Source organism: Myripristis murdjan, chromosome 18 (genome assembly GCF_902150065.1).
Source record: "Myripristis murdjan chromosome 18, fMyrMur1.1, whole genome shotgun sequence".
In the NCBI taxonomy this organism is placed as follows: Eukaryota; Metazoa; Chordata; class Actinopteri; order Holocentriformes; family Holocentridae; genus Myripristis; species Myripristis murdjan.
This window is the reverse complement of record NC_043997.1, coordinates 25,916,316-25,988,205: the sequence shown is the minus strand read 5'-3', so window position 1 is coordinate 25,988,205 and position 71,890 is coordinate 25,916,316. Positions and strand designations below refer to the sequence as shown.

The window sequence follows — 71,890 nt, the reverse complement described above, 5'->3', positions numbered from 1 at the left end:
AATCAGACTAGAGGAAAACACACAAGGGGAAGGGCAAGTGACCTGACACAAGAGGAGAGTGGGATATCAAAATAAAACAGGAAGTCACGAGACAAGACACAAGAACAAAACCTAACAACATAATTCCTAAGACATGAAACAAAATCCAACAAAACATAATAATTTCAAGGACATGACAGTACCCCCCCCTCTAGGAACGGCTCCTGACGTCCCAAACAGTCTTAAAGGCATGGATGGATGGCCGTCAAAAGACAGGGGGAGGAGGAGGCCAAAACAAACAAGGATCTCCAGGGCAGAAGTCTATGGACGAGGCGGTGCTCTGGCGGACGGCCAGGGCGCAGGGAACCATGGACGAGGCGGTGCTCTGGCGGACGGCCAGGGCGCAGGGAACCATGGACGAGGCGGTGCTCTGGCGGACGGCCAGGGCGCAGGGAACCATGGACGAGGCGGTGCTCTGGCGGGCGGCCAGGGCGCAGGGAACCATGGACGAGGCGGTGCTCTGGCGGACGGCCAGGGCGATGGGAACCATGGACGAGGCGGCGCTCTGGCGGACGGCCAGGGCGATGGGAACCATGGACGAGGCGGCGCTCTGGCGGACGGCCAGGGCGCAGGGAACCATGGACGAGGCGGCGCTCTGGCGGACGGCCAGGGCGCAGGGAACCATGGAGGGGATGACACTCCGGCGGACGGCCAGAGTGCTGGCGGTCAAGGCGGACCCACCCTGGATGGCTGCAGCGTGGGTGGGACCACACTGCAGAGCGACCATAACTTCCTGCAGAGCAGGCTTGGGGCCGCCAGGCAGCGGAAGCAGCAGGGTGAACTCTGGACCGCCAGACAGCGGCGACGTGGACTCTGGACCGCAGGACAGCGGCGACGTGGACTCGGGACCGCCGGGCAGCGGCGGCCGAAACGTGGACTCGGGGCCGCCGGGCAGCGGCGGCAGAAACGTGGACTCGGGGCCGCCGGGCAGCGGCGGCAGAAATGTGGACTCGGGGCCGCCGGGCAGCGGTGCCAGAAACGTGGACTCGGGGCCGCCGGGCAGCGGCGACGTGGACTCGGGACCGCCGGGCAGCGGCGACGGCAATGTGGACTCGGGACCGCCGGGCAGCGGCAACGGCAACGTCCACTCCAGGCCGCCGGGCAGCGGCAACGGCAACGTCCACTCCAGGCCGCCGGGCAGCGGCAACGTCCACTCCAGGAACTTGGACAGGGACTGGGGCCAGGACAGCCAGTCGGGCTCGAGGTACTGTGACTGTGACATGGACTGGGGCAGTGGGTCTGGCTTGGGGAACTGTGACAGGAACCTGGGCAGCCAGTCTGGTACGGGGAACTGGGACAGGGGCAGTGGCTGGAACACCCAGTCTGGCTCGGGGCTCTGGGACAGGGGCAGCCAGTCCGGTTCGGGGTACTGGGGCAGGAACCAAGGCCAGGTCCGGAACAGCCGGTCGGGCTCGGCAAACTGTGACATGGACTGGGGCAATGGGTCCAGTTCGGGAAACTGGAACTGGTGCGGCTTGAGGTTCTGTGACTGTGACATGGACTGGGACAGCCGGTCCGGTTCGGGGAACTGGGACTGGTGCCGGGGAAGCTGATCCAGCACGGGAGACTGTGACCGGGACTGGGGCAGTCAGTCTGGACCTGGGAACTGGAACCGGGGCAGCCACTCGGGTTCGAGGTACTGTGACATGAACCGGGACAGCCTGTCTGGCCATGGGAACTGGGACTGGGGCAGCCAGTCTGGTTCTGGGAACTGGGACAGGTACTGCTCGGCTGCTAAGGCTAGTAGCTGGGCCTGCTAGGTCGCAGAGGCTAATAGCTGGACCTGCTAGACTGCAGGGGCCGGTAGCTGGAATAGCTAGGCTGCTTGGGCTGCTAGGACTGGTAGCTGGTCTAGCTAGACTGCTAGAACTGGTAGGGCTGGTAGCCTGGCTGCTTGGACTGGTAGCTAAGCTAGCTAGGCTGCTAGGGCTGCTATGGCTGGTAGCTGGGCTAGCTAGGCTGCTAGGGCTGCTGTGGCTGGTAGCTGGGCTAGCTAGGCTGCTAGGGCTGCTGTGGCTGGTAGCTGGGCTAGCTAGGCTGCTTGGACTGGTAGGGCTGGTAGCCTGGCTGCTTGGGCTGGTAGCTAGGCTAGCTAGGCTGCTATGGCTGGTAGCTTGGCTGCTTGGACTGGTAGCTAGGCTGCTAGGACTGGTGGCTTGACTCACTTGGTTGCTGGGGCTCGTGGCTTGACTCACTTGGTTGCTGGGGCTCGTGGCTTGACTCACTTGGTTGCTGGGGCTCGTGGCTTGACACACTGGGCTGCTTGGGCTCCGGGCTAAGCTTGCCAGGGTGCCGAGGCTGATGGCTGGGCTGCGACTAGCACGCTGTAGACCCGCAAGCCGGCGCCTGGCCAGCTGGTGGCTACGAGGGCCCCCAAAGGCCAGTCGGGTTCCCTGAAATGGGCTCTGGAACGGAGCAGCAGGACAGGCAACAGGGAGCTGCTGTGGCACATGAGACTGGGGTGCAGGTCGGGAGGACATATCAGTCCACAGCCGCTGACAAAATATAATGACCTCTGCTGGGGTCATTTCCCGCTCGTTCATTTTGTCAGCTGTTCTGAGTCGGCTGGGTTCTGGCTGGCGAGTTCGTTCTGTCAATACTATGACTAACAGGGATAGAACCCAAACGCACGACTCCAACAAGGGTTAAACTTAAGTCTTTTAATAAGGAAAAGTAACAACTTAAATATCAATACAAAGTAACAACTGAAATTTCACGATAACAAAGTAGCAACCAAAATCACTCTTAACGAGGAATACAACCAAAGGCAGGACAAAGTATCAAAAAAACCAGAAAGCAAAACTATGACAAAACAAAGTAACAAAATAAATACAAAACCTGACTTGACTTGAGACTTGACGTGGAACATGAACGTGGCAAGACAATGCAGGACAAAACAAGACGAAGCAGGACCAGACAAGACGAAGCAGGACGAACTCGCACAGGACAAGGGAAACACGGACTATATATACACACACAAGGTAATGGGGAACAGGTGGAAACAATCAAGGCGTGGCAGACAATCAGACTAGAGGAAAACACACAAGGGGAAGGGCAAGTGACCTGACACAAGAGGAGAGTGGGATATCAAAATAAAACAGGAAGTCACGAGACAAGACACAAGAACAAAACCTAACAAAACATAATTCCTAAGACATGAAACAAAATCCAACAAAACATAATAATTTCAAGGACATGACATTTTGAAGGTTAAAGGATCACAGTTTTATTTGGTTACAAAATTTGTGTGATGCGTCTGTAAAAGAGAGATGGAATATGCAGCTTGCTAACATAAAATAATAATAAATAGTTAATTTAGTTCATGATTATGTTATATGTTAAAGAAATCTTTTTTTTTTTTAATGTCCAGTCAACTCTGTTACTTTTGTCAACTATGATACCATGCTGTCAACTAAGTTACCATGATGTTTTTATTGAAAAATAATATTTAATTGTTCCCTAAACACTAAGCAAATGATTAGAAACCTAGTACCTGTGAAGTTTTTATAGATTATTATTATATATTGACCCATACCTACTTTGAACTTGTGCTTGTTCTCCCACAAATTTGAGCCCATATTCATAAAATCTGGCACACAAAGTATCTGGACTGCCCCTCCAAAATGTTACGAAATGGATGTCTGATTGTATCACTTGGCCACAACTGGTTGTAAATATTTTCATGAATCATTTACTCATGGCCTATCACTGTGACATAAGCAAGCATAACATCCACCAAGGAGCTCACTTGATATTTTCTAGATCTGTGTGACTACACTTCCTCCAAACAAAAGCCACAAAAACAGCAAAGTGCATTTTCTCAACAAGACCTGCTTTTCATGAGTGATAGCAACAGCAATATTTAATGCCATAGCAGGAACCACAATGACACAAAAGCAATGAGTGGGGTTCTTGTACACTGTTTTGGACAAATCTGACAATGGCTATTACTTTACCAGCACCTTTAGTGTTGTGTTTTCATTCATACAAATTAAAGTTTTTCAGAACGTCTAAGTGATGGAGATTGACTATTTTTGAAAGTATTTCTCTACTTATGAGCCCCATGCTCAAAAAAAAAAAAAAAAAAAAAAAAAAACACTAGGAGACCAATTCATCTGTAACAACGTCCTTATTGACTGCTGGAAAGCACTGATGAGGTGTACTTAATGCTCTAGCCTTTCAGATTACTGTAGTGCAGAATAAGATGCTAATAACTACAAAAGTAATGAATGGTTTATGGTGTCATGCTGACCCTGAACCTCCGTCAGAGCGAGTTGCTCTTCAGTGTATTGGCAGCTCAAATGGATGTGGGTCAGTGCCTTCACGTTCCCATCCACCCATTCTATTTCCTTTCTTACTTCTATTTATTACTAATGCACACTTATGTTCATAATTGCAATTGTATACTGTATATAGGATTGTATATAGGAGTGTATATATATTCTCTCTATTTTTATTTCTTTTTATCCATTTTACTTGCACAGTGCTGGAGTTGTCACAATTGCATTTCACTGCTACTGTACTTGTACATCAGGCATGTGACAAATAAAACTTGAACTTGAACTTGAACTTGAACTTGGTTAAAATGTGTTCCTTAATATAAAGTGTACTGTGTGATAAGTAAAACCTTGGCTGGAAATAAACCAAGAAAACTGATGTGTCAGGACTTTGTTGTGGTATCTTGTGTTGTGAAAGGTGAACTGATTTCCTCAATCAATATGTCACTAAAGTTGATTTGCATGAACCTGGCCCTTACCAATTTTACCAGTAACATTTGAACATGACATATCCAGTTTGTGGTATTGTCGCACAATCCTGCAACCTTCATGTTTTGTTTCCCACAGCACATAACCTGTGTTTTGGAATCTGTGATCATTTCATGAAATGATTGTGAGAATGTCGAGCTCATCAGCAGTCAGAGCTCTGTGACATGCAGGATTAGATTTTCCTTATTTGAAGACACAGGCCAAGATACAATGAACAGCACACAACATCCACCAATCAGCACAAGATAGACAGACTCAGTATTTCTACTCATATTTTAAATACCTAGTCTTTTTCACTACTAGTTGCTACATTGTACACAAAACCAGGTAAAAGGCTTTGTGAGTCTTAATGCTGTTTTTGGTGTGATCACAGAAATGAAAAGAAGGAGTCACTGCATTGAGGCCCTCTGACCTTTGCCCATGTGCTCAGTGTCTTTCAGTGCAGCACCCTCTGTGGTTTGCTGCAGGATGCAGAGGTGTTTGCACTTTCACATACATGGTCCTCATGAATGACCCGACCTATCGCTGCTGCACAGCGATGGGTCGGGTCCGGGCATTTTTAGGCAATTCTAAGCAACAAGCAGAAGAATATGAACTTAAATACAAATTGAACTGGTTGACACACTTGGTAAGAAAGGGGCAGGACACAGGCCTGGAGGGGACAGATGATTGGCCGAAACACAACAAAGACATGCAGGGCAGGTGTGAGGACAAACAAGCTGACAAGACTATGGAGGAACAATAGCGACAAAATGAACACAGCAGACTAAATTACAATAAACATTATAGCTGCTGCGCAGCAATGGTCGGGGCCAGGCAATTTTAGGCAATTCTGAGCAACAAGTAGAGAATAGGAAGATGAAAAGAAAGGTGGCATTCTAATGTGCGTTTTGCATCAGTTGAGACTTGAACTCAAAGTTTCTGGCATGAAGGACAAGGCTGTATCGCACTGAGCTAATTGGCAAGTGTCACTTAATGTGAGGCTTCACAAATTGACTAAGCCAGTCACATGATGAGCAGCCGCCTATGCGTGGAAAGGCAGATTTCAAACCACTGTAAAAAAAAAAAAAAAAAAAAAAAAAAAAATCAGTCATCAAGACAAAAATCTGGGAATGTTACACAAGCTGAGGCTTGAACTCACAATCTTCAACACCAAGGACTGGCCTCTATCTCACTGAGCTAAAATTTTAAATGAAGCTTCACAAACTGACTGAGCCAATCACTGACGTGCAGGACACCAGCCATCCATGCATGGAAAGGCAGATTTTAAACAGCTGTCAAAAATTCAGTTATTAAGACAAAACTCTGAAAATAGACATATTGCATCTACACAGCATGGGGATGTTGAGCATTTGTTTTAACAATGATTGATTTGCTCCATAAGTCAAAAACTGATGTTTGCATTGACGCCAATTGTTCATATGAGAGCAAAATTCAAAATGCTGTCAAAAATTCAGTTTTTGAGATACAATTCTGAAATTTGCCACAAATCATCTACCATTACTCCAAAATTTGGTCAATTTTTTCATGAACATTGACGTTTTATTTAGCAAGAATTTGCAGGTATGTTTACAGTAGCGTTTACAGTCAAACATTTTGATGCACTGTAGGCTTAATTTTTGATAAATCAAAATTCTGTGAACATCGTTTGTGTAGGACAGTCTGAAGATGCTCTGTATCACATTTGGTGACATTTGAGCAAAAATTGCGGGAGGAAATAGGTTTAAGAAGTTTTACAGTTTTTGAAAAAAAACAGAGTGATGGACTTAGTGCACAAAAGTTTCTTCAGTATTGGGGCTACAGTTTGATGAAAGTTGTGAAGTTGCAGCACATATGGTTGATTAGCTATGAATTTTCAAAGTTTTGAACTTTAGAGGCTTGCTATAGCGCCACCATCAGGACTATTGGCTTGAGTTTGTAGCTGAGGTAATCTGGCATGGGATTGGACCTTTGTGCAAAGTTTGGTGAGTTTTCACCAATGGGAAGTATGATTTCCTCGAAAGAAAGAAAGAAAGAAAGAAAGAAAGAAAGAAAGAAAGAAAGAAAGAAAGAAAAAGAATATCTAGGTGTCATGGTTTTGTGTTTCTTGTGTTTTGTTTGATTCTGTTTCATATGTTTCTTTTGCCTGGTTCTTTTAGTGATTTCACCTGTGTCTTGTTTGCTCCTCCCAGTGCCACACCTGTCCTGTGTCTGTCAATTATCCCTGATTGTCCTGATCCCTCCCAGTGTTTCCCTCAGCCTATCCTCTGTGTTCTCCTGTTGTGTGCTCCAGCCCCTTCCCCAGGTGTGTCTTGTTTGATCTTTAGTTCTTGTGTATTTAAGTCCTGTCTTGAATCCTGTTCCTGGTTGGTTCATTGTGCTTCATTGTGTTCTGTATTGTGCCATGTGTTCCCTGCATTCCCTGTGTTTCCAGTGAGTAGATTAAATATACACTACTCACAAAAAGTTAGGGATATTCGGCTTTCGGGTGAAATTTCAGGATGAACCTAAAATGCATTATAACCTTTACAGGTGAACTTAATGTGACCTTCTGTAAACTTTTGAATGCATATGTCCAACTGTTCAATGTTTCAGTACTTTTTGCACAAGTTGCTGTTCTCTAACAAGGAGTTTAACGGCAAAATTCACATCAGGTGTTTGATGCTCCAGCTCATCGAGGTCGTATCATTAGGGAACGGCTGCTGGAGACTGGGGTACCTCAAATGGAGTGGCCTGCACTTTCTCCAGACCTGAATCCCATAGAAAACCTATGGGATCAGCTGAGTCGCCGTGTAGAGGCTCGGAGCTCTGTACCCCAGAACCTCAATGTCCTGAGGGCCGCCCTTCAAGAAGAGTGGGATGCCATGCCTCAGCAGACAATAAGTTAACAGCAGAAGACGTTGTTGTCAAGCTGTAATTGATGCTCAAGGGCACATGACAAGTTATTGACACTGACATTTTTTGTTGTGGTATATCCGCCACTGTTGTTGGCTTTTGTTTCAAGAAATTGTTTGAGATGCGGAAATCACTAGTGTATGCTTCTACTTAAATGCCCTACTTTCATGATATAATATCACTGTAGCGTGAACTTTTTATATTTTCCATAAATTTCACCCAAAAGCCAAATATTCCTAACTTTTTGTGAGTAGTGTATGTTTGTTGCTGAGCTCCATGCCTCCTGGCTCCTGCTTTTGGGTCCTCCACCTTCCATCCCCCGTGATACTAGGAATACAATAGTGTCCTGGCAGCTTAGCAGCCCGGATCCTAAACAAGTCTACAACAAAAAAAAAAAAAAAAAAACGGTTACAAAGTATGAGATATAATAGCTGATCTATTTCGACCTCACTCAGACCGTCACCACGGTCTTCACCTTGAATGATGCCATCCTACTACCTACCCTCGAGACCTTATGTCAACAAAGTCATGTGACTGACCTCAGGAGGCGCGGCCCCAAGTCTATAAGAGCTTCCGGGTGACGTCGCCTCCGCCTCTTTGCCTTACTCGCCTCATCCGAGACCGTGAGTATTACTGTTTCCAGACCCCACCATCAATCCGTCACTACGGTGCAGGTGCCTAGTGTCCCTGTGGGTTGAGTGGCGTCGGTGAGTTTCTGGTGTCTAATAGTGCAAACGGCCGATGACGAGTCCGTGTTTATTCCTGCTCGTTACAGGTGTCTTCCAGTGTTACGTCTGGTTGGAGCACGGTGAGCGGTGAGCGCTGGTGAGTGAACTATTACCGTTTTGCATAGCACGGCGTGCAGTTTTCAAAGTGTTTATTGACATTCTTTTCTGTTATTTTGCCCCGGTGGTTGGCTGTGGGGACAGTCCCTCGTGCGTTCGCGCACGCGGCAGGGACGCCAAATAATCAGTTTTCCTCAGGTGACGTCTCTTTGTGTTTATTAGCTGCCTGAGTAGCGTGATGAGTCACTCAGGGCTTTGAAGTAAGTGATTAATTGATTAATTTTATTACTCTTAACACACAGGATTGTGTTGTTTTGCTTTGTTTTTGTTCCCCTGTTCGCAGTGGGTTCTCAGTTTAAAGTGAAATCCAGGTGATTTTTGGCCTTGGAAAATCCCCCGCTGTCCGCAGTGTAGTGCGTTTTGTGTTGTATTTACATTATCTGTTAACAGGGAGATGGCCTCCCAGTGTTGCAGATATTACCAGGTGGACATGGATCCCCGTGATGGCCACAGGGAGTGCCCCCACTGTTTGGGTGTGGCACACCTGGTGGAGGATATTGAAAAGCCATGCCTGCAATCAGTGGTTCTCCCTAGAGTTTCTATTCCCCTGGGAATAGATGCACTGTCTCACGAGTGGCCAACAGGCTTGTTGTATGCTTTTCCCCCGTTGCCTCTGATCCTCCATGTCCTCCACAGGGTGGCGGGGGGACATTACAGGATTCTGCTGGTAGCTCCCAGGTGGCCAGGGAGGTCCTGGTTTCCAGCTGTCCTCCGGCTGGTCCACGGCCAACCATGGCCCCTGCCAGTCAGGGCGGATCTGCTGTACCAGGCAGACGGTCGAATCTGGCACCCCAAACCAGCGGCGCTGCAGTTGTGGGCATGGCCCCAGGATGAGGAGCTAGATGAGGCAGTGTTGCAGACTATACGTAGCGCTAGAGCCTCTTCCACACAGTCTAGCTACAGTCAGAAATGGAGAGTGTTCTCTGGCTGGTGTCATCAGGCAGCGAGCAGTACCCTCTACTTGTTCCGTGCACCTCGTTCTGTGCTTCCTTCAATCCCTTCTGGATTCTGGGAAAGCGTCTAGCACTGTCAGGTTGTATTCAGTGGCAATTTCAGCTTTTCACGAGCTTGTCGGGGGTGTCTCGGTGGGGAGACACCCTTTGGTCTCGCAGTTTATTAAGGGGGCATACCGATTGCACCCAGGCAGAGTACTTAGAGCTCCAGCATGGGACCTTTCCTTGGTCCTGAGGTCTCTGACCCAAGCCCCTTATGAGCCTATCGACCAGGCGGATTTGAAGTCACTGTCTCATAAGACGTTGTTCCTTTTTGCGATCTGTTCTGCCGAGAGGGTTGGCGAGCTCCACGCCCTGTCCATTAGTGAGCAGTGCTTGAGGTGGAAGGCCGATGGTTCAAGGGTGTCATTGTGGCCGAACCCTGCATTCCTGCCCAAGATCGTGAACCCCCAGACGGTGAATCAGGTGTTGAAGATCAGTTCCTTTCAGCCGGACCCGTCCTCTGTTGAGGGGGACGTGACACTGCACACACTGTTACCCCTTTTCCACCAGGGCTGGTTCGGAGCCGGTGCCTGACTTAGCACCAGTTTTTTGGTTTTCCACCGCCCAAGCAGGGGCCAAACTGGTGCCAAACTGGTTCCAAACTGGTGCTAGGCAAGCACCGACTCCGAGCAGGGGCTAAACAGGAGCCAGAGAAAGAACCAATGACGCGGCATGACCGCGTCATTGGTGGGCGGACTTACAGACTCAAACGGGAGCAGCGATCGCTATAAACGGAAAGCTAAACATACTCACCATTCATTCCGACCACGAATACGACGGTTAGCCGGCAATAATTGCGTTTTTCGCCTCTGGACCGCAATGTAGGCTTGTAAACACACAACATTTGCATCGCTACAGTGGGTCGTCCATGTTTTTGTGATCCCAAGCGAGCGTCTCGCACACCCACGTGATCACGTTTTACGATGACGTAATGACGTGGCTCTAACTTGGCTCCGCTTGGCTGTTGGCCGGTGGAAAAGCAAACCGGTTCTTTGTTGGCACCAGTTAAGCACTGGCTCTAGCACCAGCTCCGAACTAGCACCAGGTGTTTTTTGGTGGAAAAGGGGCATGTGTCCAGTGAGGGCACTGAGGGCCTACTTGGCGTGCACCCAATCTTTGCAGCACTCTCATTCACAACTGTTTGTTTGCTATGGGGTTAACAAACGGGGGGTTGCTGTTTCGAAACAGCGCTTGTCTCACTGGGTGGTGGACACCATCGCACAAGCTTATGAGGGCCAGAGTCTTCCTGGGCCTGGGAATTTGGTGGCACATTCAACGAGGAGCATGGCGACCTCCTGGGCAGCCTTAAAGGGGGTGTCAATGGCTGAGATTTGTGCTGCAGCGTCATGGAACAAACCATGTACTTTTGCTCGGTTCTACAGGGTCAACGTGGCGGCACCAGCGCCTCTCGGTTTGGCTGCGCTTTCTGCCGCAGGCTCAGACCAGGATCTGGTGGAGTCTTCCGTTCTTCACGGCCTTGATGGTATGAGTCATCCAAGGTGAAGACCGTGGTGACGGTCTGAGTGAGGTCGAAATAGATCTTAAGTTATACCTATAACTATGGATCTATGAGACCGAACGATGACCGTCACCATTCTCTGTCGTTCAGAACCAGCTGAGGTGTTCCAGGCAGGAGGCGGAGGCGACGTCACCCGGAACCTCTTATAGACTTGGGGCAGCGCCTCCTGAGGTCAGTCACATGACTTTGTTGACATAAGGTCTCGAGGATAGGTAGTAGGATGGCATCATTCAAGGTGAAGACCGTAGTGACGGTCATCGTTCGGTCTCATAGATCCATAGTTATAGGTATAACTTACGTTCTGCTAACTCAGAACTTCACAACATGAAGGAAGACAAAATTTGTGGCTGCACACTGCCTCACAGGGGGTGACAAAGGTTGGTCTGTAATAGGTCATACTGCCAGTCCTAAAATTGATCAGTAAAATCCTAAAAATTTGGTGGCTGAAGGATACCAATTTGACCAGTATAGATGCCAGAACTGGAAAGCTGTGATGTCATCTTCTTATGCAGAACCAGTTAATGTTTCGTGTGAGGAGGTTGGTAGGACCCAAATGCAGGAGCAAGCAGGCAAGTAAGCTCAAAAGGAAACAAAAGTATTTAATAATAACTAGAAGGCTCTAGGAGCACAGTAAATCACAAGCATGACACACAGCAAAGACAATGATTGGACCAGGAACTGAACTGAGGACTGGACTTAAATAAACAAGGAACCAATTAGATAAGACACACCTGGGGAAGGGGCTGGAGCACAAGACAGGATAACGCAGATGAGAGACTGAGGGAAACACTAGGAGGGATCAGGGCAACCAGAGATAATCTCACAGACTCCGGGCAGGTGTGGAACTGGGAGGGGCAAACAAGACTGAATAGTCAGACACAGGTGAAACCACTAATGGGAGTGACACAGCAAGGCAAAGAAACTACACTAAAACACAAGCCGCTCAGGCTCAGGAGACTTGGACTGGGATTTGGGCAGTGGGAACTGGGGCCAGGACAGCAGCATGGACACAAGGAACTCGGACTGGAGTTTGGGCACAGGGACCTGGGGTGAAGGCAGCACCACTGGTACAAGGAGCTGCTGCATCACAAAAAAAGTGCTGTTGCTCAGGTGACTTTGGCCGCTGCTGCCGCAGCACAGGGCACTGGGACCAGTGGGGGTGCTGCTGTCGCTCAGGTCACTGGGGCCTACTGCTGTGCCTCAGGAGTTGGGGGCTTGAAGCAATGCTGCTGGCTAGCATGCTGGTGGCAAGCTGGATGGAGGCTAGCATGCTCTTGGTTAGCGTGCCGACACCAGGCAAACTAGTGGCTTTGTGGACCTCCCAAGGCTGGACAGGTTCCCACAAATGTGTTGTGGGATGGAACCGGTTCAGAATTGGCTGGCTGAAGATGAATGAAAGCCAGCCTAATAGGCTAAGTGGTAGGCTGAGTGGTAGTCGACTAGGGTGCAGGTTTGGAGGAAATCCAAGTGTTCCAGTGAGGTGTTCTGCAGGTAACTATTCAATCTTTCACGGACAACATCCAAGTGGGGGACAAAATGACTCACCCACAGCCTCTCCTTGAAGCACAGCTGCTGGGCAAAGGTCTTTATCAGGAGCTGAGCCTGCTGATGGGACTGAGCTCCCATGAGGTTATCCACAGTCTGATCAAACTCTAAAACCTATTCTTCAAAAAGGTGTTGTTCTGCTGGGTCCATGTTTGGTCTGATCATTCTGTTACATGTGAGGAGGTTGGTAGTAGCCAAATGCAGGAGCAAGCAGGCAAGTAAGCTCAAAAGGAAACAAAAATATTTAATAATAACTAGGAGGCTCTAGGAGCACAGGAAACCACAAGCATGACAAGCAGCAAAGACAATGATCAGACCAAGAACTGACTTGAAGACAGGACTGAAATACACAAGGAACCAATCAGATAACATGACACACTTGGGGAAGGGGCTGGAGCACAAGACAGGAGAACACAGAGGAGAGGCTGAGGGAGACACTGGGAGGGATCAGGATCACCAGGAATAATCCCACAGACTCAGGGCAGGTGTGGAACTGGGAGGGGCAAACAAGACTGAGCAGTCAGACACAGGTGAAACCACTAATGGGAGTGACACAGCAGGGCAAAGAAACTACGGCTACGTTTACACGTACACTGGTATTTTTAAAAACATTTGTGACATGTGACATTTCCCTTCGTTTGTGCCCTGCGTTTGCATGCAAACGGCGAATTCGCCTCTGAAAACGATTCTTTCTAAAAACTCCGGCAAAAGTGGAGATTTAGGAAAACTCCTGTTTCGCGTTTGCATGTAAACTGAGAAAAACGGAGAAATACAGAGTTTCAGGCAGCCGACATCACATTATGCGCCAAAAGTGCGCACAATGTTTACATTTGGCTATGGTGATCATAGACATGATATACGTAAATTATGTCTATAATGGTGATGATCATGGGTGCATTCACAGTAGTAGTCTCATTTCTGTCCATATGTTTGCATTTTCAATTACAGCGGCTTTTTTATATCTAGGAGCAGAGATGAATGAGGGCTCGGACGTCAGTCTCCTCCCTCCTACACAAAGAGCCAGTCAGCGGCACCGCCAGCATCGCTTGGGTCCAACCTGGGCAGACTGCTGTCGGGTTTGGCTTCTGATTGGCTTGCATGGTTTTCTCCTTCTTCTCACACCACCGCCCATAGGCTTAGTGTAGTTATGATGGCGCTCAACGGCGTATTTATGCGGGTTGATGTAAACGGAAACTTTTTTGAAAACGATGTCGTGTGCACGATGTTATTTTGGAAAACGGAGGGAGGGAAATATTCGTTTCTCAAAATACCCGACTACGTGTAAACGTAGACTACACCAAAACACAAGGAAAACAGAGAAACAAAAGTACGGTCCAAACCAAAAGTCCAAAACACCGGAGACTCAGAATCATGACAGTTCAAGTGCCATCTACTGCATTTGCATCAGGCTTGGAGCATTTGTGTTTAATACACGGTGCATTTCAGACATGTCTGACATATCAATAATTATATTTCACGTACGTTGCCTAATTTTTATTATGTCAACTATATTAATTTTGGATATGCTGCCAAATTTTGGATATGTAGCCTAATTAGCATATGTATTCTGTACATATTGAACACAAAAACAAACAAACTGGATCTCAGATGCGTAGCTCAAATTAGCATGTTCATTACGAAAATGTAGCCCAAAATTGGCATATTCATATAGATATTCATACATACAGATATATCTGATATATCAACATACCATCTCCAGTAGGTAATGTTTTTTGGGTTTACTTTTAAAAGTGTGGTTTGCTAGTTTGCTAAGTAATCATAATGTAATGTGTCCTGACCATATCTTAGAAACCACTGGCTGTTATCTGATAATTTAGCCTCTGGAGAAAACGGCCAAGTTTCAGGTTTTTCTGGTGCAGCCCCCAAAAAACCTGAAAGCTATTTCCGCTTCCTTTTCCATTTCTTGATTTGCACAACTTCAACATTTCCTCACACATTACACAAACATCAGTACTTTTTGGAGAAGTTTCAGGTCCAGACATTTCTGCCAATGCGTTCCACAGGGAGAGTGCAATTGAAGTGAGTCAAGCAATCAACAGAATTCTTTCTTTCTCATTTGATTAGTGCATCGGTGACATTAAAATACTCAGGGATAACATGATTGTATGAATGATGGAAGTTTAAATCTTTCTAAAATGTAAATGTCATACAAAAAGTATCAGTCACTGAGGAAGAGAGGCAGAGAGACTGAGAGAGAGAGGCAGAGGCAGACACCTCACAGAGAGGCAGAGGCAGACACCTCACACTTAGTGAGTACTCCTGTTTGTGTTCTGCATAATGTTTTTACATGCTGGGATGCCTTGCTGCTGATCACACCACCAAAATTGTACTCTATCTTAAAGAAGTGTTTGCAGGTAATTTCTAGTTTACTGATTTTAAAGCTAATGTCAGGATGAGGAGTATATTACGCTTCAGATACTGTGTCTCTTTCCACGTGTCTCTTTTAAAGGACGGACCCTGTAGGGGGCTGTTACTCAGTGTTCAATATTGCCTAAATAGGGCATTCATTGTCAGTTGTGCTGGACCAATCAAACACAGTCTTGTCTCTAAAGAGTGCAGTGTACCCAGATCCTCTTCATTCAGCACAGACTGTTGAACACAATGGCACCTCCGAGCGTAACTTTCCATCTGATGTGCATATTTGTATTGAGCATGGGTAAGTTGCGTCTTTTTAGACTATTTTTTTTAAGTTTGACTTTGTATGTTTAATCTGTTATGATTGCTTTAAATATTCTTTATATTTATTCTGAAACATAGTATGTACATCATAATATCATCCCCATCATGGCATACAATTAATTGTGGATGTCTTTGGTCTTTTCACTTCAGCCCATCTGGCAGCGCTGAAAATGACCTTGTCTCTTCGTCAGGACAGTGGTTTTCTATCAGCTAACGTCGGGGACAACGTGACTTTGAAATGCTTTTATGACGGTGATGATGCAGCTAAGTTTTTTTGGTATAAGCAAACACTGGGGCAGAAACCACTGCTCATGTCTAGCTTCTTTGACTTTGAAAGAAATGCCATTTTCCATAACGAATTTAAGAATGATCCACGTTTCAAACTGGAAATTGAAACTAATGGGAATCAGCTGAAGATTACAGAATTGCAACATTCAGACTCCGCTACTTATTTCTGTGTACGAAGCTATTCCTTTGATTTTAAATTTGGGGATGGAGTTACTCTCAGTGTAAAGGGTTCAGGTCTGAACATCCAAGCTGTCGTCCATCAGTCGGAGTCTCAGACCATCCAGCCAGGAGACACTGTGACTCTGAACTGTACAGTGCACACTGGCACCTGTGATGGAGAACACAGTGTTTACTGGTTCAGGAGCTCAGGACACTCTCAACCAAGAGCCATTTACACGCATGGAGTCACTGATGATCAGTGTGAGAGGAAACCCACGACACACACACAGACCTGTGACTACAACCTCCCAATGAAGAGCCTGGATCTGTCTGATGCTGGGACCTACTACTGTGCTGTGCTCTCATGTGGGGAGATACTGATTTGGAAACGGGACCAAGATAGACATTGAGAGTGAGTCATGTTTCATCAGAGGTTTTTTATTTCATAAATAGTTGTTATTCCACTTTCACCAAACTTAATATGAAGACAGAGAAAAAAATCTTTGCAAGTTGTTCTAATATCTGGATGTCTGCAGATGAGGTGGCTTCTCCTCCTGTCTTGGTGTATTTCTTGAGCGCAACATTGGCATTCACCATCACCCTGGTTGTTATCCTGGCTTCCTCAGTGTACAAGATGCACAAGAGAAACTGTAGCCACTGCACAGGTGATTAGGATTCTTTGTATCTGATGGTGAGTTTTCAGTGTGCATGGCACTTGAGCAGGAGGACCTTCATTGTCTGTTTTTTTTTTTTCCCACAACCAGACTCTCAAGCAAGAAGTTCCACTGCTCCTACACAACATGTAGGTTGATTTTTTTCTATTTTGATTGTGTTGTAGTACTGCAAAAAGATTTTTTTTAGCACAAAACTCAAGTGTTTCGGTGGGAAATGGTTGTATTTCTTTAGGTTGTAATTGTGATTTGCTGTTTCATTTCTTCTTGCCAGGGCCAAGATGCAGACAACCTCCATTATGCTGCTTTAAGTGAAAACAAGGCCCACAGACCAAGAAGACAGAAGGACAACACAGACCCTGTCTGTGTGTACTCCAGCATAAAGCAATAGAACTGCACTTCGATCAGGCTTTGCTTCTCTGTAACATGACTGGTGATTTTAGAACTGCTTCCTTGTAAATGTAAAATGGATTTTCCTGAATTTTCCTGTCAAAGTTATTTCACTTGTAATAAATGTACCATTTTTAATTATGATTTACCATGAATATGTTACTTATCATGATGCAAAATAGTAGAAGTGGTACAAGTACAAGGACTTAAAATGCTAAAGAAATATCCACTTTGAACTTGTGCTTCTTCTCCCCCACATTTGAGCCCATATTCATAAAATCTAGCACACAACATATCTGGACTGCCCCTCCGAAATATTACAAAATGGATGTCTGATTGTATCTCTTTGGCCACAACTGGTTGTAAAGATTTTCATGAGTCATTTGCTCATGGCCTATCACTGTGACATAAGCAAGCATAACATCCACCAAGTGGCTTACTTGATATTTGCTAGATCTGTGTGACTGTGCTTCTGCCAAACAAAAACCACAAAAACAGCAAAGTGCATTGTTTCACCAAGACCTGCTTTTGATGAGTGAAAGCAACGGCGATATTTAATGCCAAAACAGGAACCACAATGACACAAAAGCAATGATCTGCATTGGCTCTTTTCCAATGACACCCTGATTACATAAATAACAATAACACAATATAATCATACAAAATACCGGCACATTAATGGTACAAGAGAATGAACACATTAATGCGTACAAAAGCATTGAGAAAACATAAAATCGTGCCCTGCGATGGACTGGCGACCTGTCCAGGGTGTTTCACTGCCTTCGCCCTATGTGCGCTGGGAAAGGCTCCAGCAACCCCCCCACCCCCACCCCCCGCGACCCTAGTGAGGATAAGCAGTTTAGAAGATGAACGAATGAATGAATGAAAAACATCAAATCGATGAGAACCTGTTTAAAATTCATGAAAGGAATCAAGCTGCTTAATTGGAGATGAGTTTGCGTCTCATTCCATTTTGATGGTGCGAAGTGTCTGAAAGCGATCTTTCCTGTCTCTGTCCTAACATAAGGGACATTAAGAGCTAATGAATTATAGGCACGAGTGCTATAGTTAAACTGCCTAGATGATAGCAAGCTAGTTAGATAGACAGGAAGCTTGTTAAGCATGGCCTTATAAATAAACAAAATACAGTGAGTCTCTCTTCTCAGAGCCAAAGAAGTCCAACCCACATGTTCATAGAGCATGCAGTTGTGGGTGCTAAACTTATCACCAGTTATGAACCTAATGGCAGAGTGATAAACTGAGTCTAGAGGTTTTAATGTAGTGGCAGGAGCATGCATATAAATAATATCTCCGTAGTCTAGCACTGATAAAAATGTGGCTTACACTAACTGTTTTCTAGAGTACTGATTTAGACATGATTTGTTTCTGTAGAGAAAGGCCAAGATAGGTTTGAGTTTCTTTAAAAGTTCTGCAACATGTGATTTGAAGTATAGTTTATCATCAATCCAGATGCCAAGATATTTATAACCAAAACTCTATCCAAATTGAGCCCATAGAGGGTTTTTTTTGAAAAAATCATGTATTTGGATTTGCCAGGATTTAAAACCAATCTAAGATTAGAAAGAGAACTTTGTAAAATGCTAAAATCAGACTGTAGCTTTTGAAGAGCTAGATTAACGGACGGAGCAAATGAATAAATGACAGAATCATCTGCATACAGATGAATTAAACTGTGCTTAAAACCAAGGTTAAGATCATTGATATAAATAGAGAATAAAAGCGGTCCAAGGACAGATCCTTGTGGTACCCCTCTACCAATAGGTAGGAATCTTGACGAGCAACCATCTGCCAACACAGCTTGAGATCTTTCAGATAAATAGTTTTCAACCCAATTACAAGACATAGGGCCCTATCTTGCGCCAGACTCCCTAAACCCGCTATTTGCGGATTTAGGATTTAGGAAGAGGCGTTCCCCCGTAAAGGTTGCTATCTTGTGCACCTCCCGCTATCCGCAAAACACCTCCGCTACCCGCTATATTATGAATAGGCGTGTTTTGGGCGTTACGCCAGTTAAACCAATCAGTGTGCCAGGTGCCATTGCCTTTAAGGGCAGGCTGCGCTATCCTAAATCCTAAATCCTAAACCCGCGATGGAGAGAGGGAGGTAGATTTCCTCAAGGCTTCTACTGAGGCTAAAGCAAGTTGGCTATATACATATTATATATTATATTATAGGCGAGTTAATTCGGGAGATGGAGCCACATGTGTCCAAGTGGACATGTCACAAGGTTGTACTGATTGAGTAAAATCCCCGGGTCACACACCACACACAAGAGGCAGAGTTGGAACTATGTGTAAACTAATTTATTGACAAGGTAGATTGGGCAAATAAAATATTAAAATAATAATAAAAAATATAGCACAGCTGCTGGCTTATGATAAAACAATAAAACGTGCTGGGGTAAGTGTCCAATTAAAACCGTCTTTCCTCTAAACAGTCTATATGAGTAATATACTCAGTCCATTCCGGCGGCGTCCCGGTATCAGTCCGACCGTGTGCGTGGCGAGGCTCCGTCGGGGCGCGCATTGAAGCCGCCTGGGCGCGCTCTCGTAACAGCCCAGGGATAGCGGATAGCGGGTGGTCAGGACCACCCGCTATCCGCTATCCCTAAAGTGTGTGCGCAAGATAGCAACTTTAGGGATAGCGCATGAAACACACCCACAGACACACCTCCAGGCGCAAATGACGGAGTCGGCATAAGGATAGCGGGTAGCGGGTGGCGCAAGATACCGTTTAGGGATAGCGGAAGCTCCTAAATCCGCAATTTGCGGGTAGCGGGTAGTGGCAGCGGATAGCGGGTGGCACAAGATAGGGCCCATAGTATCAAATCCCATAACAGAAAGGCGATTAATAAGTATTGCATGGTCGACAGTATCAAAGGCCTTAGAAAGGTCTATGAAAAGGGCAGCACAATCTAATTTATTATCAAGAGCAGAGGCAATATCGTTGCTGCTGCCACAGTACTATGCCCAGGTCTAAAGCCAGATTGAAAAACATTTAAAATCTCATTAGATTATAGAAAGGATTTTATTTGGTTACTTATTAGCCTTTCTAGCACTTTTGCTAAGCAGGACAATTTAGAAATTGGCCGATAATTATTAAGATCATCAGAGGACCCACCTTTATGCAGAGGAGTTACATAAGCTGTCTTCCACACAGTGGGAATGCTCCCTGTTGAGAGTGTCAAATTAAAAATATACAACAAGATATCAACAATAATGGGGGCAGCTAATGCCAATAGGCGTGGATTTAAACTGTCAGCCCCAGTAGATTTCTTGGGATCGAACTGACAGAGAGCAGCTAGCACTTCAGCTCTAGTGAAGGGCCTAAAAGAAAAGCTCTGGGTTTCAACATTTGTTGACATTGGTGGAAAATCAGTGGGGGGCAAATCACTCCGACCTGAGTTTTGGAAAAGACAACCTGCAGCAATAAAGTGATGATTGAAAACATCACATAATTCATTCTTATCAGTGATTGTGATAGAATTTTGAATGATTTGATTGGGTAATGACGAGGAAGGGGTATGTGAGAGGGTCTTGACTGTTCTCCAGAATTTAGATGGATTTCCATTACAGTTGGATAAGGATGTCACATAATAAGATGATTTGGCCTTACGAATAGCAGCAAGGCACTTGTTTCGGAGATGGCGAAAATGCTGCCAATCATTGCTAAGGCAATGATTGGCAGCATCACTGATATATCTGATATATCAGCATACCATCTCCACTAGGTAATGTTTTTTTGGGGTTACTTTTAAAAGTGTGGTTTGCTAGTTTGGTAAGTAATCATAATGTAATATACATATACACATATACATAATGTAGGTACCATGGCAACGGCGGCGCATATACATGCAGCACCTGGTGGCTCCCTCAATTTCAGCATGAAGAGGAGCGATTCACTCATTTTTATTGCTGAGAATCGTGTCACTTGTGGGTGTATTACTTATGACAGTAATACACTCGTCATTATCAGAAGAGGAAGTGCAATAATTGGATTGAGTGCCGCGGACCTTGAGATGATCTCAGCTCTCGGCATCTCAAGATCCGACAACCAAAACATTTGGACCAGACGTCATCGCAAGCGGTGTGGTCGACCCAGGAAGAGAGAGAAACGAGCTGGGGTAAGACACAGGCTAAGAAGGCTTGGACCCAAGGCTGTCCCGCTACCCAGCCTACTCCTGGCAAATGTCCGGTCGCAGGAAAATAAAATGGATGAGATAAGGCTCAGGCTGACCCAGCAAAGTGAAACCAGAAACTGCGGTACTCTCATCTTTACAGAGACATGGCTCAATGAAAACATACCGGATGAGGCTTTAACACTGGACGGGCAGAGCCTGTTCTGGGCTGACAGAACACACGACTCCGGTAAGACGAGAGGGGGCGGACTCTGTGTGTACATCAGTGATGCTTGGTGCACAGGTGCAGTCAGAGTGGATGGAAAATGTTCAACCGACGTTGAGTTTTTACTGCTGAGATGTCGGCCATATTAACTGCCTAGAGAATTCACCAGTGTGTTTGTTGCTGCTGTTTACATTGCACCGGATGCAAATTCAAAAAATGCACTCCAGGAATTGTATGAGGTCATCAGCAGCCAGATGGCAAAACAGCCAGATGCTGTTATTATTGTTGCTGGGGATTTTAATCAAACGAACCTCAGAACTGTTTTGCCTAGATTCCACCAGCACGTCCACATCTCCACCAGAGGAAACAACACACTGGACCATGTCTACACCAATGTTCCTGGCAGCTACAGAGCCCTCCCTCGTCCTCATTTTGGCCAGTCAGACCACATCTCCCTGCTTCTCCTGCCTACCTACATCCAGCTGACAAAAAGGGTCAAACCAACTGTAAAAACAGTTAAAGTGTGGACAGATGAAGCTACAGCAGCTCTACAGGACTGTTTTGAATGCACAGACTGGCAGATGTTTAAAGATGCTGCTACCCAGGAGAACCATATTGACCTTGAAGAATACGCATCATCAGTGACATCATACATCAGCAAATGTGCTGATGATGTGGTAAAAATAAGGACAGTTAAATCATTCCCTAATGAGAAAGCCTGGATGAATGGAGAGGTGAGAGCTCTATGTAGAGCCAAAAAAGCTGCCTTTAAGTCAGGTGACAAAGAAGCCTACAACACTGCCAGAGCAAAACTGAAAGCTGGCATCAAGGAGGCAAAGCGAAGGTACCAGCAGAGACTGGAGAGAGACCTCAACACCAACAACAGCAAAGACTTGTGGCAGGCGGTCAAACGTGTTACAGGCTACAAAAGCAGGAGCGCTCCCATCATGTGTGAGGCCACATTACCAGACGAGCTAGACACATTTTATGCTCGCTTTGACCTCCTCAACAGGGAATCAGCTGTAAAGTCTACTCCGCCTCCAGAGGACCGGCCACTGGCAGTATCCACAGTGGATGTGAGGAAAGTCCTGCTGAAAGTGAATATGAGTAAAGCTGCTGGGCCTGATAACATCCCTGGCCGTGTACTAAAAACATGTGCCAACCAGCTAGTAGATGTCATTACTGACATTTTCAACATATCGCTGTCAGAGGAGAGTGTTCCCACCTGCTTCAAGACAGCCACCATCATCCCTGTGCCTAAAAAGTCTGCAGTGTCTGATCTAAATGACTAGCGCCCTGTGGCACTCACCCCCATCCTGATGAAGTGCCTTGAGAAACTGGTTCTCCAGCACATAAAGAACAACATCCCTGCCAGTCTGGACCCCAGCAGTTTGCATTCAGAACCAACAGATCCACAGAGGATGCCATCTCCACTGCTCTCCACTCAGTCTTCACTCACCTTGAGAAAAGCAGCACCTACACCAGAATGCTGTTTGTTGATTTCAGCTCAGCTTTCAACACAATCTCCCCCATGAAGCTGATTGGAAAACTGAACACTCTGGGCATCAGTACCACTCTCTGCAACTGGATACTGGACTTCCTCACAAACAGACCCCAGTCAGTTCGGATTGGCAGTCTCTCCTCCTCCACTCTAGTGCTCAACACCGGAGTGCCCCAGGGCTGTGTGCTCAGCCCCCTCCTGTTCACGCTGTACACCCACAACTGCAACCCCTGACATGGAGAGAACTCTATTGTGAAGTTCGCAGATGACACCACCATCATCAGGCCAGATCTCCAACAATGATGAGTTTTCATACTGGGAGGAAATCAACCATCTTGCAGAATGGTGCACAGAAAACAACCTACTGCTCAACGTCAGCAAAACCAAAGAGCTGATAGTTGATTTTAGAAAAAAGGAGGCAAAGACACACAACCCTGTCTACATCAATGGAGCTGAGGTGGAGCAAGTGAGCAGTTTCAAGTTCCTGGGAATCAGCATAACAGAGAACCTGTCATGGACTTCACATATTTCTGCCCTGGCTAAAAAAGCTCAAAAACGGCTGTATTTCTTAAGGAAACTTAAGAAAGCAAAATTCTCATGCCAAGTTCTTGTCAACTTCTACAAAGGAGCGATTGAAAGCATCCTGACTGGAAACATCACAAACTGGCATGGGATGTGCACGGCCCAGGACAGGAAGACTCTGCAACTAGTGGTTAAAACTGCCCAAAACATCATTGGCACCCATCTACCAAGCATCAGTGATATCGGTGAGGTGAGGTGCCTGTGCAGAGCCAAAAGGATCCTAAAAGACAACAGCCACCCCAGTCACAGCCTGTTCACCCTGCTGCTGTCAGGCAAAAGATACAGAAGTATCTGCTGCCGTACCACCAGACAACAGAGGAGCTTCTTCCCTCAGGCTGTGAGACTACTAAATGCACCATCTGAACTCCTCCAGGCTTAATAATTTTATTTTTTATACAATCAATTAATCAAGTCAAGAGGGAACCACATTTTAATTTCATTATACAACCTGCTGTATAATGACCGATAAACTTCCTTGTATCCTTGTATCCTTCTAATGTGTCCTGACCATATCTCAGAAACCCCTGGCTGTTATCTGATAATTTCACCTCTGGAGACAACGGCCAAGTTTCAGGATTTTCCGGTGCAGCCTGAAACAAGCCGAAAGCAATTTCTGCATCCTTTTCCATTTCTTGATTTGCACAAGTTGAACATTTCCTCACACATTACACAAACATCAGTACTTTTTTTAGATGTTTGAGGTCCAGACATTTCGTCCAATGTGTTCCACAGGGAGAGTGCAATTGAAGTGAGTCAAGCAATTAACAGAATTCTTTCTTACTCATTTGATTAGTGCATCAGGTGGCATTAAAACACTCAGGGCTAACATGACTATATGAATAATGGAAGTTTTAATCTTGCTAAAATGTGAATGTCATGCAACAAGTACCAGTCACTGAGGAAGAGAGGCAGAGAGACTGAGACAGAGAGGCAGAGGCAGACAAACAGGTAGGAGTTGATATATAAAACTTCCTGAGTGAGAAGCCCCACACCTCACACTTAGTGTGTACTCCTGTTTGTGTTCTGCATAATGTTTTTACATGTTTGGATGCCTTGCTGTTGATAACACCACCAAAACTGGACTGTATCTTATAGAAGTGTTTGCAGGTAATTTCTAGTTTACTGATTTTAAAGCTAATGTCAGGATGAGGAGTTATATTTCGCTTCAGATACTGTATCTCTTTCCACGTGTCTCTTTTAAAGGATGGACCCTGTAGGGGGCTGTTACTCAGTGTTCAGTATTGCCTAAATAGGGCATTCATTGTCAGTTGTGCTGGACCAATCAAACACAGTCTTGTCTCTAAAGAGTGCAGTGTGCCCAGATTCTCTCCATTCAACACAGACTCTTGAACACAATGGCACCTCCGAGCATTACTTTCCATCTGATGTGCATATTTATATTAAGCATTGGTAAGTTGCGTCTTTTTAGACTGTTTTTGTAAGCTTGACTTTGTACATTTAATGTTCATATGATTGTTTTTAAATATTCTTTAAATTTATTCTGCAATATAGTATGTCCATCATAATATCACCCCCCTCATGACATACAATTAATTGTGGATGTCTTTGTTCTTTTTTACTTCATCTGGCAGCGCTGAAATTGTCCTTGTCTCTTCGTCAAGACAGTGGTTTTCTATCAGCTAACGTCGGAGACAATGTGACTTTGAAATGCTTTTTTGAAGGTGATGTTGCAGCTATGTTTTTATGGTATAAGCAAACACTGGGACAGAAACCACTGCTCATGTGTAGCTTCTTTAAGTTTGATAAAAATGCCATTTTTATGACGAATTCAAGAACGATCCACGTTTCAAACTGGAAATTGAAACTAATCAGAATCAGTTGAAGATCTCAGATTTGCGACATTCAGACTCCGCTACTTATTTCTGCGTATCTAGCTATTCCTATAACTTTGAATTTGGAGATGGAGTTACTCTCAGTGTACAGGGTTCAGGTCTGAACATCCAAGCTGTCGTCCATCAGTCGGAGTCTCAGACCATCCAGCCAGGAGACTCTGTGACTCTGAACTGTACAATGCACACTGGCACCTGTGATGGAGAACACAGTGTTTACTGGTTCAGGAGCTCAGGACACTCTCAACCAAGAGCCATTTACACACATGGAGTCACTGATGATCAGTGTGAGAGGAAACCCACGACACACACACAGACCTGTGACTACAACCTCTCAATGAAGAGCCTGGATCTGTCTGATGCTGGGACCTACTACTGTGCTGTGCTCTCATGTGGGGAGATACTGTTTGGAAACGGGACCAAGAAAGACATTGAGAGTGAGTCACATTTTCAGCAGAGGTTGTTTCATTACATAAATAGTTGTTATTCAGCTTTCACCAAACTCAAAATGAACACAGAGAGAAAAAATCTTTATAAGTTGTTCTAATGTGTGGATGTCTGCAGATGAGGTGGCTTCTCCTCCTGTCTTGGTGTATTTCTTGAGCGCAGCATTGGCATTCACTGTCACCCTGGTTGTTATCCTGGCTTCCTCTGTGTACAAGATGCACAAGAGAAACTGTAGCCACTGCACAGGTGATTAGGATTCTTTGTATTTGATGGTGTGTTTTCAGTGTACATGGCACTTGAGCAAGAGGATCTTCATTGTCTGTTTTTTTTTTTCCACAACCAGACTCTCAAGCAAGAAGTTCCAGTGCTTCTGTGCAACATGTAGAAGTGAGTTTTTTTTCTGTTTTGATTAAGTGTTGTACTACTGCACAAAGATTTCTTATAGCACAGCACTGAAGTGTTTTGGTGGGTTTCTGTTGTATTTCTTTAGTTTGTAATTGAGATTTGCTGTTTTATTTCTTCTTGCCAGGGCCAAGATGCAGACAACCTCCATTATGCTGCTTTAAGTGTAAACAAGACCCACAGACCAAGAAGACAGAGGGACAACACAGACACTGTCTGTGTGTATTCCAGCATAAAGTAATAGGCCTGCACTTCGATCAGGCTTTGCTTCTCTGTAACATGTCTGGTGATTTTAGTAGTGCCTCTTTGAAAGGATAAAATGTTTTTTCCTGAACTTTCCTGTCAAAGTTATTTCGCTTATAATAAATATAACATTTTAAATTATGATTTACAATGAATAAGTTACTTATCATGATACAAAATAGTAGAAGTGGTCCATTATTAGACATTATAAACCACTTACAACTTGACTTCATCAAATTCTACAAGTATAAGGACTTAAGATGCTAAAGACATGTTCACTTTGAAGTCTGTCCAAAACTTTTTCTACTTCTTCTCCTACAAATTTGAGTCCATATTCATAAAATCTGGAACACAACATATCAAAATGGCAATTACTTTACCAATACCTTTAGTGTTGTGTTTTCATTTATAAAATTCAAAGTTATTCAGAATGTCTAAATGATGGAGATGACTATTTCTGTAAGTATTTCTCCACTTATTTAAGCCCCATGCTGACAAAAGCACATTAGGAGAACAATTCATGTGTAACAACTTCCTTACTGACTGCTAGAAAGCACTGATGAGGTATAATTAATGCTCTACCCTTGTAGAAGACAGTAGTGCAGAATAAGATGCTGATAACTAAGCAAATTGGTTAAAATGTGTTCCTTATTATAAAGTGTACTGTGTGTTTCATAATTTAAGTACCAAGTCATTTTTTTTTTTTTACATTGTGCACAAAACCAGGCAAAAGGCTTTGTGAGTCTTAATGTTGTTTTTGGTGTGATCACAGAAATGAAATGAAGGTCTATTGATCTTTTCTTACACACTAAGTGTTTTGTATCTCTTTCAGTGCAGCGTCTGTGGTTTGCTGCAGGATGCAGAAGTGTTTGCACTTTCACATACATGGTCCTCGTACTACTGAAGTCCATTAACATCCAAAACCCTCATTTTAGTGACACAGGGTCTAGTCAACCTCTTGAACATGCAAGGAACTAATTGTGGCTTCCGATAAAATGTGCAAGCCAGGTGGAGACACCCCTGATGCCAGCGGTAAAGGCAGAATCTCCCTGGATGGTGGCAGTGTGGGCTGGCTGAAGATGCATGAAACCCAGCCTAATAGGCTGAGTTGCAGGCTCAGTGGCAGTCGACCGGGGTGCAGGTTTGCAGGAAGTTTTCAGTGAGGTGTTCTGCAGGTAACTGTTTAGTCTTTCACAGACAACATCCAAGTGGGGGACAACATGACTCACCCACAGCCTCTCCTTGAACCACAGCTGCTGGACAAAGATCCTTTTCAGGAGCTCAGCCTGCTGATGGGACTGAGCTGACATGAGGTTATCCACAGTCTGATCAAACTCTAAAACCTTTTCTTCAAAAAGGCGTTGCTCCGCTGAGTCCATGTTTGGCCCAATCATTCCTTAAGTGTGAGGAGGTTGGTAGGACCCAAATGCAGGAGCAAGAAGGCAAGTAAACGCAAAAGGAAACAAAAATATTTAACAATAACTATGAAGCTGTAGGAGCACAGGAAACCACAAGCATGACATGCAGCAAAGACAATAATCAGACCAAGAACTGAATTGAAGACAGGATTTAAATACACAAGGAACCAATTAGATAAGACACCTGGGGAAGGGGCTTGAGCACAATACAGGAGAACACAGAGGAGAGGCCGAGGGAAACAATAGACAAGTTTATGAGCCGTTTCCGCTCTACTTCCTAAACTCCTCCCATCGATGCAATCCATTTCCGTTTTGGCGTGCTGGTTTGTTTTTAGCCACAGACATCCATAGGTTCTCTGTCCTGCTGACGAAAGGAAATTAAAGATCGATACTTAAAAAAAAAAAAAAAAAAAAAAAAAAAAAGTGGTTCGGGAACAACGTGTGCGGTAGTGTGCTGGCCTAGTTAACCTGAAGAGTCCACTGATCAGAGAGCCTCGTGAGGCTTAGAATCTTGCCTTGTGTCCCTGTCTATCAGCACCCAGCCATGTTGTTCATTAAATACAGATAAACACAACAAATACTGTGTGAATTGTAGTTTTTAATATTATATATGAATATTTTTATACTGATGTAATTATGTGGGCTGCTTCTGTATTTTACGATTTAATACCTGTTAGGATTAAACACGTTCTCTTGTTGAAGCCATTTGTTTAGTTTCCTCAAAGCAATTCATTTATCCAGTGTTATTAATGTACAGCATGAGCTTACTATGAATGATGAACTGTGTTAAAAGAAACTGTTACACTAAGGAACATAAGGCCTAGCATTCATGATCGTAGTTCAGTGCAATAATGAAATGAAATTACATTTTTACATTTACATAAACTTTTATTTTCACACAAACAGTCAAGGTGGTTGAATCGTGTTCCCATTGTAAGGACATAATTATTAAAATTGAAACCTCACGAGCAGCGAGCTATATGTCTAGACGAAGCTGCGTTAGCATGGAAGTTTGTTTACACCGGCATGCGCTGCGCAAACCACTTCCGGCGGAAATGAAGTGCATTTTTGTAGGGTAATGGCGCCCCCCAGGATTTGGCGCGTAAACTTGTCTATAGAAGGGATCAAGACAACCAGGGATAATCCCACAGACTCAGGGCAGGTGTGGAACTGGGAGGGGCAAACAAGTCTGAGCAGTCAGACACAGGTGAAACCACTAATGGGAGTGACACAGCAGGGCAAAGAAACTACACCAATACACAAGGAAAACACAGAGAAACAAAAGTACAGTCCAAACCAAAAGTCCAATTCCAAGTCCAATTCAAGTGAGTCAAGTAATTAACACAAATCTGATTTGATTTGTGCATCGGTGACATTAAAATACTCAGGGATACCATGACTATATGAATAATGGAAGTTTGAATCTTTCCAAAATATCAGAAATCATTAATCTTTGTCATTATGCCAAAAGCATAACGAAATTGTGTGCGTTTCCATTTCCAGTGTTTCAACATAAAGATAATTTAAGGATAATTAATTTAAAAACAAGAACAGTAACTGAAGAAAAAGAAAAAAAGAAAACACTAATATATATACAGTAAGTGAAAATATATTACAGAAAGTGAAATGACAATAATATAAATATATTGCACTGGGGGATGTAAACTTCACGTGAAATTGCACATGAGAATATACAGTGGTGTGAAAAAGTGTTTGCCCCCTCCCTGATTTCTTATTTTTTTGCATGTTTGTCACATTTAAATGTTTCAGATTGTCAAACAAATTTAAATATAAGACAAAGATAGCACAAGTAAACACAAAATGCAGTTTTTAAACGAAGGTTTTTATTATTAAGGGGGGAAAAAATCCAAACCTACATGGCCCTGTGTGAAAAAGTGTTTGCCCCCTAAATCTAATAAGTGGTTGGGCCACCCTTAGCAGCAACAACTGCAATCAAGTGTTTGCGATAACTTGTAATGAGTCTCTTACAGCGCTGTGGAGGAATTTTGGCCCACTCATCTTTACAGAATTGTTGTAATTCAGCTACATTGGAGGGTTTTCGAGCATGAACCGCCTTTTTAAGGTCATGCCACAGTATCTCTATCGGATTCAGGTCAGGACTTTGACTAGGCCACTCCAAAGTCTTCATTTTGTTTTTCTTCAGCCATTCAGAGGTGGACTTGCTGGTGTGTTTTGTCTGCTGCAGAACCCAAGCTCGCTTCAGCTTGAGGTCACGAACAGATGGCCGGACATCCTCCTTCAGGATTTTTTGGTAGACAGCAGAATTCATGGTTCCATTTACCACAGCAAGTCTTCCAGGTCCTGAAGCAGCAAAACAGCCCCAGACCATCACACTACCACCACCATATTTTACTGTTGGAATGATGTTCTTTTTCTGAAATGCTGTGTTACTTTTATGCCAGATGTAACGGACCTTCCAAAAAGTTCAACTTTTGTCTCGTCAGTCCACAGAGTATTTTCTCAAAAGTCTTGGGGATCATCAAGATGTTTTCTGGCAAAACTGAGACGAGCCTTTATGTTCTTTTTGCTCAGCAGTGGTTTTCGTCTGGGAACTCTGCCATGAAGGCCATTTTTGCCCAGTCTCTTTCTTATGGTGGAGTCAAGAACACTGACCTTAACTGAGGCAAGTGAGGCCTGCAGTTCTTTAGATGTTGTTCTGGCTTCTTTTGTGACCTCTTGGATGAGTTGTCGATGCACTCTTGGGGTAATTTTGGTTGGCCGGCCACTCCTGGGAAGGTTCACCACTGTTCCATCTTTTCACCATTTGTGGATAATGGCTCTCACTGTGGTTCGCTGGAGTCCCAAAGCTTTAGAAATGGCTATGTAACCTTTTCCAGACTGATAGATCTCAATAACTTTCTTTCTCATTTGTTCCTGAATTTCTTTGGATCTCAGCATGATGTCTAGCTTTTGAGGATCTTTTGGTTTACTTCACTTTGGCAGAGAGGTCCTATTTAAGTGATTTCTTGATTGAGAACAGGTATGCACACAGTCCCCGTTGATGTGTATGGGATGTGGGTCGGGTCTGCTTTTCCTGAAGTCTATGTTATTTCCTTGGTCTTTTTAGTGTTTAAGACCAGGTTATTGTCGCTGCACCAGGTTGAATGTTTTTCCACCTCATCCCTGTATACAGACTCATTGTCCCTGGTGATGAGCCCAACTACTGTTGTGCCGTCCGCAAACTTCACAATAGAGTTGCTTGGGTGGGTGGGGGAGCAATCATGGGTGTACAGAGTGAAAAGTAGAGGGCTCAGCAAACAACCCTGGGGGGAGCAAGTGTTGAGGTGGAGTGCTGGGGAAAGGTGAGGCCATACTTTGACTCTCTGTGGGCGGTTGCTGAGGAAGTCCTTAATCCAGATGCAGGTGGAATGTGGGAGGCCGAGGTTGATTAATTTGTTAACCAGTATGTGAGGAATGATCATGTTGAATGCCAAGCTGAAGTCAAGGAAGAGAAGCCTGGAATAACTGTGTTTCTGCTCCAGGTGGGTCAGGGTTGTGTGGAGGGCTATGGCGATGGCATCCTCTGTTGATCTGTTTTTCCTGTATGCGAATTGGTGGGGTCAAGTGAAGGTGGAAGTGCTTGGATGATGTGAGATCTGATCAGCTTCTCAAAGCACTTGGTAATGACTGGAGTGGGAGCCACTGGTCTGTAGTCATTCAAGCTTTTTTGGGGACAGGGATGATGGTAGAGGATTTCAGGCAGGATAGGACAGTGGCCTGTGCTAGGGAGCGATTGAATATTTCAGTGAAAACCCCAGAGAGCTGGTCAGCACACTCCTTCTCCCGTGGACGTGATCGGGTCCTGCTGCTTTCCTGGGGTTTACTTTCCTAAGCACACCCTCACCTCATGCCCCTCCACTGTGATGGTGTGGCTGGTGTTTGCTGGTGGAGGATGTGATTAAGCTGCTGCTGAGGTGTTATGCTCAAAACGAGCGAAGAAGCAGTTAAGCTCCTCTGCTAGCGCAGTATTTCCATCCACCGCGTTGGATCTGGGTTTGTGGTTTGTGATGTTTTGGACCGCCAGCCACACCTGCCTGGAGTTGTTGCTGTTTTCGTAGTCCAGCTTGGCCTGTCTGATGCCCCTTTTCAGGTTTGCCCTGGCTGCACTGTACAGAGACATGTCACCAGACCTGAAGGTGGAGTTTCTTTCCCTAGGTAAGGTCCTGATGCGTTTTTCAATGGTGACAGTGTCTGTGCAGTGCTTGATGCAGAAGATTACAGATGTGGTGTACTCCTCCAGGCCTTGGGATTCAAAGATTCTCCAGTCTGTGTTTTCAAAACAGTCCCGTAGCCGTGAGGAGGCACCATCAGGCCAAGTCTGAATAGTTTTTGAGGTGAGGGGATCTTTCTTCCTAAGGGGGGTGTAAGCTGGTAATATAAACAAGGATATGTGGTCCGACTGGCCCAGGTGGGGTGTTGGAATAGACCTATACCCCTGTTTAATGTTAGAGTAGACTTTGTCAAGTAGGTTTTTCCCTCTGGTGGCACATTTTACATGCATATGGAATTTGGAAAACACTACTTGAAGTTGAAGCCCCCCACCATTATGTGTACTGCCTCTGGGTATTTGTTCAGTTGGGTGGAAATGGCACTGTGTAGAAGGCTAAGGGCCGTGTTAGCATTAGCATTGGGAGCTATGTGCACTGCTGCGATTAGAACAGCTGATGAAAACCCCTGTGGAAGGAAGAAAGGTCTACATCTGACCGACAGATATTCTAAGTCTGGAGAGTAGTGGCTGTCTACAGTCTTAGTGTTATTAGCCCATTTCTCGCTAATGTAAATGCAGAGACACCCACCTCGTTGTTTCAGTGAGTTGCTGTTCCTATCATGGCGATGTAGAATGCGAACTGCTAGCTCCACCAGCCTCATACGGTATGCTGGAGTGAAGCCAGGACTCCGAAACTATCAGAGCGCAGCAGTCCCTGATGCGTTTGTTGTCTTACGGTTGTAGCCTCAGCTCGTCCATTTTGTGCACAATCGACCTGGCATTGGTGAGGAAGAGGCTGGGGAGCAGAGGTTTGTGTGGCGATTTCCTTAGCTTCTCCCATGCGCCAGCTCTGCGGCCCCGTTTCTGCTTTCTGTTGCGACGCCGCCTCCTCCTCTTGTTCTCCGGTAGAATGAACCATGGAGAGCCCCATGCTCTGGCTATGTCTGCCAGTATGTTGCGCGAATGGAGAAACTTGGTTCTAACTGTTCCCTCGTTCTGTAATCCTAGCAGCAGTAGGTCTTGTCGGCTGTAATGTAGATTCGCCCATCTGTCCCATATGAACCCCATGCAGAAAGTACCAGTCAAGGTCAAGGTCAAGACCATGGTTTACTTTATTAGTTTCCCATGGCAGAAATTTGTCTTGGACAGAGGGTAATGCTGCACAGCGTACAAAAAGCATAAAATCACAAGAAACATAAAACCCAAAAAAAAAAAAAATATATATATATATATATATATATATATATATATATATACCAGTCAAAAGTTTGGACACACCTTCTCATTTAATGTTTATCTTTATTTTCATGACTATTTACATTGTAGATTCTCACTGAAGGCATCAAAACTATGAACAAACACATGGAATTATGTAGTAAACAAAAAAATGTGAAATAACTGAAAACATGTTTTATATTTTAGATTCTTTAAAATAGCCACCCTTTGCTTTGATTACTGCTTTGCACACTCTTGGCATTCTCTCGATGAGCTTCAAGAGGTAGTCACCTGAAATGGTTTTCCAACAGTCTTGAAGGAGTTCCCAGAGATGCTGAGCACTTGTTGGCCCCTTTGCCTTCACTCTGCGGTCCAGCTCACCCCAAACCATCTCGATTGGGTTCAGCTCCGGTGACTGTGGAGGCCAGGTCATCTGCCGCAGCACTCCATCACTCTCCTTCTTGGTCAAATAGCCTTTACAGAGTCTGGAGGTGTGTTTGGGGTCATTGTCATGTTGAAAAATAAATGATCGTCCAACTAAACGCAAACCGGATGGGATGGCATGTCGCTGCAGGATGCTGTGGTAGCCATGCTGGTTCAGTGTGCCTTCAATTTTGAATAAATCCCCAACAGTGTCACCAGCAAAGCACCCCCACACCATCACACGTCCTCCTCAAGGCTTCACAGTGGGAACCAGGCATGTAGAGACCATCCGTTCACTTTTTCTGCGTCGCACAAAGACACGACGGGTGGAACCAAAGATCTCAAATATGGACACATCAGACCAAAGCACCGATTTTTTTTTTGGGCCAAGAAGTACAAGGAATGTCCATTCCTTGTGTTTCTTGGCCCAAACAAATCTCTTCTGCTTGTTGCTTTTCCTTAGTAGTGGTTTCTTAGCAGCTATTTGACCAAAAAGGCCTGATTGGCGCAGTCTCCTCTTAACAGTTCTAGTCTGCCACTAGAACTCTATGTGGCATTTATCTGGCCTCTAATCTGAGGTGCTGTTAACTTGCAATTTCTGAGGCTGGTGACTCGGATGAACTTGTCCTCAGCAGCAGAGGTGACTTTTGGTCTTCCTTTCCTGGGGGGGGGGGGGTCCTCATGTGAGCCAGTTTCATCATAGCTGTTGATGGTTTTTGCGACTGCACTTGGGGACATTCAAAGTTTTTGCAATTTTCTGGACTGACTGACCTTCAGTTCTTAAAGTAATGATGGGCTGTCGTTTCTCTTTACTGAGCTGATTGGTTCTTGCCATAATATGAATTCTAACAGTTGTCAAAAAGGGCTGTCAGCTGTGTACCAACCTGACTTCTGCACAACACAATTAATGGTCCCAACCCCATTAAGAAGGCAAGAAATTCCACAAATGAACCCTGACAAGGCACATCTGTGAAGTGAAAACCATTTCAGGTGACTACATCGTGAAGCTCACTGAGAGAAGGCCAAGGGTTTGCAGCGCTGTCAACAAAGCAAAGGGTGGCTACTTTGAAGAATCTAAAATATAAAACATATTTAGAGTTATTTAACAATTTTTTTCTTTGCTACATAATTCCATATATCTTGCTTCATATATTTGTTGTCTTCAGCATGTATCTACAATGTAGAAAGTAGTAAAAATAAAGAAAAAACATAATGCACTGGGTGTGTGGGAGTGCAGCAATGCAAATAAAACTTGTCCACAGCAGCTGTGTGTAAGTAAACTGAGGATAACAGTGTCATCTGAGAACTTTACTACAAATTGATTGGGCTGAGCTGACACAGCCATTCGTATACAATGTGAAAAGAAAAGGTGAGCCCACACACCCCTGGGGAGCCCCTGTGCTGCTTGCGGCTGCACTGGAGAGGACAGAGTTGAATTTCACCTGCTGTGACCTGGCTGAAAGGAAGAAGTGATACCATTTAATTAAAAACAGATTCACATCCAGCTCCACTAATTTTTCCAGAAGGATATGTGGCTGGATTGAATTAAAAGCCGAACTAAAATCAATAAAAAGCAACCAGGCATATGCAGCAGGATTTTCCAGATGTTTCACAGCAAGATGCATTAGAGTGGAAATAGCATCACTCGTGCTGCGTTTTTTTGAATAAACAAACTGGAAATGATCGAGGGACGGCGGCACCTCCATGCGTAGCACATTTAATAAAAGTCTCTCTAGTGCTTAGGTTACATTAGAGGTGAGGGCCATGGGCCTATAATTATTGTCCACCTGAGGGCATGCTTTTTTAGGTACTGGAATTATAATGGATTTTTTCCAGAGCTCTGGCACAGAGAGTGTATCCATGGAGAGCTGAAAAAGCCAGTGCCATACAGGTGAGAGCTCTTCAGCAAAAGATTTAAGAAAATAAGCAGACATGTCATCTGGCCCCTTTGTTTTTTTCACATGTATGGATTTAAAAACTTTGGTGACTATTGGAGGGTCAATAACAATCTTGTCCTCCCCTACATTACAGCACACATTTTCTAAAATTGCACAGCAGTCTCTGTCATTGTCAGTTTCAAAACGCAGAAAGGAATTATTTAGTTCATTTGCTCTGGCAGTTTCGTTATAGGCGTACAGGGACTTCTTTTTAGTGTCCATGTTAGTCATATCTCGAATAGAGTCCCACAGCCTCTTCATGTTGGAACTGGACAGCTCCTGTTCCGCCTGCTCCTTGTGCTGCAGCCGTGCTGTTCTCAGCTGCTGGTTGAGGTCCTTTTGAGCAGCTCTGGCACCTGCCGTCTTCCCTAATTTGAAGGCTAGTTTCTTCCTGTTGATGCATTCTCTTATACCTCTTGTCAAGTAAGGCTTGTTGTTCGGATACCTTTTAACAGTCTTATGGGTATGACTGAGTGCACAAAGAAGAAGATATAGGCAGTGTCAGTGGCAGTATTTATATAGGCGTCCTCAAAGAAAATGAGTCACTGAGGAAGAGAGGCAGAGAGACTGAGAGAGAGAGGCAGAGGCAGACAAACAGGTAGGAGTTGATATACAAAACCTCCTGGGTGAGGAGCCCCACATCTCACACATAGTGAGTACTCCTGTTTGTGTTCTTCATAATGTTTTTACATGTTGGGATGCCTTGCTGTTGATCACACCAGCAAAATTGGACTGTATCTTAAAGCAGTGTTTGCAGGTAATTTCTAGTTTACTGATTTTAAAGCTAATGTCAGGATGAGGAGTTATATTCCGCTTCAGATACTGTATCTCTTTCCACGTGTCTCTTTTAAAGGACGGACCCTGTAGGGGGCTGTTACTCAGTGTTCAATATTGCCTAAATAGGGCATTCATTGTCAGTTGTGCTGGACCAATCAAACACAGTCTTGTCTCTAAAGAGTGCAGTGTACCCAGATCCTCTTCATTCAGCACAGACTCTTGAACACAATGGCACCTCCGAGCGTTAATTTCCATCTGATGTGCATATTTGTATTGAGCATTGGTGAGTGTTGTCTTTTTAGACTGTTAAGCTTGGCTTTGTATGTTTAATTTACATGTGATTGTTTTAAATGAATTTTATATTTGTTCTGCAATATAGTATGTAAATAATAATATCATCCCCATCATGACATACAATTAATTGTGGATGTCTTTGGTCTTTTTACTTCATCTGGCAGAGCTGAAATTGTCCTCGTCTCTTCGTCAAGACAGTGGTTTTCTATCAGCTAACGTCGGGGACAACGTGACTTTGTCATGCTTTTATGACGGTGATGATGCAGCTAAGTTTTTCTGGTATAAGCAAACACTGGGACAGAAACCAATCCTCATGTGTACATTCTATAAGTTCGGTAAAAATGCCATTTTTTATGACAACTTCAAGAATGATCCACGTTTCAAACTGGAAATTGAAACTACTGGGAATCAGTTGAAGATCTCAGATTTGCAACATTCAGACTCCGCTACTTATTTCTGCGTAGGTAGCTATTCCAATGACTTTGAATTTGGGGATGGAGTTACTCTCAGTGTACAGGGTTCAGGTCTGAACATCCAAGCTGTCGTCCATCAGTCGGAGTCTCAGACCATCCAGCCAGGAGACTCTGTGACTCTGAACTGTACAGTGCACACTGGCACCTGTGATGGAGAACACAGTGTTTACTGGTTCAGGAGCTCAGGACACTCTCAACCAAGAGCCATTTACACACATGGAGTCACTGATGATCAGTGTAAGAGGAAACCCATGACACACACACAGGCCTGTGTCTACAACCTCCCAATGAAGAGTCTGGATCTGTCTGATGCTGGGACCTACTACTGTGCTGTGCTCTCATGTGGGGAGATACTGTTTGGAAACGGGACCAAGATAGACATTGAGAGTGAGTCATGTTTTCAGCAGAGGTTGTTTCATTTCATAAATAGTTGTTATTCCATTTTCACCAAACTTAATATGAAGACAGAAAAAAGGTTGTTCTAATGTGTGGATGTCTGCAGATGAGGTGGCTTCTCCTCCTGTCTTGGTGTATTTCTTGAGCGCAGCATTGGCATTCACCATCACCCTGGTTGTTATCCTGGCTTCCTCAGTGTACAAGATGCACAAGAGAAACTGTGGCCACTGCACAGGTGATTAGGATTCTTTGTATCTGATGGTGTGTTTTCAGTGTACATGGTAGTTCAGCAAGAGGACATTCATTGTCTGTTTTTTTTTTTTTTTTCCCTCAACCAGACTCTCAAGCAAGAAGTTCCACTGCTTCTACTCAACATGTTGGGGTTAGTTTTTTTTTTTCTTTCTTTTTTGATTAACTGTTGTACGACTGCACAAAGATTTTTTTATAGCACAACACTGAAGCATTTCGGTGGGTTTCTGTTGTGTTTCTTTAGGTTGTAATTGTGATTTGCTGTTTTATTTCTTCTTGCCAGGGCCAAGATGCAGACAACCTCCATTATGCTGGTTTAAGTGTAAACAAGGCTCACAGACCAAGAAGACAGAGGGACAACACAGACCCTGTCTGTGTGTACTCCAGCATAAAGCAATAGAACTGCACTTTGATCAGGCTTTGTTTCTCTGTAACATGACTGATGATTTTAGCAGTGTCTATTTGTAAGCATAAAATGGATTTTCCTGCATTTTCCTGTCAAAGTTATTTCAGCTGTAATAAATATAATTTTTTTAAATTACAAATTACAATGAAAAAGTTACTTATCATAATGCAATATAGAAGAAGTGGTTTATTATTAGACATTATAAACCATTTACAACCCCACACCATCATATTCTACAAGTATAAGGACTTAGGATGCCAAAGACATGCTCACTCTGAAGGCTTTCCAAAACTCTTCATTTTATTTTTATTTTCTTGTTTCTTCTCCTACAAATTTGAGCCCATATTCATAAAATCTGGCACACACCATATCTGCCCCTCCAAAAAGTTACTAAATGGATGTCTGATTGTATCTCTTTGGCCACAACTGGTTGTAAAGATTTTCATGAATAATTTGCTCACAGCCTATCACTGTGACATAAGCAAGCATTACATCCACCAAGGGGCTCAGTTTATTTTTGCTAGATCTGTGTTAATGTGCTTCTCCCAAACAAAAGCCACAAAAACAGCAAAGTGCATTGTTTCACCAAGACCTGCTTTTGATGAGTGAAAGCTTGTAGCAGTGGAAACATTTCCACACCCGACTAAATTCTTCCCAAAATAACAAAATTGTGCTAGTCCCACCCTTACCATCCTTTACAGTGAACATGTAACAGAGAAGCTTGATCAGCTTTACAGAAGTGCAACATAACATGCAATATAACACTTAAGTAAAGTGATCTCATGGTTAAAAGCCCCCTTTTCTTTATCCAGTGGGGTTCTTGTACTTTGTTTTGGACAAAGCTCAAAATGGCTATTATTTTACCAGCACCTTTACTGTTGTGTTCATTCATTCATACAAATTAAAGTTATTCAGAATGTCTGAGTGATGGAGATTGAGTATTGTTGTCAGTATTCTCCACTTATATAAGCCTCATGCTGACAAAAGCACTCTAGGAGACCAATTCATGTGTAACAACTTCCTTACTGACTGCTAGAAAGCACTGATGAAGTATAACTAATGCTCTACCCTGGTAGAAGATGATAGTGCAGAATAAGATGCTAATAACTAAGCAAATAATTAATGGTTAAAATGTGTTCCTTAATATAAAGTGTACTGTGTGATGATAAAAAAAAAACCTTGGCTGGAAATAAACCAAGAAAACGGATGTGTCAGGACTTTGTTGTGGTGTCTTGTGCTGTGAAAGGTAAACTGATTCCTTCAATCAATATGTCACTAAAGTTGATTTGCATAAACCTGGCCCTTAACTACACAGGCCAAGATACAGTGAACAGCACACAACATCCACCAATCAGCACAAGACAGACAGACTAAATACATCTTCTCATATTTTAAGTTCCTAGTCTTTTTCACTACTAGTTGCTACATTGTACACAAAACCAGGCTAAAGGCTTTGTGAGTCTTGATGCTGTTTCTGGTATGATGACATAAATGAAATGAAGGAGTTAATGCACTGAGGTCTATTGATCTTTACCTATGTGTTTAGTGTTTTGTACATCTTTCAGTGCAGCACCCTCTGTGGTTTGCTGCAGGATGCAGAGGTGTTTGCACTTTCACAGACATGGTCCTCGTGCTGCTGAAGTCCATCAGCATCCAAAACCGTCATTTAAGTGACACGGGACCTAGTCAACCTGTTGAACATGTAAGGGACTCCTTGTGAAGTCTGATGAAATGTGCAATCCATCCAACATCAACAGCCATCATGCTCCACAACGGAAATAATAAAGAATGACAAAGAAAAGACAGGTGACAAAAATAGGCTTACAAAGTCAAAAAGTCTGAGACATAATAGCGGTTCTGCTAACTCAAAGGCCAAAGTCAAAACTTTAGAAACACTCAAGAACACAAAATCTGTGGCTGCACACTTCCTCACAGGGGGTTGGTCTGTAATCGATCATGCTGCCAGTACTAAAATGCATCACTAAAATCATAAAATTTGGTAGCTAAAGGAGACCAAGTTCACCAGTATGGATGCCAGGACGGGAAAGCTGTGATGTCATCTGCTTGTACGGAACCAGTTAATGTGTCACGTGAGGAGGTTGGTAGGACCCAAATGCAGGAGCAAGCAGGCGAGTAAGCTCATAAGGAAACAAAAATATTTAATAATAACAACTAGGAAGCACTGGGAAACACAGGGCTCTCTAGGAGCACAGGAAACCACAAGCAGAATTTGGGAGTGGAGAGGATGGAATGGCCTGCCAGCAGTCCTGACCTCAACCCTATTTAACACTTGTGGGATCAGCTTGGGCTTGCTGTTCATGTCAGGGTCTGTGTTTTTCATGTGTATTTTGGTTCATTTCCTGTTTTATTTTGATAGTCTCATCTCCCCTTGTGTTGTCTCTGTGTTTACTTCCCCTCTTTGTTCTCCTCCTGCCTTTTGGTAATTATCCCAATGTGTTCCACCTGTGTCTCATTGTCCCCTCCCTCCTGTGTATATAAGCCGTGCTCCCCAGTGCCTTAGTGCCAGATTGTCTTGTCTCATTGTAGCAGCATTCCAGCGTTTATCAGTTTAGATTCCCCGTGTTTGACCAGTTTATTCCGAGTTTTTCCGAGTTTCGTCTTTGCCCCTATGTACCTTCGCCTGAGAGATTGTCTGCCTGGTTTTTGATTCCTTCTGCCTGTCGTTTTGGTACCTCTGCCTGTCTGATTGCCTTTTGGATTTCGGGTGAATTAAATAGGCCAGGATATAAGCCAAATCTAGGTTTGCTAAAGCCTGTCCCGCACAGCCTGGTTTATTCCATTCCACTAAAGCCAAGTCAGGCTGAGAAGGAGCGACTTTAGCGAGTCCGGGTTGTGAAAGCCAGGCTGGTGCATGTTCACGTCTCCCTTCAAAAGACCATGCCGGTCGATTGTATTGAAGCAGAGGGCTGCGTGTTTCAGTCTGGACGAGACTCAGAGCCTAATACAAGCATATGAGGAAGTGAAGGAGGTTATTAACCGTAAAGGCAATACAAGCGTTATAATTAAAGCAAGGGAGAAAGCATGGCAAAGTGCTGTCGACAAACTTAATGCGTAAGTTGTCCAAAAATATATATATTATTTATATTATTATTTAGTCCATAAATATATAGGCTAAGCAGTTGTCAACCTACTAATCTCCAATGCTACAGGCCTATTATATGCACTCTATCTGCAGTGCCATGCAGTGTCATGATTGCATGGCAATACCAATTAAATGTGTTCTTCCATAATTACGAGAGACTGAGAGGAATGCACATAGCCTCCCCCTACAGCCTACATGGCTGTAATGCAGTGTTTCTCAAATCTTTACTTTTCAAGCTCTCCCCTTAACTCAGTGTACAAAACGGGTCCATTTGGTTCCATTTGTACACTGTCAGAGTTAAAGACTTGTAAGGATCAGTTTAGACCCCCCTAAAGAAACCCACAGAGTCCCTGGAATCTGCTTTGGGAAACACTGTTGTAATGTGTTCTAGTTTCATTTGTTAAATAATTCATTTCTTATTCATGTCCATAAAGCACCAACAGCACAGGCACCATTCGCACCTGGCAGCAATGCAAGATCAAAGACAAAAACATCTTGCAGAATGGTAAGAGCTTCAATACACTGAATACAATGTACAAATGAAGGTGGATGAATCACATTTTGCCTGCTCACATTTTCATGTGCTTACTGGTTTTAGCAATTAAGAAGAAAACATATGTGTGGCACAGGCAGTGGCCTTCCGACACAGGACTTCACACCAGCAGAAGACTTGGCCCTGGCCTTAAATAAAGGCAGGCCTGCTGTGGAGGGGATCCGGGGGGGACATCTACAGACTCTCGAAGGTGATGTTGAGGCAGATGGAGACGAGGAGACCGTGTCGGTGATGGAGGTATCATGTCAATCATCTGTACAATAAATAGGCCTACTTTTTTAGACCATATTGACTAAGACATCAGCGATGTGGTTGTCATAGAAAATATAAGTTCCCAACAGGAACAAACATACTGGTATGAAGAAGCAGCAGAAGCTGATCACACTCAGCCTGCTGGGACCCAGGCTGGCAATGCAGTGAATATTAACTGAAGGTCATTCGTCCCCAATGCACAATTCCTGCTGCTATGCTAACTGATATGTGTTTAAAAGACTTCAGAGACTGTGAGAACACTCTACGCCACACACCTCCGAAAACAAATTGAGCCAAAGCTAAAAGATAAAAAAAGAGAGTTGGCAGAACTGCAGATCAAAAGAGAGAAAAGGATGCTGGAATTGGACATCCAAAGGGAAGAAAAGAGAATGAGGAAGCTGGACTTGGAAATGCAAGTGCTGGAAAAACAAGTATGGTTATCATTTCAATGCAAACTGTAAGCATGATTATAACACACTGAGTAATCACATTTTCCCCTCTCAACAGCTGACTGAATAATTTTTTTTGGAAATGCATGTCATCTCTTTCATGAATGTACAGTAGGCTCGATATAGTTATCTGTCCACTAAAATAGTCTGGGACCAATTAGTTGTGCATTTTACATTGGTTTTATTTAGTTATTAATTTTAAGAACCCTATTAAAAAATAAGTAAAAAAAAAAGAACATTATGTAAAAAAATTGTGTGCATAACGTTCCCTGACTACAGTCCCCTCAGGGTTGTCTGGGTATCGGTGTGGGATGTCATCCCACTCCTGCATCACTTCCACTGTGGGAGCCCTTTCCTTTCTGATGCATGCAATGTTGTCCGGTTTGACCCTGAGGTGGTGCAGGCACTGAAATCGGGCCTTCAGGACCCCGAACGCCATTTCAATTCTTGCCTTGGTACGGGCATGGGCGTAGTTGTAGTGCCTTTCAACAGGGGTCTAGGGCTTTGGGAACAGGGTCAGGAGATAAGGTTCACATGGATACCCCTTGTCCCCAAGGAGCAAGCCTAGGAATTCAACTGAGAACAAAAATGCAATAGATAGCGCTGCATTAATACATAGCAGGGTAAAACATTGGAAACTATCTTGATGAACAAATCGATGTGACTACCTAGTTCCAGCCTCTGGGCCAGCGAGCAGGATCTAAATATCCTGGCGTCATGTGCCGGCCCTGGCCACAATGCCACAACGTTAGTTAGGATCAAATCAGCATCACAGATCATCTGAAACGGTAAATTAAGAAATGTTAATTAGGGACGGAGTACACAGTGAGCACTCTCTGAATGGCTTATTGGCCAATGTGCTCAGTGCTATAGGCCTATATCCGAACGCACCCTTAATGTAGCCTACGCAATTAATGCATATATATTTTATATTAACGATGAGTCATTTTTACTTGAACACTGATGCTGTGGTACCACTTCCTATTCACAAAGTCCCCCTCATGGTCACCTGAGGGCTTTTTGATTTTGATATGGCAACAGTCAAGAGCACCAATTACATTTGGGAATCCTGCAAAAAAAAAAAAAAATCTAATTAATAGTTTAATTTACTACTCGAAAGTTACACATAAGTAGGCCTATTATTATTCTATCTTGACTTAAATTCATGTTACCGCCAATTTGGTAGAAGACCTCCTTTATATATTTTAGTTCCTTGTGTCCTGGGAACTTCATGAATACCGGCGAAAGAGTCTTGAGGGCAAGGTATACTTTGCGAATTGTCCTGCACACAGTGGCTTTGCTGAGATTCTCTGCATCGCAAACTGTGTACAGGAACAAACCGCTTGCAAAGAATCTCATAGTGATACACACCATTTGTGGCACTGTTAAGGCATGGCTCCTTGCGGTGCGGTGTGAAATTCGGGGGCCAAGCAGACTACAAATGTAGTGTAGACCGTCCCCCAAAGATCAGCGCCTCTTCATCTTCAACCTCCGGCAAAAAAGGACAAGCCATTGGCTGGATTACTGTAATTCGCTTTACATGGGGGTTAGTGGATCCTCCATTGCTCATCTTCAACTAGTACAAAATGCTGCTGCACATCTTTTAACTGGCACAAGCAAGTATGAGCACATTTCACCTATTTTAGCTTCACTCCACTGGCTGCCCGTCCATTTTAGGATTCATTTTAAAATTCTTTTAAAGCCTTGAATGGCCTTGCCCCACCCTACCTCTCAGAGCTGCTGCACCACCCAACACACCCAGCCGCTCTCTCAGGTCAGCTGACCATCTGCTCCTGACAGTGCCTAAAGCTAGGTTAAAGCTCAGAGGGGAACAAGCTTTTGCCATTGCAGCTCCAAAACTTTGGAATGGGTTGCTGCTGCACATTTGGCAGGCCTCCTCACTGTCTCATTTTAAAATCTTTCTTAAAACCCACCTCTTTTCTTTGGCTTTTGACACCATGTAGAGTTTTTGATTTTATGATTTATGATTTTATGTGTGCATGTTTTTTATCCTGTGTGGGCAGTGCATTTTACATTATTTATTTTAGTCTATTTAAATTATTATTCCATTATTCTATTATTATTTTATTACACTATTATTTTATTATATTATATTATTATTTTATCTTATCTTATTTATCGTGTTATCCTATTGTGTATTTTACCTTTTATTCTGCTTCTATTATGTTATCTTGTGGTGTTTTATCTTGTTGTGCAGCACTTTGGAAAACCTTGTGTTTGTTAAAATTGTGCTATATAAATAAAGTGGATTGGATTGGATTGGATTGGATTGTGAAGCTAAAGAACCAGCCAGAATCACTCCTACACAGGCTTTTGTATTACTCTTATCGTTGACTTAATTGAAAACACCCTTGCAATGTTGTCAGCCATTTTTTTTTTTTTTTTTTTTTTGAAATCTCAAGAAAGTAGGGTAAGTTATTATTAAACATCTAACAATAATATTAACTACAATGTTATAACAGAGTGACAATGATTATATCACATGAGCCATTGTGAAACAATTATGATTCATGGTCACACACTATTAGAGTAATATAATTAAACTGATTACATCTTAATGCATTTATTGTCATTTTATTTGAATGTAGCATAATTTGAAATTAGTCCATATACTAACAGGTGTTGAATTTACAAAGTCATTGGTTTACAACTGGAGTCATTGATTAATAGTAATTTCACAAAGTTGAACAACAGGGCACTGGATTAACTTAAGATTGACTTCTAGCCTGGTCCGGAGCAGGCTAAGGCTTAGGCTAAATTTCCATGGTAATTAAGGTGGGATTACTTTCATGAAACAGAGTTCAGGCTAATTACAGCCAGGTTTACTGGCCAGGATGATCTCGCAAAATAATCCACCTTTCATGAAACCCATTAATCCCTAATCCTGGCTATATTAAGCCAGGATAGCTGCTAAATCCAGGCTTAAAGCCTAATCTAGGTTTCGTGAAATAGGCCCCCGGACCGTAATAAACAACCTTGAGAACTGTGACTGTCTGCCTGCCTTCATTTGTGTCTGCCAGTGTGTTGTTCTTGACAGTTCATGCCAGAGTGACCAACACAGCCACGTTGGCTGACTTTGCGACAAATGCTGGTTGAAGAATGGGATGCCATCCCACAGCAGTGTGTGAGCAGGCTGGTAACCAGCATGAGGAGGAGGTGCCAGGCTGTTGTGGCTGTGTATGGTTCTTCCACATGCTACTGAGGCTCCTGTTTGTTCAATGAATAAATTGTTAAATTGCCAATATGTCTTGTTTCTTCAAACGTCAATCATCCAATCCACCAAACACCAAACAAGAGTCAGTGGCAGAATAAGCTGTTTGGCATTGGCAGAAAAGATTTGGCAAATTTTTCATTGCCGCAACCCACATACTCCGCTCCGCTGCTCATCCCACAAATGCATGTTCCTTACAAATGTGGCACCATTTAAAAGGGAAATAATTAGGCTTTCCAACGGTATAAGATTTTTTGCCAAGAAGCATTGTTACAACTAAGAAATAATCCACCAAACACAAATTTCCTTTGGCTACTTTTTATGCGATGTTTATACACTCCTGATCAAAATTTTAAGACCAGTTGAGAAATTGCAAGAATTTAGATTTTGCACTGTTGGATCTTAAGAAGGTTCTAAGTAGAGCTTCAAAATGCAAAAAGAAGAAATGGGAGTGAGACAAAAAAAAAAAAAATGAGTTAGCAATTTATTGCAAACAACCATTAAACTGAAATAGGCTGTTCATTAGCTGATCAAAAGTTTAAGACCACAGCCTTTAAAAGCACCAATCTTCGGAAAAATGTGGATTCAGTGTCATTTTCTGTCAGGTATCCACACTGTCATGACCTCCTGATGGCAAAGGCAAAAAAGCTTTCTCTCTTTGAATGCAGGCGGATTGTTGAGCTGCATAAGCAAGGCCCAACAACAAGGCCCTCACAGTGTGCCATTGCTGCTGAGGTTGGACGCAGTAAGACAGTAAGACATTTTAAACTTCTTAAAAGGTCCTGAGGGTTATGGAACAAAAAAGTCAAGTGGTAGACCCAAAAAAATTTCACCGTCCCTGAGCCGGAGGGTCCAATTGGCTGTCCGTCAGGACACGGGACGATCCTCGGCCCAAATTAAGCTGGTCACTGGTGGCAACTGTAGTCCAACAACCATCAGACGGCATCTGCAAGAGAAGGGTTTTAAGAACAAAAAACCAAAGGCCTCGTCTCCTTCAACGGCACAAAATTTCCCGTTTGGAGTTTGCACGAGAGCACAAACATGGGACACTGAAAGGTGGAAGAAAGTATTATTCTCTGATGAGAAAAAATTTAACCTTGACGGTCCTGATGGCTTCCAACATTACTGGCATGACAAGGAGATCCCACCTGAGATGTTTTTTACACGGCACAGTGGAGGGGACGGCATCATGATCTGGGGGGCTTTTTCCTTCAATGGAACAATGGAGCTTCAGGTTGTGCAGAGGCGTCAAATGCCAGCTGGCTATGTGGAGATGTTGCAGGGGGCATCCCTCATGACTGAAGGCTATTGTCTGTGTGGTAATGACTGGGTTTTTCAACAGGACAACGCTGCAGTTCACAATGCCCGCCTGACAAAGGACTTCCTCCAGAGAAATAACATCACTCTTTTCAACCATCCTGCATGTTCCCCTGATCTAAATCCAATTGGGAACATTTGGGATTGGATGGCAAGGGAAGTTTACAAAAATGGACACCAGTTCAGACAGTGGATGCCCTCTGTGAAGCCATCTTCACCACTTGGAGCAACATTCCCACTAGCCTCCTGGAAACACTAGCATCAAGCATGCAGAAACAAATTTTTGAGGTGATTAACAACAAAGCTTTTTTGCCTTTGCCATCAGGAGGTCATGACAGTGTGGATACCTGACAGAAAATGACACTGAATCCACATTTTTGCCAAGATTTGGACTTTTAAAGGCAGTGGTCTTTTGATCAGCTGATGAACAGCCTATTTCAGTTTAATGGCTGTTTGCAATAAATTGCTTACTCGATTTTTTTTTTTTTTTGTCTCACTCGCATTTCTTCTTTTTGCATTTTGAAGCTCTACTTAGAACCTTCTTAAGATCCAACAGTGCAAAATGTAAATTCTTGCAATTTTTCAACTGGTCTTAAAATTTTGATCAGGAGTATATACTATGTTAGCTAGTAAAAAATAAATAAATAAATAAAACAAAATCACACTGTTTCATCATAAAAAATAGAAAATCATTGCATTTTACTTAGTACTTCATAATTGCCTACTGCATGTGTTGTATTCATGGATGCACTTAAGAATATTCATATTCTTAAACTTGTTCTGTAAATAGTTTGTTTACTATTGGGATCAAAAACATTGATCTGAAGCTCAATTCTGAGGCTGTTCTGTAAATAGTTTTCTAATAAACAATAAATATAGCAACTTCTGATCAACCCGTATCAATTTCAGGCTTAAAATAACATACAGGTTAAGCCCCACCCATTTCCTTTTTTTTTCTTTTTTTTCCCCAACTCTTTTTATTAATAGTTTTGTCATATTTCAAACAGAAAATTTCTCAGTTTGTTCTAACAGCATTTTCTTGAGATACAGGTGGAGGCAAGCAAAATATATAACCCATTTCCGGTTTAGGCCCCGCCCGCTCCGAGTACAGATATGGATACAGATAATGTAGATGGTTGAACAGATACAGATACAGATACAGATAGTGGTGTACTCGCTCATCCCTAGGAGCCACTCCTGATGCCAGCAACAAAGGCAGAACCTCCCTGGATGGTAGCAGTGTGGATGGCACCACACTGCAGACTGGCCACAAAGTTCGGCAGCGCTGACTGAGGGCAGTCATGACAGCTGATGAGCCAGTGGCACCAGTGATGCAGAATGCCAGGAATGCAGCACTTTGGCCTTGGGAGGTCGGGATGAGTGCTGCACGGGTCCTGGGACCTAGGGTTGCCACTCAGGCTTGGGGGACTGGGACTGGGGCAGCAGCACGAGCACGAGGAACTGGTTTGGGCACTGGGAACTTGAGCTGGGACTGGGGTTTGGGCACTGGGGCTGGGGCAGCAGCACAGGCACGAGGAACTGGGGAAGGAATGACACAGCAGGGCAAAAAAACTACACCAAAACACAAGGAAAAGACAGAAAAAACAAAAGTACAGTCCAAACCAAAAGTCGAAAACATAAGAAACTCAGAATCATGACAGTTCAAGTCCCAGCTGCTGCATTTAGAGCAGGCTTGGTACATTTGTGTTTGATACATGTTGCATTTCGGACATGTCTGACATATCAACAATTACAATTCAAATACGTTGCCTAATTTTGGATATGTCACCTAATTGGCATAATCATTTTGAATATGTAATCCAATTAGCATCTTCATTCTGGACATATTGCAAATAAACAACTTTACCTCAGATATGAAGCTCAAATTAACATATCAATAATGAATAAATACGTTTTTTGGTTTTACTTTTAAAAGTGTGGTTTGCTAGTTTGCAAACTAATATTAATGAAATGTGTCCTGACCATATCTCAGAAACCACTGGCTGTTGTGTGATAATTTCGCCTCTGGAGACAACAGCCAAGTTTCAGGTTTTCCTGAAACCATATCAACTTCCCTTTTCCATTTCTTTTCTTGCACAAGTTGAACATTTCCTCACACATTACCGAAACATCAATACTTTTTGTAGATGTTTAAGGTTCAGACATTTCTGCCAATGTGTTTCACAGGGAGAGTGCAATTGAAGTGAGTCAAGCAATGAACAGAATTCTTTCTTTCTCATTTGATTTGTGCATCAGTGACATTGAAATACTCAGGGATAACATGACTATATGAATAATGGGAGTTTGAATCTTTCTAAAATGTTAACCCCATGCAAAAAGTAACAGTCAATGAGAAAGAGAGGCAGAGACACTGAGAGAGGCAGAGGAAGACAAACAGGTAGGAGTTGATATATAAAACTTCCTGGGTGAGGAGCCCCACACCTCACACTTAGTGTGTACTCCTGTTTGTGTTCTGTATACTGTTTTTACATGCTGGGATGCCTTGCTGTTGATGGCACCACCAAAACTGGACTGTATCTTATAGCAGTGTTTGCAGGTAATTTCTAGTTTACTGATTTTAAAGCTAATGTCAGGATGAGGAGTTATATTACGCTTCAGATACTGTATCTCTTTCCACATGTCTCTTTTAAAGGATGGACCCTGTAGGGGGCTGTTACTCAGTGTTCAATATTGCCTAAATAGGGCATTCATTGTCAGTTGTGCTGGACCAATCAAACACAGTCTTGTCTCTAAAGAGTGCAGTGTGCACATATTCTCTTCATTCAGCACAGACTCTTGAACACAATGGCACCTCCGAGCGTTACTTTCCATCTGATGTGCATATTGGTATTGAGCATTGGTAAGTTGCGTCTTTTTAGACTGTTTTTGTAAGCTTGACTTTGTACATTTAATGTTCATATGATTGTTTTAAATATTCTTTAAATTTATTCTGCAATATGGTATGTACATCATAATATCATCCCCATCATGACATACAATTAATTGTGGATGTCTTTGTTTTTTTTACTTCATCTGGCAGAGCTGAAATTGTCCTTGTCTCTTCGCCAAGACAGTGGTTTTCTATCAGCTAACGTCGGGGACAACGTGACTTTGAAATGCTTTTATGAAGGTGATGATGCAGCTATGTTTTTCTGGTATAAGCAAATACTGGGACAGAAACCACTGCTCATGTCTAGCTTCTATAAGTACGAAAAAAATGCAATTTTCCATAATGAATTCAAGAATGATGCACGTTTCAAACTGGAAACTGAAACTAATGGGAATCAGTTGAAGATTTCAGAATTGCAACATTCAGACGCTGCTACTTATTTCTGCGTATCTAGCTATTTGTATAATTTGAAATTTGGGGATGGAGTTACTCTCAGTGTAAAGGATTCAGGTCTGAACATCCAAGCTGTCGTCCATCAGTCGGAGTCTCAGACCATCCAGCCAGGAGACTCTGTGACTCTGAACTGTACAGTGCACACTGGCACCTGTGATGGAGAACACAGTGTTTACTGGTTCAGGAGCTCAGGACTCTCTCAACCAAGAGCCATTTACACGCATGGAGTCACTGATGATCAGTGTGAGAGGAAACCCACGACACACACACAGACCTGTGACTATAACCTTCCAATGAAGAGTCTTAATCTGTCTGATGCTGGGACCTACTACTGTGCTGTGCTCTCATGTGGGGAGATATTGTTTGGAAATGGGACCAAGAACAACACTGACAGTGAGTCACGTTTTCAGCAGAGGTTGTTTCATTTTATAAATAGTTGTTATTCCACTCTCATCAAACTCAATATGAACATAGAAAAGAAAAATCTGTATAAGTTGTTCTAATGTGTGGATGTCTGCAGATGAGGTGGCTTCTCCTCCTGTCTTGGTGTATTTCTTGAGCGCAGCATTGGCATTCACCATCACCCTGGTTGATATCCTGGCTTCCTTTGTGTACAAGATGCACAAGAGAAACTGTAGCCACTGCACAGGTGATTAGGATTCTTTGTATCTGATGGTGTGTTTTCAGTGTACATGGCACTTGAGCAAGAGGACCTTCATTGTCTGTTTTTATTATTATTATTATTATTATTATTATTATTATTATTATTATTATTATTTTCACAACCAGACTCTCAAGCAAGAAGTTCCACTGCTTCTACACATGTTGAGGTGAGTTTTTTTTTTTTTTTTCTGATTTGATGTTTTACGACTGCACAAAGATTTTGTATAGCACAGCACTTGAGTGTTTCAGTGGGTTTCTGTTGTATTTCTTTAGTTTGTAATGGGGTTTGCTGTTTTATTTCTTCTTGCCAGGGCCAACATGCGGACAACCTCCATTATGCAGCTTTAAGTGAAAACAAGGTCCACAGACCAAGAAGACAGAGGGACAACACAGACACTGTCTGTGTGTACTCCAGCATAAAGCAATAGAACTGCACTTTGATCAGGCTTTGCTTCTCTGTAACATGACTGGTGATTTTAGCAGTGTCTCTTTTAAGCATGAAATGGATTTTCCTGAATTTTCCTGTCAAAGTTATTTCACTTGTAATAAATATAACATTCTTAATTACGGTTTATTATGAATAAGTTACTTATCATAATGTAATATTGTAGAAGTGATCCATTATCAGACATAATAAGTAAAATTTTAAAATCAATTCTCTGCTTCACTGGGAGCCAGTGAAAAGAATCTAAAATTGGAGTGATGTGTTCACATGTTTTGGTTCTCATTAAAACTCTGGCTGCAGCAGTCTGAATAATCTGGAGTTTATTGAGTGCTTGTTTTGTTACTCCAGGAAAACGTGTATTACAATAGTCCAGCCTACTTGAGATGAAAGCATGAACCAACTTCTCAGAATCTGATAGGGATTAGAACAATCTAACTTCAGATATGTTTCTAAGATGATAGAGAGCAGTCTTAGAGACATGAGAAATATGCTTCTGAAAGTTAAGATCTGCATCAATAATCACACCTAAGTTTCTCACATGCTCACTAGGTTTCACCGAAAGGGACTTAGTAATGAACAGATCTGGTGCCTCAGAGGCCTCGGACCCACTAACAAAATCTCAGTTTTGTCATCATTCAGTTGTAAAAAGTTTTGGGTCATCCAGTGTCTAACCTCATTAATACACTGAATGAGATCATTTACTGGGCTTAGGTGGTCAGCAGAAATAGATATGTACAATTGTTTATCGTCAGCATAGGAATGGTATGAAATGTGTCTACGAATTATCCAACCAATTGGGAGCATGTAGAAATTAAATAGAAGAGGGCCAAGAAAAGACCCTTGGGGAACTCCATATGAAACATTGACTTTGTCTGATTCAGTCACCAACAAAAACAGAAAAGGATCTACCAGTAAGGTATGAAGAAAGCCAGTTTAGAACAGTGCCATTAAGGCCTAAGACATGCTCAAGGTGCTGAGGCAGAATAACATGGTCAACCGTGTCAAAAGCGGCATTGAGATCAACAAGAACTAAGACTGAAACTGAAACAATCAGAATTGATTTTAAGATCATTAACAACTCGGACAAGTGCAGTTTCTATACTGTGGTTGACTCTGAAACCAGACTGATACGAGTCAAATAAACTGTTTTGTAACAGATGCACTTCGAACTGCTGATATACAACCTTTTCAAGAATCTTACCCAGGAAAGGTAGGTTTGAAACAGGTCTATAGTTATCAATAACAAATGGATCAAGGTTGGTCTTTTTTAACAATGGAGTAACAATAGCATGTTTGAGAACAGTGGGGAAGATTCCAGAGAGCAGAGAAGTATTAACAATTTCAAGCACATCATCGACCATACAGTTAAAAACACATTTATAAAACTTAGTAGGCATAGCATCAAGAGCACAAGTTGCAGAGCTTAACTGTTGTACCACTTTTTGAAGCTCACAACTTTGTATAGGACTGAAATGAGAGAGAGTGTTGGCAGTATGGCAGCTAGGAATAGAATAGCAGCCACTTGAACCAGTACAAGAAGCCACAATATTTTTTCTAATATTGGCAACCTTAAATTTGAAGTAAGAGGCAAATTCATTGCATTTTTCTGAAGCATGAAGCTCAGCAGGTATTGATTTGGAGGGATTGACCAATTTATCAATTGTACTAAACAGAAACTTGGAATTGTTATGATTTTCAATAATAATTGGAGTAAAATAGTGCTGTCTGGATCTTCTTAATTCAGTATTATATTTGCTGAGCAAATCCTTATAATTAATATGATCCGCCTGCAGTTTCGTTTTGCGCCATTTGCGCTCAGCTTTACAGCAGGTTCTTTTTAGTGCCTTCACTCTGTCTGCATTCCTCCATGGTGTTTTTAATTTACCTACAGTTGACTTCATTTTAAATGGAGCAATATCATCTAAAATTTGTGTCACTGACTGATTAAAATTGATTAAGTTGTCACATAAAGACAATGATGATAGGTTAAAATCACATTTAGAATTAAAATCAGACAGTGACCTGGAAGCATATTTTAAGATAAACTTATTGGATGTATCTGCACAAATGGAGTGCCTTTTAACTATTTTAGGCTAGGTACATGTTTGGTGGTCATGGACATATTAAAGAAGATACAATAATGATCTAATATCCCAACATCTAGAATAGAGTTTAAAGTTACATCAAGGCCTTTAGAGATGACCAGGTCAAGAGTGTGACCCTGACTGTGGGTCAGGCCAGCTATGTGCTGTGTGAAATCAAAGGTTAATAACATGTTAGTAAACTGTTTGGCAAAATTATCTGTGGTGTCATCAATATGAATGTTGAAATCACCAGAAATAAGGATGGAATCATATTAAACAGTGATCTTAGATAACAGCTCAGCAAATTAATCTATAAAACCATTCCTAAACCTTGGTGGACGGTAAACTGTGAGTACTAGACAGGGATATACAGATTTCATAACAAGGGCTAAATACTCAAATGTAGAGTAACTACCAAAAAATATATTTCTGCTTGATATATTATCAGAGAATATAGCAGCACCCCCACCACCCTTCTTGTTCACCCTGGAACAATGTAGAGATTAAAAGTTAGGAGGAGATGCTTCAATCAATTCCTTGCTACCAATTTCATCAAGCCATGTCTCAGTAAGGAAAATACAATCAAGCCTGTGAGAAGTTATAAAATCATTTATGATGAAAGTCTTATTGATAAGGGATCTGACATTAAAAAGTGCAAACTTTAAGGGGCTTACTTAAGTGGAACCTGTACCTTTCCTAATTTTAAAGCCTAGAGGCCAGAGATCAGGGTGTGAAATAGCTGTAGAAACTGGAACATTCATCGGCCGTGAGGATGACAGAGTAGGATTGACCAAGTTGCTGCTGGACCTAGTGGCATTTGAATTAAAGGGGGAGTTCACAAGATGGTTGTTCGGGGCAGCAATAACAGAAGGACTATCTGGGATAGTGACCTGCATTGAAATATGTCAGTCATATAAGTTAGGCAGAGAATCTATCACATTTGCCACAAACTGCTTCACCCCATGTCTGGATCGATGGATACAATCCCATCTAAGCAAGTGTTCTTCTTTCCAGAATGATCAATAAAATTGTAACCGGTAGCAGTACAGAAAGACTGGACTCAGACATGGTCATTATGCTACTGAAGTCCATTAGCATCCAAAAACATCATTGTAGTGACATGGAACCTAGTCAACCTGTTAAACACGCAAGGAGCTCCTTGTGAGGTCTGATAAAATGTGCAAGCCATCCAACAAGAATTCCAAAAAAAAAAAAAAAAGAAAGAAAGAAACTAACCCTTACCCTAACCCTAACCCTAACTGGAAAGCTGTGATGTCATCTTCCTGTACAGTACCAGTTAATGTTACGTGGCAAGTAAGCTCAAAAGGAAACAAAACATAAAAAAATAACTAAGAAGCACTGAGAAATACCAGGATCTCTAGGAGCACAGGAAACCACAAGCATGACACACATGAACTGATGACAGAACTTAAATACATAAGGAAAAATCAGATAAGACACACCTGGGGAAGGGGCTGGAGCACAAGACAGGAGAACACAGAGGAGAGGCTGAGGGAGACACTCAGAAGGATCAGGACAACCAGAGATAATCCCTCAGACTCAGGGCAGGTGTGGAACTGGGAGGGGCAAACAAGACTGAGCAGTCAGACACAGGTGAAACCACTAATGGGAGTGACACAACAGGGCAAAGAAACTACACTAAAACACAAGGAAAACACAAACAAAAGTACAGACCAAACCAAAAGTCCAAAACACTGGAAACTCAGAATCATGACAGTACCCCCACCCCTCAATGGACGACCCCTGACGTCCCAAACACAGTCTCTTGGAAATGGGGATGGATGGCCATCGTAAGACGGAGGGTGGAGGCCAAAACAAAGAGTTCAGGGCAGAAGTCTGTTGGTACTGTACAGGAGAGCAGATGACCAAGGATGGGGTGGGGCTCGGGCAGACAGCCAGAGCATTTGGAGCCAGGGAGGCGACATGAAGAGTGGAGCCACAAGGGTTGAGCCGGATACTGGACTGAAACGAGTAGCCGGTACGGAAAGATGACCAGGGACAGGGCGGCGCTTGGGCAGACGGCCAAGGCGCTAATGAACAGGGACGGGGCGGGGCTCAGGGTGAATGGTCAGAGTGCTTAGAACCAGGGAGGCAGCACCAAAATAGACATTGAGAGTTAGGGCTCTATTTTCCCGGCGCAGCGCAGGGTGGTGCAGTGAGGCGAACCCCGCGCACAGCTATTTTGGACCAGCGCAACCCGAGGGGGGCACAGTTTGGTATTTTGGCAGACCGAGGGGCGCTGAGATGGGAGTGGCGGCGCAGCAGGGGGAGGTGTCAACAGATTCAGCTTGGTGCAGTGACATTTTCGTGCCAAAAGGCTTCGCCGAGGTGCGCTCGAAGCTCGCCATCTGAAACCAGATCTACTTTCAGCGCAAGGCGGAGTGGAGCCGGTGCAGTGCAATTTTGGCTGACAGGCGGGCAGTGCGCACACGTCACCAAATCTCACAATCAGCACAAACGGTGCCAATCTCCTTTCATCTGACATCAGTTGTGACGGGACAGTCCATATGGAGATAGATTTATGTGTTATAGTGTTTTTTGTCTGTATTTATTGCATTGTTAATGTGCCTGACATTCCAGAAACCTGCCCGTGAGGTTTTGGTGACGTGTGCGCACTGTGCACCTGTCAGCCAAAGTTGCACTACACGGGCTCCGCTCCGCCTGCGGCAGTAGACCTCCATGTCAATTGTGTAAACGTTCATTACGCTTCGCGCAGTGCATTTTAAAGGCGAGGACAGGGGCTCATTTGATTGGTTTAAAGTGAATCGGCTGTGTCAAACCTACTCCGCGCCTTCTCTCCTCCCTTGCGCCGGTAGGAGGAACGGTGGAGTACTTGCGCCACGGTGCACGGTGTGCCAAAATTGCAAAAACCACTTGGCCACACCAAGTTGCCGAAGCGCAGCTACGCTGCGCCCCCGCCTCACCCAGTCTGCGAAAATAGAGCCCTGAGTCACAGCAGTTTTCAGTAGAGATTGTTTCATTTCGTAAATAGCTGTTATTCCACTCTCACCAAACTTAATATGAAGACAGAAAAAAAGTTGTTCTAATATCTAATGGCTGCACGCTCAGCTTTGGCAACTCCCGCTGCAAAGGGACCTGCTCAGCTTGGCTCGTGAGTGGCTAGGTCTGACTACTGTGGGACTCCCACCAGGTCGACTGTAGGACTGTAGGACTGTAGTGGAGAGTGTTTGAGGAATGGCGTCACAAGGAGGGACACATTTCTTATCAGTGTTCGGTGGGAGTGATTTTGTCATTCTTGCAGGACCTGATTGACAAATGGAAAACCTTTTTCATGGTCAAAGCGTATTTGGCAGCTATCGCTGCCTGCCATGTGCTATTTGGGGGGAAAACTATGAGCCAGCACCTGTTGGTGTGCTGTGTTATGAAGGGAGCACGCAGAATTGCGGCTTTCAGATTGATGGAGGTGAACCACTTGTTTTGCCTTACTAGACATAGTAGGACAGATGGCACCACAACTCTGGAGGTGAGGTTTCAGTATGGCCCCTGGACGACACTGCATGTTCACTGGGCGACATGGCAGGACCGGGGTTTCTCATGGTCCCTGCCACGGGCCAAATTCTTTTGGCCTTTTGTTGGCTGCGCCCTGGGCCTTTGGTCTGGCTACAATAGCGAGGCAACATTTATTTTCATTTCAGCTAAACCCTCTGCAACACTGTCTCTTTTCCTTCGGGCTTGCTCTGGCACAGTCCATGGCAGCTGGAGGGGCCCCGACAAGCACACTGGGAAGCCAAACAGGTGGAGCTGGCAAACAGGGAACAGCCAGCTGCATCACCGGTGGAGAGAGAGGCAGTCAGACTGCTCTATTCTTCTCCCTAGCCTGGAGACTGACAGCTGAGGAGGGCTGAGCCGATGGAGCTGCAGCTGTGGCTGGAGATGTTTTGGGCTAACCGGTTCCAGTCTCCCACCTGAGAGAGTGGGTTCGGGCGGGCTAGGGTTTGGGCTGTCTGGGAATTTTGAACTGCGGCACCTGGGAAGCAGCCTGCACGAAGCTTTTGTGCTGTACAGGTGCAGAAGGAACCAAACAGCACACAACATCCACCAATCAGCATGTCTCAGCTGCTGCATTTGGCTTGGCACATTTGTGTTTGAGAGACATTGCATTTAGTCTGTCTGACATATCAGCAATTGCATTTCAGATACGTTGCCTAATTTTGGATATGTCACTTAATTAGCATAATCATTTTTGATATGTCACCAAATCTTGGATATGAAGCCTAATTACCATTTTCATTCTGGACATGTTGTTGTTACAATCCTAAAGATGGGAAATGTCTAGGGAAATAAGGGAAGCAACAAAGGTGGATGTACAGGCTTGTACAGCCGTTTATTTGTAGCAACTCAGGACAAAGTAATGATGGCCACTCGTTTTTCTTTAGTTAGCTGATTGGTTCTTGCCATAATATGAATTTTAACAGTTGTCCAATAAGGCTGTCGGCTGTGTAGTAACCTGACTTCTGCACAACACAACTGATGGTCCCAACCCCATTGATAAAGCAAGAAATTCCACTAATTAACCCTGATAAGGCACACCTGTGAAGTGAAAACCATTTCAGGTGACTACCTCTTGAAGCTCATGGAGAGAATGCCAAGAGTGTGCAAAGCAGTAATCAGAGCAAAGGGTGGCTATTTTGAAGAAACTAGAATATAAAACATGTTTTCAGTTATTTCACCTTTTTTTGTTAAGTACATAACTCCACATGTGTTCATTCATAGTTTTGAATCCTTCAGTGAGAATCTACAATGTAAATAGTCATGAAAATAAAGAAAACGCATTGAATGAGAAGGTGTGTCCAAACTTTTGGCCTGTACTGTATCTGATATATCAACATACCATCTCCACTAGCGAATGTTTTTTGGGGTTTACTTTTAAAATTGTGGTTTGCTAGTTTGCTAACTAATGTTATCTATATATAATGTTATATCTCAGAAACCACTGGCTGTTGTGTGATAGTTTTATCTCTGGAGACAACGGCCAAGTTTCAGGTTTTCCAGTGCAGCCCAAAAAAATCTGAAAGCCATTTCCACTTCCTTTTCGATTCCTTTATTTGCACAAGTTGAACACTTCCTCACACATTACACAAACATCAGTACTTTTTGTTCATTTTTAAGGTTCAGACATTTCTGCCAACGTGTTCCAGAGGGAGAGGGCAATTGAAGTGAGTCAAGCAATTAACAGAATTCTTTCTTTCTCATTTGATTTGTGCATCGCTGACATTAAAATACTCAGGGATAACATGACTGTATGAATAATAGAAGTTTGAATCTTTCTAAAATGTGAACGTCATGCAAAAAGTACCAGTCACTGAGGAAGAGAGGCAGAGAGATTGAAAGAGAGAGGCAGACAAACAGGTAGGAGCTGATATACAAAACTTCCTGGGTGAGGAGCCCCACACCTCACACTTAGTGTGTACTTGTGTTTGTGTTCTGCATAATGTTTTTACATACTGGGATGCCTTGCTGTTGATCACACCACCAAAAGTGGAGTCTACCTTACAGTAATGTTTGCAGGTAATTTCTAGTTTGCAGATTTTAAAGCTATTGTCAGGATAAGTAACATTACGCTTCTGATACTGTATCTCTTTCCACGTGTCTCTTTTAAAGGACGGACCCTGTAGGGGGCTGTTACTCAGTGTGCAATATTGCCTAAATAGGGCATTCAGTGTCAGTTGTGCTGGACCAATCAAACACAGTCTTGTCTCTAAAGAGTGCAGTGTGCCCAGATCCTCTTCATTTAGCACAGACTCTTGAACACAATGGCACCTCCGAGCGTTACTTTCCATCTGATGTGCATATTTCTATTGAGCATTGGTAAGTTGCGTCTTTTTACTGTTTTTTTTTTTGTTTTTTTACTGACTGTTTTTTAAGCTTGACTTTGTATGTTTAATGTTCATATGATTGTTTTAAATATTCTTTAAATTTATTCTGCAACATAGCATGTACATCATTATATCATCCCCATCATGGCATACAATTAATTGTGGATGTCTTTTGTCTTTTACTTCATCTGGCAGAGCTGAAATTGTCCTTGTCTCTTCATCAAGAACGTGGTTTTCTATCAGCTAACGTCGGGGACAACGTGACTTTGTCATGCCTTTTTGAAGGTAATGCAGCTATGTTTTTCTGGTATAAACAAACACTGGGACAGAAACCACTGCTCATGTGTAACTTCTATAAGTATGAAAAAAATGCCATTTTCCATAATGCATTCAAGAATGATCCCCGTTTCAAACTGGAAATTGAAACAAATGGGAATCAGTTGAAGATTTTTGAATTGCAACATTCAGACGCTGCTACTTATTTCTGCGTAAGAAGCCATTCCTATGATTTTGAATTTGGGGATGGAGTTACTCTCAGTGTAAAAGGGTTCAGGTCTGAACATCCAAGCTGTCGTCCATCAGTCGGAGTCTCAGACCATCCAGCCAGGAGACTCTGTGACTCTGAACTGTACAGTGCACACTGGCACCTGTGATGGAGAACACAGTGTTTACTGGTTCAGGAGCTCAGGACACTCTCAACCAAGAGCCATTTACACGCATGGAGTCACTGATGATCAGTGTGAGAGGAAACCCACGACACACACACAGACCTGTGACTACAACCTTCCAATGAAGAGTCTGAATCTGTCTGATGCTGGGACCTACTACTGTGCTGTGCTCTCATGTGGGGAGATACTGTTTGGAAACGGGACCAAGATAGACATTGAGAGTGAGTCATGTTTTCAGCAGAGGTTGTCTCATTTCATAAATAGTTGTTATTCCACTCTCACCAAACTTAATATAAACACAGAAAAAAAAATCTTTGCAAGTTGTTCTAATGTGTGGATGTCTGCAGATGGGGTGGCTTCTCCTCCTGTCTTGGTGTATTTCTTGAGCGCAGCATTGGCATTCACCATCACCCTGGTTGTTATCCTGGCTTCCTTTGTGTACAAGATGTACAAGAGAAACTGTAGCCACTGCACAGGTGATGAGGATTCTTTGCATCTGATGGTGTGTTTTCAGTGAACATGGCACTTTAGTAAGAGGACCTTCATTGTCTGTTTTTTTTTTTTTTTTTCCCCACAACCAGACTCTCAAGCAAGAAGTTCCACTGCTTCTACTCAACATGTAGAGGTGAGGTTTTTTTTTTTTTTTTCATCTGTTTTGATTAACTGTTGTACGACTGCACAAAGATTTTTTATAGCACATCACTGAAGTGTTTCGGTGGGTTTCTGTTGTATTTCTTTAGGTTGTAATTGTGATTTGCTGTTTTATTTCTTCTTGCCAGGGCCAAGATGCAGACAACCTCCATTATGCTGCTTTAAGTGAAAACAAGGCCCACAGATCAAGAAGACAGAGGGACAACACAGACACTGTCTGTGTGTACTCCAGCATAAAGCAATAGAACTGCACTTTAATCAGGCTTTGCTTCTCTGTAACATGTCTGGTGATTTTAGTACTGCCTCTTTGTAAGCATAACATGATTTTTCCTGAATTTTCCTGTCAAAGTTATTACACTTGTAATGAACATAACATTTTTAATTCTGATTTACAATGATTAAGTTACTTATCGTGATGCAAAATAGTAGAAGTGGTCCATAATTAGGCATTATAAACCACTTATGACCACACACCATCAAGTTCTACAAGTATAAGGACTTAAGATGCTAAAGACATGTTGACTTTGAACTCTGTCCAAAACTGTATTTTTATTTATTTATTTATTTTTGGGGTTTTTTGTTTTGTTTTGTTTTTTGCTTCTTCTCCAAGTATACTGTGTGATGAGTAAAACCTTGGCTGGAAATAAACCAAGAAAACTGATGTCTCAGGAGGTTGTTGTGGTATCTTGTTTTGTGAAAGGCAAAGTGATTCCCTCAATCGATATGTCACTAAAGTTGATTTGCATAAACCCAGCCCTTAACTACATTTTTCATGCAACATTTGAACATGACATATCCAGTTTGTGTTATTGTCACGCAATCTTGCTACCTTCACATTTTGGTTCCCACAGTACATAACCTGTGTTTTAGAATCTGTGATCTTTTCATGACATGATTGTGAGACTGGCAAGCTCATCAGCAGTCAGAGCTCTGTGACATGAATCCGTGTATCATTCGTTCTTTCTATTTTCAATTGCCAATCAAAAATTAAAAAAATGAAAAAGTGACTGGTTGCCGCGGCCGACTGGCGCCGCGGTAGGAGTAGTGACATAGAAGGGCGCAAGCCACTAATTTCTCCTAGGGCGGAAACATAGGCAGAACCGCCACTGTGCAATTTCACAGAAAAGGGCCGGGTTTCCCAGATCGGTTAAGAAGGTCTCCGGAGCTACTACCCATCATTGTTAAGAAGCTCAGCTGATTTTTTCGGTTGTCATGTCCTCTTCTTTTAGAGTCACACGCTTTGGTCCTCGAAACAACACGTAATAACTAGCCTATCCATGGTGGCGGTGATCAGGGTGGCGGGACTGAATGCACCTGGCTGCTGTGATCTGCTGTGAGCTACCGCTCATTACCAAACTTCTGGGTCACGTAAACCGGACCAATTAAATAATAAAATCAAATTCAGTCCTGTTTCCCGTTTTTCCATTTCGTATTTTTGATCCGAGCCTAAAATTGAACTATGAAAAACCAGGCATATTTTGGATTTTGGTGTTAGATTAAAAAACAAATAACAAAATAACCAGTCACTTTTTCATTTTTAAATTTTTGATTGACAATTGAAAATAGAAAGAACGAATGATACACGGATTGACATGCAACATTAAATTTTCCTTATTTGAAGACACAGGCCAAGATGCAGTGAACAGCACACAACATTCACCAATCAGCACAAGATAGACAGACTCAATACGTCTTCTCATATTTTAAGTACCTAGTCTTTTCCACTACTAGTTACTACATTATACACAAAACCAGGCAAAAGGCTTTGTGAGTCTTGATGCTGTTTTTGGTGTGATCACAGAAATGAAATGAAGGACTCTTGCTTGGAGCACTATTGATCATTGCTTTCATGCTCAGTGTTTTGTATCTCTTTCAGTGCAGCACCCACTGTGGTTTGCTGCAGGATGCAGAGGTGTTTGTACTTTCACAGACATGGTCCTTGTGCTGTTGAAGTCCATTAGCATCCAAAACCATCACACAGGATCTAGTGAACCTGTTGAACATTCAAGGAACTCCTTGTGAGGTCAGATAAAATGTGCAAGCCATCCAACAACAGCCATCATGCTCCACAACGTAAAAAAGAACAACAAAAACAGGTCTACAAAAATAGGGTGAAAAAGTCTGAGACATAATAGTGGTTCTGCTAACTCAAAGGCCAAAGTCAAAACTTTAGAAACACTCAAGAACACAAAATCTGTGGCTGCTCACTGCCTCACAGGGGGTGAAAAGGGTTGGTCTGTAATATACAGTATCATCATGCCAGTCCTAAAATGGACTGGCAAGGAAAAAACAGACAAACAAAAGTAGAGTCCAAACAAAAGTCCAAAACACCCAAAACTCAGAATCATGACAGTACCTCTAGCCCTCAAGGAATGACCCCTGACGTCCCAAACACAGTCTGTTGGACATGGGGATGGATGGCCATCATAAGATGGAGGGAGGAGGCCAAAAAAAAAGAGCTCAGGGCAGAAGTCTAGTGGATGGCTGGACGTTAGATGACCAGGGACAGGGTGGCACTCAGGCAGACGGCGAGAGCGCTGATGAACAGGGACGGGGTGGGGCTCGGGTGAATGGTCAGAGTGCTTGGATAACCAGGGAGGCGCCATGAAGGGTGGTGCCACCCCTGATGCCTGATGCGATAAAGGCAGAACCTCCCTGGATGGTGGCATTGTGGGCAGCACCACACTGCAGACTGGCCACAAAGTCAGGCAGTTTTGATTCAGGGATGCTGAGCAGTATTGACTGAGGGCAGTCATGACAGCTTACAAGATGGTCGGATCAGTGATGCAGGAGTCCAGGGATACAGCAATGCGGCCTTGGGAGGTCAAGATGAGTGCTACACGGGATGTGGGGCCTGGGACCGGAGAAGTAGCATGAACACAGAGACCTGGACTGGGGTTTGGGCACTGGGAACTGGGGCCAGGGCAGCAGCAAAGGCACAAGGAGCTGGAACTGGAGTTTGGACATAGGGACCTGGGGTGGAGGCAGCACCACTAGTACCAGCACAGAAGACTGGGGCACTTGGGGCCACTGCTGTCACTCAGGTGACCAGGGCCGCTGCTGTCGCTAAGGTGACTGGGGTTGCTTGGGGCTGCTGCTGTAGCTCAGGTGACTGGGGCCTCCTGCTGTGCCTCAGGAGTCGGGGGCTTGAAGCTATGCTGCTGGCTAGCATGCTGGTGGCAAGCTGGATGGAGGCTCGCATGCTCTTGGCTAGCATGCAGACACCAGGCAAACTAGTGGCTTTGTGGACCTCCCAAGGCTGGACGGGTTCCCACAAATGGGTTGTGGGATGGAACCGGTTCAGAATTGCCTGGCTGAAGATGAATGAAACCCAGCCTAATAGGCTGAGTGGAACGCTAAGTGGTATGCTGAGTGGCATTCAACCAGGGTTCAGGTTTGGAGGAAATCCAAGTATCCAGTGAGGTGTTCTGCAGGTAAATGTTCTTTCACAGACAACATCCAAGTGGGGGACAAAATGACTCACCCACAGCCTCTCCTTGAACCACAGCTGTTGGGCATAGATCTTTATCAGGAGCTGAGCCTGCTGATGGGACTGAGCTGACATGAGGTTATCCACAGTCTGATCAAACTCTAAAACCTTTTCTTCAAAAAGGCGTTGCTCCGCTGGGTCCATGTTTGGCCCGATCATTCTGTTACATGTGAGGAGATTGGTAGGACACAAATGCAGGAGCAAGCAGGCAAGTAAACTCAAAAGGAAACAAAAATATACAATAATAACTAGTAGGCTCTAGGAGCACAGGAAACCACAAGCAGGACACGCAGCAAAGACAATGATCAGACCAAGAACTGACTTGAAGACAGGATTTAAATACACAAGGAACCAATCAGGTAAGACACACTTGGGGAAGGGGCTGGAGCACAAGACAGGAGACTACAGAAGAGAGGCTGAGGGAAACACTAGGAAGGATCAAGACAACCAGGGATAATCCCACAGACTCAGGGCAGGTGTGGAACTGGGAGGGGCAAACAAGACTGAGTAGTCAGACACAGGTGAAACCACTAATGGGAGTGACACAGCAGGGCAAAGAAACTACACCAAAACACAAGGAAAACACAGACAAACAACAGTATAGTCCAAAACACCAGAAACTCAGAATCATGACAGTTCAAGTCCCAGCTGCTGCATTTGCAGCAGGCTTGGCACATTTGTATTTGATAGACATTGCATTTCAGACATGTCTGACACATCAACAATTTTATTTCAGGTGCCTAATTTTGGATGTGAAGGACCATATAGGCTAGATGAGATTTTGTGTTTGTTTATTTAAAATCAATAATAATATGGGATTGTCTGGGCATGTTTATAATTTATTTTGCAACATTTTGAATGTGTTTTTTGTTTGGTTGTTGTTTTTTATTTTTTATTTTTTATGACCTTTATGTGTGACCCGGAAGCTATTCACCTGCGCCATTTGAAATTTGTCCCGGTAGCTCCGTAGTTCACAGCTTTCAAGGCAGCCAGCAGGTGAACACCTCGCTTGGGCCTGCTGGCTTATTGTCACCTCGCACGCATTTCTTGCATTATTGAGTTGCATCTTTTGCCTGTCTTCCATACATTTATGGCTGAAAGAAGGACTATGGTATTTAATATGTGCATTCCTTGGAGAGCGCAGCGAGGTATGTTTGATTGTTATGACTACATGTGTATAAATTTTAGCGTAGCGATTTTATTTATTTACATATTTGTGTGTGCTATTTGTGGGTGTGCTATTTTGTGAAATGTTTGCATATCTTTTTCAATGCAGTTTTCACGGTGTCGTATGAAGTGGAGCTTGGTTAATAAAGAGAACTACGCATCAGTTGAGACTCTCAGTCGTTTTTACTCCGGGGGACTGCTACATTGGATATGTCACCTAATTAGCATATTCATTTTGGATATGTTGCCAAAACTTGGATATGTAGCCTAATTAGCATATGCAGTCTTTGTTGCACAAAAACAACTGTACCTCTGATACACAGCTCTAATTAGCATATTCATTACGAATGTGTAGGCAAAAATTGGCATACTCATATAGATATTCATACATACAGTTATATCTGATATATCAACATACCATCTGCAGTAGGTAATTTTTTGGGGGGGTTTACTTTTAAAAGTGTGGTTTGCTAGTTTGCTAACTAATCTTAATGTAATGTGTCCTGACCATATCTTAGAAACCACTGGCTGTTATCTGATAATTTAGCCTCTGGAGACAACGGCCAAGTTTCAGGTTTTCCGGTGCTGCCCAAAACAAGCCGAAAGCCATTTCCACTTCCTTTTCCATTTCTTGATTTGCACAAGTTGAACATTCCTTCACACATTACACAAACATCAGTACTTTTTGGAGATGTTTTAGGTCCACACATTTCTGCCAATGGGTTCCACAGGGAGAGTGGAATTCAAGTGAGTCAAGTAATTAACAGAATTATCTCTTTCTTATTAGATTTGTGCAATGGTGACATTAAAATACTCAGGAATACCATGACTATAGGAATAATGGAAGTTTTAAAATGTCAACATCATGCAAAAAGTACCAGTCGAGGTCAAGGTCAAGGTCAAGGCTTACTTTATTAGTCTCCTATGGGAGAAATGTGTCTTGGACAGAGGCTAATGTTGCACAGCATACAAGAATCATAAAACCACAAGAAACATAAAAAGGGTTAGGGTTAGGGATAGGGTAGTAGTAAAATAGAGGGTCACAGCAATGTACCGAAAGTGCAATATGCCTAATCAGAAAAACCAACATACATACCACAATAGACAGTACAATTAACTGGGTAACTGGGTGGTGGGGTGGGGGGTGAGTTGTGGGGGTAGTACATATTCTAAAAAAAGTGTATGTGAATGGTCAGATAGGATGTTTTTTGTCTGTCTGATGGTGGCCTGCTCAAACAGGTCTTGTGGAGAGAGTGGGGCAGGGGGTACCCATCATCAAATTTTGACTGTGAGGTTACCAAACCAGCAGGTGATACCGTATCTAAGAATGGACTCAGTGGTTGCACAATAGAAGATCAACATTATGTTTCTGCAGACACCAAACGAACAGAGTCATCTGAGAAAGTGGAGGCGCTGATGGATTCTGGTACAGGCACTAGCCACCTGTGTGTGCCAGCTAAGGTCGCTATCTATGTGCACACCCAGATACTTGACAGAGGTTACCTGTTTAATTTTGTTGCCGCGTATGGTCACAGGACGCCTGTGACCCGCTGGCCTGGGGTCCAACAGCAGCTCAACCATTTTACATGTATTTATATGCAGTTGATGAGTATCACACCAGTCTACAAACTTGTCCACAGCAGCTGGGTGTAAGCAAACTGAGGATAACAGTGTCATCTGAGAACTTTACTACAAATTGATTGGGCTGAGAGCTGACACAGTCATTTGTATACAATGTGAAAAGAAAAGGTGAGCTAACACACCCCTGGAGAGCCCCTGTGCTGCTTGCGGCTGTACTGGAGAGGACAGAGTTGAATTTCACCTGCTGTGACCTGGTTGAAAGGAAGAAGTGATACCATTTAATTAAAAACAGATTTACAGCCAGCTCCACTAATTTTTTCAGAAGGATATGTGGCTGGATTGAATTAAAAGCCGAACTAAAATCAATAAAAAGCAACCAGGCATATGCAGCAGGATTTTCCAGATGTTTCAGAGCAAGATGCATTACAGTGGAAATAGCATCACTCGTGCTGCGTTTTTTTTTTTTTGAATAAGCAAACTGGAAATAAGCAAACTGGAAATTAACTGGAAAGTCTCTCCAGTGCTTTCATTACATTGGAGGTGAGGGCCACGGGCCTATAATCATTGTCCACCTGGGGGCATGCTTTTTTAGGTACTGGAATTATAATGGATTTTTTCCAGAGCTCTGGCACAGAGAGTGTATCCATGGAGAGCTGAAAAAGCCAGTGCCATACAGGTGAGAGCTCTTCAGCTCTTCAAAAGTTTTAAGAAAATAAGCAGGCATGTTATCTGGCCCCTTTGTTTTTTTTCACATTTATAGATTTAAAAACTTTGGTGACTGATTGAGGGTCAATAACAATCCTGTCCTCCCCTATATTACAGCACACATTTTCTAAAATTGCACAGCAGTCTCTGTCATTGTCAGTTTCAAAACACAGAAAGAAATAATTTAGTTCATTTGCTCTGGCAGTTTCATTATAGGCGTACAGGAACTTCTTTTTAGTGTCCATGTTAGTCATATCTCAAATAGAGTCCCACAGCCTCTTCATGTTGGAACTGGACAGCTCCTGTTCCGCCTGCTCCTTGTGCTGCAGCCGTGCTGTTCTCAGCTGCTGGTTGAGGTCCTTTTGAGCAGCTCTGGCACCTGCCTTCTCCCCTAATTTGAAGGCTAGATTTCTTCCTGTTGATGCATTCTCTTATATCCCTTGTCAAGTAAGGCTTGTTGTTCGGATACCTTTTAACAGTCTTATGAGGTATGATTGAGTCCTCAAAGAAGGAGATATAGGCAGTGATTGAGTCACTGGCAGTATTTATATCGGCGTCCCTCAAAGAAATGAGTCACTGAGGAAGAGAGGCAGAGAGATTGAAAGAGAGAGGCAGAGGCAGACAAACAGGTAGGAATTGATATACAAAACCTCCTGGGTGAGGAGCCCCACACCTCACACTTGGTGTGAGGTGTGTTATAGCAGTGTTTGCAGGTAATTTCTAGTTCTGATATTAAAGCTAATGTCAGGATGAGGAGTTATATTACACCTGAGATACTGTATCTCTGTCCACGTGTCTCTTTTAAAGGATGGACCCTGTAGGGGGCTGTTACTCAGTGTTCAATATTACCTAAATAGGGCATTCATTGTCAGTTGTGCTGGACCAATCAAACACAGTCTTGTCTCTAAAGAGTGCAGTGTGCACAGATCCTCTTCATTCAGCACAGACTCTTGAACACAATGGCACCTCCGAGCGTAACTTTCCATCTGATGTGCATATTGGTATTGAGCATGGGTAAGTTGCATCTTTTTAGACTTTTTTTGAAGCTTGACTTTGTATGTTTAATCTTGATTGCTTTAAATATTCTTGATATTGATTCTGTAACATAGTATGTACATAATAATATCATCCCCATCATGGCATACAATTAATTGTGGATGTCTTTGGTCTTTTAACTTCAGCCCATCTGGCAGCGCTGAAATCAAACTTGTCTCTTCGTCAAGACAGTGGTTTTCTATCAGCTAACGTCGGGGACAACGTGACTTTGAAATGCTTTTATGAAGGTGATGTAGCAGCTAAGTTTTACTGGTATAAGCAAACACTGGGGAAGAAACCACTGCTAATGTCTAGCTTCTTTAAGTATGAGAAAAATGCAATTTTCCATAATGAATTCAAGAATGATCCCCGTTTCAAACTGGAAACTGACACTAATGGGAATCAGTTGAAGATTTCAGAATTGCAACATTCAGACTCCGCTACTTATTTCTGCGTATCTAGCTATTTGTATAATTTGAAATTTGGGGATGGAGTTACTCTCAGTGTAAATGGTTCAGGTCTGAACATCCAAGCTGTTGTCCATCAGTCGGAGTCTCAGACCATCCAGCCAGGAGACTCTGTGACTCTGAACTGTACAGTGCACACTGGCACCTGTGATGGAGAACATAGTGTTTACTGGTTCAGGAGCTCAGGACACTCTCAACCAAGAGCCATTTACACACATGGAGTCACTGATGATCAGTGTGAGAGGAAACCCACGACACACACACAGACCTGTGACTACAACCTCCCAATGAAGAGCCTGGATCTGTCTGATGCTGGGACCTACTACTGTGCTGTGCTCTCATGTGGGGAAATACTGTTTGGAAACGGGACCAAGATAGACATTGAGAGTGAGTCATGTTTTCAGCAGAGTGTCTCATTTCATAAATAGTTGTTACTACACTCTCAGCAAACTTAATATGAAGACAGAGAAAAGTTGTTCTAATGTGTGGATGTCTGCAGATGGAGTGGCTTCTCCTCCTGTCTTGGTGTATTTCTTGAGCGCAGCATTGGCATTCACCATCACCCTGGTTGTTATCCTGGCTTCCTCAGTGTACAAGATGCACAAGAGAAACTGTAGCCACTGCACAGGTGATTAGTATTCTTTGTATCTGATGGTGAGTTTTCAGTGTACATGGCACTTGAGCAAGACGACCTTCATTGTCTGTTTTTTTTTTTTTTTTTTCCCGCAACCAGACTCACAAGAAAGACGTTCCACTGCTTCTACTCAACATGTAGAGGTGAGTGTTTTTTTTCTGTTTTGATTAACTGTTGTACGACTTCACAAAGATTTTTTTTTTTTTTTTATAGCAGAACACTGAAGCGTTTTGGTGTGTTTCTGTTGTATTTCTTTAGGTTGTAATTGTGATTTGCTGTTTTATTTCTTCTTGCCAGGGCCAAGATGCAGACAACCTCCATTATGCAGCTTTAAGTGTAAACAAGGCCCACAGACCAAGAAGACAGAGAGACAACACAGACCCTGTCTGTGTGTACTCCAGCATAAAGCAATAGAACTGCACTTTGATCAGGCTTTGCTTCTCTGTAACATGACTGGTGATTTTAGCAGTGCCTCTTTCTAAGTGTAAAAATCCATTTTCCTGAATTTCCCTGTCAAAGTTATTACACTTGTAATAAAGATGAAATTTGTAATTATGGTTTAGTATGAATAAATTACTTATCGTGATGCCAAATAGTACAAGTGGCCCATTATTTGCAATCCCAAACGGAATCTGCTGACTTTTTTCTGGTTTTCTGTGGTGATTCAGGAGGAAAATCTGTGGGATTCTGCAGTGATTTTTTTTTCCTTTTAAGGTTTTAGACAGTCATCCAGTACTATAATCAATGTGTTTGGAGCCAAAATAACAATTTTTAACATGCAAAATCCTATATTAAAATTGCAGAATGGGTGGGCAGGCGCTGGACGGATGGACAACCGCCCAAATATGGACGGTTGGCAGACCACGGCCCTTGACCACCGTTGCAAACTTACCCAAACCACTCTTCTTTATGTTGTCGTGTCTTTGGGACTTTAGATGCTCCACAAACTTTATAGTACAACACTCCCCCGCTCTCATAGAAATCATTGGCAAATTCATATGCTCTATCTCTGGCAGTGATCCGTGTCACTAAATGATGACACCTCAGCTGCTCTGCTCCATATTTGATTTTCAACATCTCTTAGTTGTTAAAACAAGTTGTTTTCTCTTCAGTTGTTCCACCTCTCAACATGACATTAGCCACAGACAAAGGGGGGAGAGGCGGGATACATTTAGGTACACTGACACGGCTGCTGCAACACTGTTGTGGTCAAATTCTGCGGAATTTCAGTCGATTTTTCGTCGGAGCACCGCAGGCGCAGATTCTGTTCGGGCCTGATTATTACACATTATAAACCACTTACGACCCCACACTATCATTTTCTACAAGTATGAATTTAAGATGCTAAAGACTTGTCCACTTTGAAGTCTGTCCAAAACTGTTTTTTTGTTTGTTTGTTTGTTTGTTTTTTTGCTTCTTCTCCTTACTTGAATTTCCCCTCCGGGGGATTAATAAAGTCTTATTCTATTCTATTCTATTCTATTCTATTCTACAAATTTGTGCCCATATTCATAAAATCTGGCAAACAACATATCAAAATGGCGATTACTTTATCAGCACATTTAGTGTTGTGTTTTCATTCATACAAATTAAAGTTATTCAGAAAGTCTAACTGGTGGAGATTGACTATTTTTGTAAGTATTTATCCACTTATAAAAGTCCCATGCTGAGAAAAGCACATTAGGAGACCAATTCACGTGTAACAATTTCCTTACTGACTGCTAGAAAGCACTGATGAGGAGTAATTAATGCTCTACCCTTATAGAAGATGGTAGTGCAGAATAAGATGCTAATAACTAAGCAAATAATTAATGGTTAAAATGTTTCCTTAATATATACTGTGTGATGATGAAAAACCTTGGCTGGAAATAAACCAAGAAAACTGATGTGTCAGGACGTTGTTGTGGTATCTTGTGTTGCAAAGGTGAACTGACTCCCTCAATCCATATATCGCTAAAGTTTATTTACATAAACCTGGCCCATAACTACATTTTTCATGCAACATTTTGTAACCAGGTTAAAAAAGATAATTCATTGTAATGACCCAGATGGCAGCTGACACTGTACCGGATCCGCCCACAACTCGCCAGAATCACTTAGCAATCACACCCGCTGAACGCCTTTGCACCACATGTGGCCCGAGTAATCAGTCTGACAGTTGTAGTGCTAAGTTCGGGGCTGTTTCGGGGCGGGCCAT

At 43.2% G+C, this 71,890-nt stretch overlaps 3 protein-coding genes and 3 pseudogenes across 3 annotated transcripts; all 6 read left to right on the top strand.

Moving 5' to 3' along the window:
• Positions 1-15,453: 15,453 nt before the first annotated feature.
• On the top strand, positions 15,454-16,792 carry LOC115376196 (uncharacterized; annotated as a pseudogene).
• Positions 16,793-24,594: 7,802 nt separating this feature from the next.
• LOC115376195 (immunoglobulin kappa light chain-like) lies at positions 24,595-26,255 on the top strand (annotated as a pseudogene).
• A 10,147-nt stretch (positions 26,256-36,402) lies between these two features.
• Positions 36,403-37,990, top strand: LOC115376191 (uncharacterized). Its single transcript, XM_030075685.1, has 5 exons — positions 36,403-36,461; positions 36,637-37,332; positions 37,448-37,576; positions 37,680-37,723; positions 37,874-37,990. Exons 1-5 carry the CDS (start codon positions 36,407-36,409, stop codon positions 37,988-37,990), a joined length of 1,041 nt encoding a protein of 346 aa, XP_029931545.1. The 5' UTR covers positions 36,403-36,406.
• Positions 37,991-49,707: 11,717 nt separating this feature from the next.
• Positions 49,708-51,336, top strand: LOC115376296 (uncharacterized). Its single transcript, XM_030075786.1, has 5 exons — positions 49,708-49,762; positions 49,943-50,638; positions 50,766-50,894; positions 51,035-51,075; positions 51,220-51,336. The coding sequence occupies exons 1-5, from the start codon at positions 49,708-49,710 to the stop codon at positions 51,334-51,336; spliced, it is 1,038 nt and encodes a 345-aa protein (XP_029931646.1).
• A 7,899-nt stretch (positions 51,337-59,235) lies between these two features.
• On the top strand, positions 59,236-60,859 carry LOC115376190 (uncharacterized; annotated as a pseudogene).
• A 5,828-nt stretch (positions 60,860-66,687) lies between these two features.
• Positions 66,688-70,107, top strand: LOC115376295 (uncharacterized). The gene is made up of 6 exons (XM_030075785.1): positions 66,688-66,697; positions 68,331-68,351; positions 68,751-69,446; positions 69,559-69,687; positions 69,793-69,836; positions 69,991-70,107. Exons 1-6 carry the CDS (start codon positions 66,688-66,690, stop codon positions 70,105-70,107), a joined length of 1,017 nt encoding a protein of 338 aa, XP_029931645.1.
• The last annotated feature ends 1,783 nt before the right edge of the window (positions 70,108-71,890 follow it).

What these genes read in the sequence shown, in the direction of transcription:
- LOC115376191 (XM_030075685.1), top strand. Translation starts at nt 36,407, where the DNA reads ATGGCACCTCCGAGCGTTAATTTCCATCTGATGTGCATATTTGTATTG. An exon ending in GACCAAGATAGACATTGAGA is followed by an intron (nt 37,333 to 37,447) that starts GTGAGTCATGTT and finishes GGATGTCTGCAG; the next exon opens with ATGAGGTGGCTTCTCCTCCT. An exon ending in AAACTGTGGCCACTGCACAG is followed by an intron (nt 37,577 to 37,679) that starts GTGATTAGGATT and finishes TCCCTCAACCAG; the next exon opens with ACTCTCAAGCAAGAAGTTCC.
- LOC115376296 (XM_030075786.1), top strand. Translation starts at nt 49,708, where the DNA reads ATGGCACCTCCGAGCGTTACTTTCCATCTGATGTGCATATTGGTATTG. An exon ending in GACCAAGAACAACACTGACA is followed by an intron (nt 50,639 to 50,765) that starts GTGAGTCACGTT and finishes GGATGTCTGCAG; the next exon opens with ATGAGGTGGCTTCTCCTCCT. An exon ending in AAACTGTAGCCACTGCACAG is followed by an intron (nt 50,895 to 51,034) that starts GTGATTAGGATT and finishes TTTCACAACCAG; the next exon opens with ACTCTCAAGCAAGAAGTTCC.
- LOC115376295 (XM_030075785.1), top strand. An exon ending in GACCAAGATAGACATTGAGA is followed by an intron (nt 69,447 to 69,558) that starts GTGAGTCATGTT and finishes GGATGTCTGCAG; the next exon opens with ATGGAGTGGCTTCTCCTCCT. An exon ending in AAACTGTAGCCACTGCACAG is followed by an intron (nt 69,688 to 69,792) that starts GTGATTAGTATT and finishes TCCCGCAACCAG; the next exon opens with ACTCACAAGAAAGACGTTCC.